This window comes from Malus sylvestris, chromosome 15 (assembly GCF_916048215.2).
Source record: "Malus sylvestris chromosome 15, drMalSylv7.2, whole genome shotgun sequence".
Lineage (NCBI taxonomy): Eukaryota > Viridiplantae > Streptophyta > Magnoliopsida > Rosales > Rosaceae > Malus > Malus sylvestris.
Genome location: NC_062274.1, coordinates 35691961 through 35760640, shown reverse-complemented (window position 1 = coordinate 35760640; position 68680 = coordinate 35691961). Strand labels below are relative to the sequence as shown.

Below are 68680 nucleotides of genomic sequence, written 5' to 3'. Positions count from 1 at the left end.
TCAATTTTGGGAACTTGGAGAAACCTATTCTTCCATCCAAATCCATAGATTTAAGATGCAAGGAATGAAGGCCCTCTCTTTGGGTGATTAGCCTTTGCTTATGCAAAGAGGAATCTACAAAGGTATAAATTTCAACTCACTATGTTTTGAGTTGAGTTTTGGTTCACCAATCTACTAGGCTTTGAATTTCATGGTTAATGTTTTGTTTTTAAGTGCATGCAAGCATGATTCCGCCTTTAATTGTTAATTGCATGCTTATTGATGTTGCTTAAATGAACATGTTTTCACAAAATAGTTCTTCATCCCGGGTACAGGTGCCCCCAAGACAGGTGGACTTGACAAATACTTTTTTATGCTTTCAAAAGCATTGTGGCATGCTTCGTCCCATACAAATGGAACATCCTTATTCATGAATCAGCTAAACGGTTGACAACGCCCTGCAAGGTTAGAGATGAAGCGTCTGATGAAGGCTAGCCGTCCTTATAGACTTTTCAGCTCGTGCAGGTTTCTTGGCTCAGGCATGGTTTGAATGGCCTTGATTTTTTATTGGTCCACTTCAATACCACGGTGCTTGACAATGAAGCCGAGGAACTTTCTGAAGGTGACGTCAAACGCACATTTTAACGAGTTCATCTTGAGGTTGTATTTTCGCAGCCTTTCAAACACTATCTGTAAATCCTTCAAGTGGTCTGATCTTTTCTTTGTCTTGACCACCACATTGTCTACATAACATTCTACGTTTTTGTGTAGCATGTCATTGAAGATTTTCTGCATTGCCCGTTAATATATAGCTTCAGAGTTCTTCAGACCAAAGGGCATCACCTGGTAGCAGTAAATACTTTTTGGAGTGCGGAAGGATGTTAGTTCCTCGTCTTCGAGAGCCATGCGAATTTGATTGTATCCAGAAAAGCCTGAAGGATGATTTTGAGAAAACATGTTCATTTGAATAACATCTATAGCATGCATTTAACAATTAAAAGGCGGAATCATGCTTGCATGCACTCAAAAACAAAACATTACCCATGAAATTCAAAGCCTAGTAGATTGGTGAACCAAAACTCAACTCAAAACAAAGTGAGTTGAAATTATACCTTTGTAGATTCCTCTTTGCATAAGCAAAGGCTAATCACCCAAAGAGAGGGCCTTCATTCCTTGCATCTAAAATCTATGGATTTGGATGGATGAAAAGGTTTCTCCAAGTTCCCAAAATTGAGAACCTCTAAGTCTCCACACCAAGGAGAGATTGGAGAAGATATGAGTGACCTTGGAGTAGTGGGATTGCTAGATGCACCCTCCAAGGGGGCTGACCTCCTAGAGAGAAAATGAGAGACGTGTTCTCTCCAATTTTCTCCAAAAGAACCCATAATGAATTTTAGGCTATAAAGTTCTTTATTTAGTCACTTCTTTAAATGACTTAAGAACCAAAAACCCTAATTCAACACACATGGCCGGCCATATAAGGGATATGGGCTTTTGGGCCTTTGTGAATCTTTATTCATTAAATTGTCATACAACTTAAGTCAATGGGCTTGACGTTCGAAGCCCATTGGGCCTTAAGGTCCAAAACTATCCCGAGGTCTTTAAAAAACTTATTCGTTTGATTAATTAACATATTAATTAATCCTTGCCATAAACAATTAAACCATTTAATTATTCTTACTCATCTCCATTGTTTCTTCAATCTCCACCTTACACGGTGTACGATCCATTAGGTTCCTTTTAGCGAGGCAGTGGGCGATTAGAACTCTTTCAAATCGATTGTGAATTGAAACTTACTTTCAATTCTCCCTTTAGTGTTTATACACGTTTAGGGCTTCCACAAACCAAGAGTGACACCTAGCAGCATATCATGGTTACCCAAGCTAATCAGAAGAGGTAGAGAACCTATTCAGTTTAGGATTACAAATGCAATACGGTCTTTCTCTAATACAATACTCTTGACCACATTGTTTGGTTTGATAGTTTATTCATGTCTACTATCCAATGTGATTCGTGTGCTTATATGATTACCTTGAATGTGATTTGGAACGACTTTCCTAAATCTCATTCATACTCTGGCCAGAGATTCTAAATCATATCATAGAGTATTCTCCCCCAAACGGTTTGAAGGTTAGAGATCCCTTGTTGCGCATTCACTTGCCTCCATAGCTAAGTGGCTTAACCCCAACGATGCCGTGGACACCCGCGGATGGGGTGACTTTGACATAATCAAAGATCAAGGACTTAACCACAAGACAGCTGTGATGCCTCAGGTCAAATGACTACTTTGCATTATCCCAACCATGAGTTCTCATGTGACATGAATATGAGAACTCTTCGTTGATCGTGTTCAGTGAACTCATTCTCTATTGAGCACCTACGTACTTGCCTTTATGTCACACACACCAATGACTCGAGACTAGTCACTCTCCCTGAGAGAAGACACATCACGTACTGATCTTAACGGACTGTCAATGCCCAATTGGCAATCCTATGATCAGGAACGTTTAGGATGTGTCTACGAAAGAATGGTCTCATGAATCTAACTTCTTTAGATCGCATTCTCCCAATCACATATTCCTTGGACTTATCGTTTAAGCATATAACATTTATATGAGACGGCTCAAACAATAATCTTTGCCCTTGATATTAAACTAGATTAGTTTAACATGTGAAATGTCTGTAAAGTATCATCATATGATTGGTTTTAGGGCACATTTCCAACAAAGCCGTCCATGAATGACAATGCCTCGTGGCCAGTGGTTGCGTCCACCATGATTTCGATGATTGGCAAGGGGAAGTCGTCCTTCGGGCAAGCGTCGTTGAGGTCCCGGAAGTCTACACAAACACGTATTTGTCCAGATTTCTTAAGGACGATGACGATGTTGGAGATCCACTTGGGGTATTGCACTTCTCGGATGAAGCCTACTTCGATTAGCTTGTCAATCTCTGCCTCGATTTGTGGAATGAGCTTGGATCAATAGCGCTTTTGAGTTTGCTTTATTGGTCGTGTTCCAGGCTTGACTACAAGATGATGCACATCGATAACAGGGTCAAGGCTGGTCATTTCCTTGTAGGTAAGCAAAGACGTCTTTGTACTCTGATAGCAGTTGGTAGTACTCATCTATCTCGTCCGCATTTAGCAGCGCACTTACGAAGATAGGTTTCTGCTCCTCTTTTGTGCCTAAGTTGAGCTCCTTGAGATCATCAACCGTGGCTTGCCCCCTATTTTCAAGTTGTGGTGGCACATCAATGACATCTTCTTCGGGGATCTCGTCTTCTTTGCCTTCTTCGATCGTGATGTGGAAGACATCTTGGACTTCCTCCTCAGTGTCATCCTCTTAGGCTTGTTGGCATGAAGATTGTCCAGTGTGGATGATGGTGCGCCTTCTTACTTTCAGTGGTCCATTTGCGTCAACCTCCAAGATTGCTTGACGCTCCCCTCCTTGAAGGAATAGAGTTTCGAATATCTCCTTTTTCGGCTAGCCTGTTGAGCTTTTCTTCCTTTGACGTTGTCTCCTTATTTCCAGAAGACTTCTTGTTGTCTTCAAGTCTTTCCAAAGCTGACTAACGAGGAGAAGAGCTAGCCGTGTTGCTTTGCTTCTTAGGTTTTGATAACCTTTCAAAAACAGAGCTTTGGGATGTTAGCCTGTTAAGCCTCTTGAAGATGGAGGTTCGGTTTTGACCACCAATGCGATCAAGTGCTGACATTCTGGGTCTTAAACGATTCATCCTATCGAAGACTGGCGATCGAGGGATGGATTTAGGCTCCTCTTGATCTTGTTCAATGCTCACGCTGATGTGTTGAGTGCTAGCATTTTTCGCTTTGCTTGAAATCTTCACGGGTGCATATGGTGTGAAGCCAAGTCCAGCTTTGTTGTTGGTAACTCCGTAACCATGCTTCTTCAACTTTTTTTTAGTCTCCGTGAGGTCGCGTTCTTTATTGTTGACGGTGTTTGAAACCTTCTTTCCAGGATTCGAAGAATAAGCGAAATTGTACCCAGCTTTCGACATGAGTTTGTAGGCATTTGGATCAAAACCTTCTTCGATCCTCTTGGTTGGGAGAAAGCTTGGTTCCACCCCCTTTGGTAGAGCTTTTACAAAGCCTTGTGGTAATCTTGCAACCTTAGCGTCGCTTAGCTGTGTCAGAGGCAAAACTGCATTTGTCTTGAGCAACTTTACATTATCCCTGTGCCGCTGTGCATCGGCTTTGCTTGCTCCAGTTTCGAACGGGGATTGACCATTCTTTCTTCTTGACATCGGGATGTATCGGAAGACGGGTGTGTTTGATCCATTTGAGGGCGTCCTGCTCCCTTTAGTTGTTGCAAGTTTAGCAAGCTTATCATCGTTCTTGCTTGAATACGGCATAGCTTCTTCTTCTTGCTTATTGGGCATGGCTTGCCACTCCTGCCTTTTAGGTGTTGCTTTACATGTGGATTTGATCTCTTTTGGAAGAGCTTCGGGCACCATGTCTTCATCCATGTAGAACTTGGCGTCTGCGAAATGTGATTCAGCTTCGGTGAATGGTTTGGTGTCGCCATAGATCACCTTCACTCATTCTCGGTAGAATTTTAAGCATTGGTGAAGGGTGGACGGTACTGCTCCATTCGCATGGATCCAAGGCCTTCCTAAGAGCAAGTCGTAGGAAGTTCTTGCATCAATCACGTGGAATATTGTACTTGACTTCAGTTCACCAATAGTCATCTCCACTCGGATCATGCCCATCGCTCATTGTCCTCCTTGATTAAAACCTTGGATTAGTAAACGACTTAGGGACAGTTCATCCGCCTCGATGCCGATTGTAATCATTGTTGACTTTGGCATGATGTTTATGGCTGATCCACCATCCACAAGCATGCAGTTGACTTTGTGCTCCCTTACGTACCCAGAGACGAAGAAATGACGGTTTTGAGGCTTGGATCCTAGCAACAAGTCTTCATTGGTGAAGTGGATTGTGTCATCGACGACACAGTGTGGCCAAAGCTTCAAGCCTTCGTTCTTGCTTTCTTTCACTTCGTGATCATCAAGACTTGCCATGACTGCTGCCAGTGTTCTTCGCATCTTCTTTGGTAATCGTAGCGCTTCCTCGATGCTAAAGTGTGTTGGCAAACCTTCTTCGAGCGTGAGAGTTTTTTCTCCCTCAGTGGCGATAGCTTTGCCTTTTGAGGGCTCTTCCATTTCTACTTTGACCATGTGACATGCAGCGATAATGCACCGTTAGAAGAAGTCCCCCAGGAAGTACTCATGCAAGGAGATTAGAATGTGTGGCTCTTACTCCATAGATTCCACAACATACGTTGGCTTAGCTGCTTTTACGTTTCTTTTGGGCTTCCTACTGTTGCGGCGACGGTGCTTTCTCCCTTGTTCCACCTTTGGTCTTGTGGCTTATGGTTTTGGTTTCCTTGTTTTTTTGTAGGTCACCAATGTCCATCCTTCTTCATCATCGGTATGTGCATCTTGTTCGTTTTCCCCCAGCGATGGTTGCGTAGAAGGTATTGTGTGACTTGAGCATTGATAAGAATGGTCAGGTGTCGCTTGGAGAGGCACGGGATCAAATGATCCAAATGCAATTGTAGTAGTATGTGTTGCGGCCGTGTCTTCGAGGTCGAGCTCGATTTTCCTTTGTTGCGCTAGCTTCATAATGAGTTCTTTAAGGACGAATCACTTGCCAACATGATGGCTCACGATAGAATGGTACTTGCAGTACCTAGGATCGTTCACGCGATTGATTTCTTCAGGGCGCTTGCATTCTTGTAACTCAATCACCTTCTTTTCCAGCAAGTCGTCTAACATTGCATCCATGTCTGAGTCAGGAAAAGGGTACGCCTTCTGCTCCAATTCCCTCAAGGTACTTTTGTACCTGTCTTGGGTGCGAAGAGGCTCACCTCTCTTTATCTCCTTTGCTTTGGTTTTGAATAAGATCTTGATAGGCGCGGATGAGGTCTTGACAGGCGCAGCGTTGACAGTAAAAGCTTCCTTGGTGGGCTTTTTCCCAGTTTTATCTACATTTGGGGCAAACACCTTGTCCTTCTTAAAGTTGGTGATTGGCTCTTTTTTTTCATGGTGAGTAATGCTTAGCTCCATGTCATGGGCACGGGTGGCTAACTCTTCAAAGGTCCATGGTTTGATGCCTTGAAAGATATAGTGTAACCTCCATTGCATGCCTTGGACGCACATCTCGATTGAAGAGATCTCCGAGAGCCTGTCCTTACAGTCGAGGCTTAGATTGCGCCATCGGTTGATGTAGTCCACGACTGGCTCACCCCTCCATTGCTTCGTGTTCGTCAGCTCTAGCATGCTCACAGTGCGGTGGGTGTTGTAGAAGCGGTTGAGGAATTCTTTTTCCAATTGCTCCCAGCTGTTGATGGACTCAGGCTCTAGGTTCGTGTACCACTCAAAGGCATTTCCTTTCAGCGAGCGTACAAACTGCTTAACGAGGTAATCTCCTTCTGTCCCCGCGTTGTTGCAGGTCTCAATGAAATGGGCGACGTGTTGCTTCGGGTTTCCTTTTCCATCGAACTGCATGAACTTTGGCGGTTGATAACCTCTCGACATCTTCAAAGCGTCAATCTTTTTGGAGTAAGGTTTTGAGTATAGTATGGAGTTATGTGAACTTCCTTCGTACTGCGCCTTGATGGTGCTGGCGATCATCTCCTGCAGCTGCTGGATAGAAAGAAATCCCATGAGTGTCCCTGCTTGGTCTGGCTCCGGCTTCATATCGGCTTTCTCCACCAGAGGCTCATCTTCTTCGCCAGCTTCTTTTTTTAGTGGATTACCCTTTAGGTCGGGTTTATTGTCTTGCTGCGCCTCTAGTTGGTTAACGAGTGCAGCGATTTGTGAGTCTTTTTCTTCCACAATTCGTGTTAGCCTTGCGATAGCTTCATTCATATGAGCCAGCTGCTCATCGATTGAAGTCGCTCCAGTGGTCATGACTTGCATGGCTGAGCTGCCGCTTGAGTCGGCATCGGAAAGCATGGAACCAGAGCACTTCCTTGGGCTTTCCTCCCTTGACGCCCTTAGCGAGGCCAGGGTGATCACAGGTTCGTGCCTCAGGTGCTCTTGTTCCTTCGGCGGAGTTGATGCAGGGGTAGAAGAGGTGGCAGAAAGAGCTCTTGCCTTGCTTCGAGTTGTGATGCCCGAAGTAATACCACCTGCGGTGACGACCCTCTTGTTCTTTGCATTGGTTGTGAAAACAACTTGAGCCTTCTTTGATGCCATTTATGTTTTTTGCGGATTCAAAGATAAAGATGAGAGGTAGAGAAATGTCCCACCGAGCGTGCCAAATTTGTAAACACGGGATTTCCTGCGATGAACGAGACAATAACACATGTACAAAATAATATTTGTATTAATGATTTAGGGGTTACAATCTCTTCTACAAATTTAGCCTCTGATTCTATCTTTGTAATGGGTAGATTTGTTGATGTTGTTGATCCAAAGGGTCGTCGGGGCTTGATCTTTAGGATGAACAGATAATGAATGATGGACACTTTCTTCAAGGGCCGTCGGGGCTTGATCTTGAATTAGTGGAAGTTTCTTCAAGGGCCGTTGGGGCTTGGTCTTGAATGAGGATTTTGACGAAGAACGAAGAGGGTTTTCTTGATTCTTCGGGATTTGCTTGAGAGCTTTAGAGTTTTGAAGTTTCAAGGCTTTGGTGTGGTGTGAATTCTCTTCCAATTTGGGAGTAGAGAAAGTGTATGTCCATTTCCTCTTTATTGCTTGATGGAGAAGCCTATTTATAGGCTTTGAGAATGAATCACCACCATCCATTTGTTTGGTGAAGTAAGTGGATTTTGTAGGTGGGATGAGTGTGTGTTGTAGGTGAAATAAATGGGGGTTGTAATTTTAATACAATTGTCAATACTTATTTCACCGAAATTTCAATGTCTACAGTAATGTTAAATGTTGTTTCTATACAAAGGTCTTTGTTAGAGCATTATTCCTTCTTAATGACCCAACTGTAGCATATACCGAAAATATATATATTTTACAAGTAGAAAAAAAATTAATTTGTTAGAAATATCAACGGCAAACCCTATTCCGAACTCTAGTTTTAGTTCCTGAAAGTTTCTTGTTAGGAGGGAGATTGGTGGGGGATAAACCCAATCAAAATGCATAAGAACGATTGTTTTCTGCCACTGCGAAAAGTAAAAATGAACCAACCGCAACTTAGGGAACATTCACAACATCCATTTCAAAATTCAGTCAACAATCAAGGGTTTCATCTGCAAAAAAATTTGGCTACGACTTCATTGCTCAAGGAGAAAATTTGTTCCCATAATTTACTAGAACAGCGTACAGAAATTAACGTTATACAGCTACAACATATACATACAGCAACAGCGTACTTAACATTACATTCAAAATCTTACAATACTTGTTTGCTGCTAACTTTTGCATGACAAATCCCCATTAACACAATAAACACAAGACCACACCATCTTTCGTTACTAGAGAAACTTAACATGTTTGCAAAGGAAAATAATAAATATACCACAAGAATGCAACACGGAAGTTCTGCCGTCTTAGAACGTAATATGTGCATGCCTGTGTTCTTCCTTCAGATAGCTTTCAATTTGTTCAAGCGCCTGGCAAAGGGTACAGTAAAACTAAGCGATAAGAATAGGTTATAGATAACTTCATGCAAAACAGCACATAATTTGTAACCGAGTAATGATAATGCTGCAACATTTAAGGCCTATTTCGCAATGCTTACTGAAGGGCAAAAAGCACTTCAGGAAAACTAAACTGTTTCTAGCTAACTCTTTGGAGAAAACATTAAACCTCCCTCTGGGTTATAAAGCCACTTTCAAAGCTTCTTTACCCAAGCACTTGGACTTTTATTGAAAAATTTGACACGCTTTTAGCAAAAGCACTTAGGGGTAGAAGTGATTATTACAAAAGCAGTCCCCAACAGGCGTGGCCCCTTTTTTGTTTTAAAAAGGATGATTAGTTAATGTTATTTTTATATCGGAATGCAGATCGAGAGAGAGAAAGAGAGGAAACCTCAATCACAATGGCAGTAGGTGTGAGATTGGATACATCTCTATAACCCAATTTGGCTGCAATATCTGCACAACAAATAATGTAAGGTATCAATATCTTACAAGTGAAACTCTTTCGTTTATTAATTTTACTATGTCAAGACAAGAATTAAAGCCAAAAGGCTGCATACTTTCCAAGGAAACCCTAGCATTGGCATTGGCATATGAATCACCTCTCTCTTCAAAAAGACTAGTCAGACGCATATAAGTCTGCATGGAAGGCAAAGTGTCAACATACCAATGAGTTGGTTCCTTTTCGTTTGATAGACCAATCATAAAATTAAGGATTATTTTAGTGACAATTTCAGCTATAAATAAATGGCTTACTTTTCTGTATGCATCCCCTGACCCGTGATGCAAAAGGGGCCGAGAACCAGTTCCCACAGCTGCAATTCTCTGAGCCAAGGCTTCCAAGGGAACATCTAACCACACACTAATCCCCTTCTTCATACACTTCCTGATGCACCAATATGCGCATAGTAAGTTATTAACAAAGTTAACATAATATTCAGATAATTCAAAAACATAGAAAATTGTGTTACCACTAACCAGTTGACAGGGCGTACAACTGCACCTCCACCCGTAGAAACAACTAAACGATGCATCAAAGACAGTTTACGTAGCGCCTCAGTCTAAAAGAAATAAGTATAATTATATACCATAATTGCAGTAATGGAAGAGAGAAGAGTGCCAAAAAAAAATAATCAATCTACAGTGCATAACTACATTAATAGGCTGCATAGTGGAACTTTTGTGTTTCTTTACCGTCAACTATATTGAATGTCTTCGGAAAAAAAAAAAAAAAAAACTATATTGAATGGACAACTACTAAGAATGTTTCACTTTCAGACATGTATGTACGTATGTATGTATGTATGACACCAATTTTAGAAATTACAAGCTGATTACCTTAATGTTGTTTCACAATAATACAGAAAACAAAAAAATAGGTAGTTTTGAGTTCTGACTGCTAATCAGACATATTTCTCTTAGTATATCATGAAACACTAGGTAACAGTCTCCAACCATGAAATCTGCAGAAAATGAATCAACAGGAATATTTTACCTCCTTATCTCTGAAAAATCCCTCTCCATAGAGTTTGAAAATCTCAGCTACGGAAGTTCCACCAACATCATGCTCCACCAATGAATCACTAGAGCATCCACAAGAATGTACCAAAATACAGAATTCTGTTTAGTAAGAAGTAACCTAAATACGCCATTAAGGCTTCAGATAGACTTGGAAAAATGAGATAATTGACAAAAAAGAACTCTTTGTCCTTCCTCTCATCCTTTATGCAATCCCAACAGAGTATGCATTTTGTCTATAAAGACCAAACTCGAAAGTAGGCAGATTACATACCTATCAATGAATGAATAACTAAGTGCTTGTGCCATGATCTTGCCAACGGTTGTTTTCCCAGATCCCATCATACCTGCAACTCAGAATTAGTTTATTAAGTGCACAGTAATTAAATCCTAGACTATATATAAAGGCTTATAGAGAGACCTACCAACAAGATATATACAACGTCCATTCAAATATGGCTCGATTGCTAGTGCCTTATTCTGCAATTTTATTAAATCTAGTTAGACATATGCATGTGTGTGCCACACACCTAAACAAATAAATAAGTAAAATATATGGTTTTGATTTATCTTTGGACCAGAGTTCACATTCTCATTTGACAGAAGACAGATTCTGTTATTTATTAAGACGGAAAGGGGTTTGATTTACAGAATTTCACGGCCCAAACAAACTAGAAAAAGGTGTATGACACGTACCTTCAAAACCAGCGATTCATCGAGAGTATGAAAATTTCCAGATTCCACTGTCGAAGCTACACAAGTGAGATTTTAAATGAGAATTCAATACTCAGAAAGAAAATAGATTGCGTAAAGATATTTCCAGATGACAAGTAAGATTTTCTGTTATTGTGAAACCTCATTAAAACAGATTGTCAAGCCTTGAGGGCATCACACTCCAGGATTTCAAAAGAGAACCAATTCTGTTCCGCTATATGAAATTATAAACAATAAATTCAGTGATAACAAATTATTTCCATTCTCGTTTTCAAGTTGATTTGGAAATTAAGTTGGGTTAAAAATGAATGTGCGTCACAGTCATAAAGCTTGTCATCGCTGAGGCTAAATTACTATTATTGAGATTTTTCTTAAGTAAATGGTCCCCGTGGTCATAAGGTATTCGGATGATAGCCTGTGGTAAAAAAATTCGGATTTAAACCCATGTGATCACAGTCTATTAGGATTTAAGCCCCTGTGGTCTAAGTCTATTAGGATTTATGCCCTTCTGTTAAATAATGCTGACGTGGCTGCCACATATATGCCACGTGGCTGCCAAATGTCTGCCACGTGGCAAAATAATAATTTTTATTTAAAAAAAAAAAAAAAAAACCCAGATCTGCAAGAAGAAGAAGGAAGAGGGAGAGGGAGGAGGGTCGCGCGGGGAGAGGGCTCCGGCGAGGGGGGGAGCTGGTCTCCGGCGGGAAGAAGAAGAAGAAGAAGGAAGAGGGAGAGGGAGGAGGGTCGCGCGGGGAGACCGGCAAGGGGGGGAGCTGGTCTCCGGCGGGAAAAAGAAGAAGAAGGAAGAAGGAGAGGGAGGAGGGTCGCGCGGGGAGAGGGCTCCGGCGGGGGGGAGCTGGTCTCCGGCGGGAAGAAGAAGAAGAAGAAGGAGAAGAAGTCCGGCCGGGGGGGGGAACGGGCGGAGGGCGGAGGGAGCTTGTTCTTCTTCTGCAGATCTGGTTTTTTTTTTTTTTTTTTTTTTTGTAAAAATTCAGGTTTTTTAAAAAAAAAGTTTAAAAATTATTATTTTTGTCACGTGGCAGACATTTAGCAGTCACGTTATTTAACAGAAGGGTATAAATCCTAACAGACTTAGACCACAGAGGTTTAAATCCGAATTTTTTTACCACAAGAGCTATCATCCGAATAGCTTATGACCATTCATCCGATTAGGCCTTTTCTTAAAGTAAATGGTGCACACCTAACATCAGTTAGGTAGACGACGACGATTATGATAACCACGTTTCAACTCTGGCAACTTACTCAGGACTCAATGCAACAAAACTAGTTTCAAATCTGATTACTTTTCCTTCATCAAAAAGCAGCGGTGGCTTTTTATAAATTTTTGTCAGCGTCAGAAATTGAACCTAGATAACATGCAATTTAGATTGTCTCCCTTTTATTGGAAAACTATCTTAAGAGGGGGCTTTTATAAATTTTGCACGGCCCACGAAATCTGGGCCATGCTAAACAGTAATTCTTTCTTCGATACATTCATTACATTTTTTGTCTTTAATCCTTCATCTTATGCAATTTCAACACCAAGGTTGAGATTAATTAACTTTGGTAATAAAAAAGGAGATGGGGAATTTGATTCAATCACCAAATAAACATCACAAATCAAGATTAAACATTACCAAAGTTCAATAAACATATTGAATTGAATTGGCTGAACAAGTTACCTGGAAAGTTATTGTAAGAGCATGAAACCTCCAAGGCGACATGTCGTTGTCGATTGGAGACTTTTGAGGTTGGTAGGTGAGGCAGCAGCACCTGGGTCATGTTTCGGTCCTTCAATCTCGGAGAGAAGGAGGCCGCCGAGCGCGTCCGCAGCCTCCTCGCAACCTTGTCGGAATCCACCCATGTTGAAATTTGCAATCTCGGCGCAACCGTAGCCGCCTCCATACTCATGCTCCCTCAAACAAGACAAGCAGCTCAACAGCTGTGATTCCACCGCCACCGCAATCAGATTAAAACTATTCAATCAATCTCGAAAATAATGTGGTACAAATCTAAAAGAAAAGCGGCGGCGCAACAAACAAACATTTGACATCAACAATTTGGATTGGAGGAATATTGGAATGACGAGCGGGGCACGTACCTATACGTATTACCAGAAGCAAGATCGACGACTGAGAGATTTGAGACTTTTTTTCAGGCTATGGTGTTTCTCTCTCTTTTCTCTCTCCTCTCTCTCTCCTCTCTCTCTCTCTCCACGCCTCTCTGCAAACACAACGTTTTTTTAAAGCGATGTGCCACAGAGCGTATTCTATTTTGTAGTGTACCAGAATTCGGTAGTGATGGTAAAGCAAATTTTTTTTGTTATTTTATTTTATTTTTAAAGGAGGACAATTGGTTACAAATTACATTTATCTTTTTATTGAGCTCAGAGAAGTTATTGGGAATTTCACTCTACTCATACCTATATTTCAGCAGCTTTATCAGCTCAGGGTTTCAAACTCGAAATCTCTCATATTTTTTTTTATTGAAAATTCGCAATCCGTACTATACTATTGGGTCACTTGATGTGATTGGTAATGCGACGGACTACATAATTTGCCAATAGGGTCCTTTTCGAAATCTTTTGGTGAGGATCTTAGAGATCGGTGAATTGTGTCCGTTCATTTTACATCGTGCGGTCAGTTTTTTTCAGGTACTGTTTGTGTTTAATTTTAAATAAAAATATTTAAAATGATTTCTGACATCACGATGTACGATGAACGAATACGATTTAAGAATCTTCATAATGCTCAGAAAGAGAATCCGGATTCCATAACTTGTACTTGTTATATATTAAAGGGAGCTTTAACGAAAAGCTCTCAGTACTGCTCACTTTAACGAAAAATCATATTTTTACACTAAAAAGTCAATTATGGTACTATTCACTTTACTATTTATTTTGTTTTTATAATTAAATCTCAAAGTTTTCAAACCATTTACATTAATTTTCTTATATTAAAATGAATGGTCAACGTGGCAGTGGAATACGGATAAGAATGCCAAGAGGCTGTGACTGTTCCACATGCTACCAACCACGTTGGTATAAAAATGGTGGCGAAGGGGTTTGGTAGCATTAGCATCAACTCACTTGCGGGTCACCGGTCTGCTCTGTTGTTGGTGGGTGGACGTGGACCCTGTAATTTCCATATTTTCAAGTCATTTTTTTTATACCAGCGTTTAATAGTGATATGTTCCCTCATAATCCTACCCGCCGGATACAAAAACAAAGAAAACATTACCGTAGTCGACCCCTAATTTTTTTAAGTAGGCAGCAAAAGCTTTGAATTTGAAAAGTAAAAACTATTCGCCTAATTAGAGCATCTGTCACGTAAATTATAAACTTAATATGACGAAAATAAGCTTTGACGCTGTTAGCTGACCATTATCTCAACCCTAATTTGGTTCACATGCTGACATCATGTCTTAATTTGTAGGACGTGGTCGCCGGCCTCCTTCATACTCTCCCAGTAGGCCACCCGAGCAAATAGGGAAAGACTTTATTGACTTCTTCTTCTTTTTTTTATTTTTTTATTTTTTTATTTTTTTACTTTTAAATTCCAATAAGATTTCATTCTCGAACCAAAATCAATTTAAAGACTGCTCCACCAGTTGATCATTACTCGAAGTTCCTAAATATTAATGTCAGCATGATTCCACTTTGTACATGTGCAACATTGTAAGCTTATGTCATTATCTTGCCATTTTATGTAATTATGCACGTAGGACTTTTGTCCCGCCCAATGTTTAGTTTACTCAACTCTAGCAAAAGCATGCAACACCACCACAAAATGAAGTGTCATTAGCAAGGGTCAATTGCTATTGAAAAAGGTATTATGCCACCATAAATACTTATTTTTATGGGAAAAAAGTCCTCGTTGGGTGTCGCAAATTGTCCCGTTCAAAATTTTTATTTTTCCAACTAGTCGTCAAGAATACTTTATTATCGACGCACAAGACTTGTCGTTAGTAGTTAGCTTTTCGTCGGAAATAAATTTTCAAAATAACAAACTTATTTTATTTTTGACATGGAAATGTGGTAGTAAATAATTATATAGTTGTCGAAATTACTTTCCAAAAGACGACATGTTTTTTGCGATGATGTTGTTCCGACCAAATAATTGTGTCTGAAATTTTTTTTCCAACAAAATAACTTTTATTTGTGAGTACACAATCGTTGCAATTACAATTTTCAACCCTTAACTACTACTATAGTGTGTCACAAATATTATTTTCATCAGAAAAAAAATAATAATAGACATTTCCAATGGAAATTGAGGCAAGAAATATATGCTTTTTGGTAAAAATTCCACTGAGCATTGTTTAAAGAATATTTTGTATTATCATTAATAAAAACAAATGTATATAAGATCAATGTGGTAAAGCCAATACATTTATTACAAACCTAAGATATGTGTTTGAACATATTAACACTAGTCTTAAACTTCGAAAATGCAAACTTGAATTCTTTTGAAGACGTGCAGGTAAAAGCATATTCCCTTTTGTACATACAGTGTATGTAGCTCCTTCATCACTCCTTCATATAACTTTTTCATCACTCATTCATATAACTCCTTCATGTATCTCACTACTTCATGCAGCTCGCTACAGTTTACGTAGCTCCTTGATCACTCCTCATATCTCACTACACCAAAACCACACAACCACAAGTTTAATTAGGATACCAATATCAGAACAATTCAAAGAATATATATGTGTGTATCTGTGAAAACAAATGTCAAATTAAAGATGATAGGTTGCTTGCCAGGCCTGTCCTTGTCTCATATCCTTGTCTATGGAAAGCATCAATTTTAGATCACAATTTCATGGCAGCCATTTTTCCTCCCAGTGAAAGTGGTACAGAAAAACTCCCCAACAGAGCTAAAGCCAATCAGGTCTGCAAAAATAAATCCTTTAAGGCAAATGCACAAGTAACTGCCCAAATCAACAAGTTATAAAATTTAAAGGAGACAGTAGTAGAGGGACTATTAACAATGAGTAATTCTGTGACAATGAGAACACTTATAATAAACAAATGCAAAGGCATGTTAAAAAATATGCATACTATAAATGAAAAAAAGTTATGAGGTACCTCAAGCTCCTTGTCATTTATTATTCCACAAGTAAAACCTGAAAACCAGTAAAGAGAAGGAGAACTTTAAAAATAACAGATATGAAATAAAGATTAACACCATCACTGAATAATCATGAAACTATTACCAGTCTACCGCCGGACACATTGCAGATATTTGAATATAAGTCACAAAGGCTTGGATTCTCTGCTCACTCATCCTTATCCTTGACCCTTTCCTTAGGCACCTTCACTACGAAAAAATCAAAACACCGAAAGTGAGAACCAATAGCAGAAATGTGCTAATTATAGTCTAAGCCACACAGAGGAGAGATTTTTCGGTGTGATCGGTACACGAGATGGTATACCACGTGTTACTACACAAATGGTAAGATATGTGTACTAAAAAGTTAATAACTTAAAAAATAAAATTTCTCACCACTCCTATTAAAACACGTGATGTACCACTTGTGTTCCCGTCACAACTAAAAATTTCTCCGCACACAGAGTTCGCCGTCGCCACTTTTAACACAAAATCTTATCGAAGATGTATGTAAACAAAAAAAACACCACTTTCAGCTACAAACCTAAAATTGTAAACACATAAACGGCTTTCCTGCAGAAGTTTAGCTGAAACTAAGAGGCTGGCCAAACATAAACAAAAAATTCCAATCTTTCAACTGAATAATCGAAATAACAGAGGTATACCTGGTTGGTTTTTCTCCTCCCACCCCTGATTTCCTCCCCAATTCTACAGCATCGCCAACTCCCCATTTCCCTGTAACCTTACCACCAAATTTCATGCCAATTTCCTAAAAATCGGATTTTTCCACCATAATTGAGCCATTCGATGAGAAGCCTCTCAATTCTGCGCTTAAGGTGATGAAATTCAATCGAATTCTTTAAAAAAATTGCTAATCACCCAAATTATAAGTCCAATCTAAAAGAAAAATTGCACCTGCAGCATGAGAAAGAAGAGATTTTTACCTTTTTGGTCCTAATGCAGAGCAATCCAGACGTGGACTTCATCCATGGATTGCCAGAACACAAAAGCCCCCAAAGTCATAGAGAAGTAGGTTGCCACGTCCTTAACCATCCTCTTAGCCTTCTCATTTTCTGCTTCTAAATCTCAAATTTAGGCGAGACTCGAAATATATATGTCAGACCTTATAAGATATAAACTGAAAAACAACATGTGTGAGGATTTCATGGTTTCTATCATCATCACGTATGCCTACTACAGGATGGAGGATGGATGCTAGGGTTTTGTTTCTGAAAAGGAAATACAGAGAAGTTGCGAGAAAAAGATAATCGGCGCTCTCTTTGGAAATAGAGAGTTAAGTTTTTGAGCACCATTCCAAAATTTTGAAAATAGAGAGCTAAAAATAAAGGCGCCATGCCAAAATTTTGGCAGCTCTCCAAAACACACGGTAAGGATTTAATCTCACATAAGTGAGATTAAAACCTACGGTTATTATTGTAGTAAAGTTTTTAAATTAATGTCGAAGTGTAAAAAATATAAGAACAATATACAAACGCTCATGATGACAATCTTTACAATTTTTGTGAAGAGGTCAACTCCGAAATTCGCCACTATCAACTCATAAACCGTAGATTAAATTTTAGCCGTTGATTATCGTTTACGTTTACGTTTACGCTCCATTGTTCTCACATAATTTCGTTTCTCAAATTTTCTGTTTAGAAAACATAATCTTCTAGTGAATTCAAAAGCATGAATGGTTTGGATCATTGATATCACGTTCAGATTTTTACGGTTAGTAAAATTATTACTTTGAGTTTATAAAGTCTATAGAAACTATATAACATCGACTTATATTTCAGTTAACCGTAAACATCGGAACATGATATCAACGATCTAAACCGTTCATTTGTTTGCATCCGCTAAAAAGATCATGTTTTCAAAAAACAAAATCCAATGAGAAAAATAAAGCGTAAATGACAATCAACAGTTAAATACAAATCTAGGATTTATGGATTCTGGTGTCAGATTTCGAATTTGACCCCTTCACGAAAGTTGTAAAGCTTGTTATTACGAGTGATTGTATATATATTTTTTTTACATTTTTCACACTTCTGCATTAATTATTATGAGCGTTTGCATTATTTTTTTTTTTCACATTTTTCACACTTGTAAATTAATTATTATGAATTTTTTCATGTGCTTTGGTATCTTAAAATTGCTTTGGAATTTTTTTAATCTCACGTATGTGATATTAAGAATAAAATATTTACGAGTAAGAGAGTAAAAAACTTTGCTAGATTAACTCTAAAATTGTCAGCCTACCAATCTTTTTGATGTACACAAGTTGATTTGAACATCCCATGTAAAATTTATCCCACGTCTTATAATAGAATTAAAAAATAAGTAAAGTGTAAATAGATAATCGTTTTTTACGGCATGTAGTTCCTCTCGCAAATACACAATCAATTCCGACAACAACTAATATTCTGACAACAAGTAATAACCTTCGAAAATAAAGAACTTACTATTGACAACCACTTGTTTCCCTTAGAAATAAACAATTATTTGCGACAATTTAAACACACCCTTGAAAAAAATACAACTATTACCGATGAATACAAGTTTCATTGTAAATAAATGTGGCGCCAAAAATTCCCTCCAAAAAATAGCTATTTCTGGGAGCAATAGAACCCTTTTCCAAGGGCATTTTGAGTGTAGAAAATATAACGCCTCTTGTCAAACTACTTTCGACGAAGCATAATTTTTGGTCAGAAATAATGATTTTTTCAAGGGTGTTCGTAGGTTCTTGGAAAAAGTTGGTCGCAAATGACCATATTTTTTTAGCACACATTGCTAATTAGTTTGGTTTCATTACCACATTCATATTCATTGTTTGTTTTCTGTAATTAATTATTGTCACATCCCGGTCCGGGTTCCCACCACATCCTGGGCTCAACTCCGTCGTAGCATGATATTGTCCGCTTTGGGCCTCGACCATGCTCTCACAGTTTTGTTTCTAAAAACTCACACGAGAACTTTCTAATGGGTCACCCATCATGGGATTGCTCTCTCGTCAACTCGCTTAACTTCAGAGTTCTGATGGAACCCAAAACCAGTGAGCTCCCAAAAAGTCTCGTGCTAAGTAGAGATGAGAATATACATATACGACTTACAGGATCCTCACCCCTGGGCAATGTGGGATCTTACAATTACTGTAGTTTAGCTATTTCGTTTCTTTACTACTCATCTTCACCACCAGGTTACGCTCGAAACATATAAAATAGCATATACATTGCTTGGCAAGGACATATCAACTTCTTTCTTTTGTCAAAAAGAACGAATCATATATTATGTAAACAAAAAGTTGTTGACATGATATTTATATATCACTTACCACACATCAGACAGAAATTAATTAAAAGGTGATTTTCTAGCATTATTGATTTGTTGTGTGTTTTGTTTTTGACTTATTTAAGTAGTGTGCTACTCGTCAGCAGAAACTTCAGTCCGTCACGATTTGTATACCAAAAGCAAAACCAAAACAAAGCTCGTGTGTTTGGAATATGAAAAATGTAAAGCATGTGAACCAGCCAGTCAGCCAGCCACGTGATAGGGAGAATTTGATTGAAAAAAGAAGGGAATTTTAACGAAAAGTTTTCGGTATCGTTTATTTTAACGAAAAATCATATTTTTACACTAAAAAGTCAATCATATTACTATTCGCTTTACTATTTATTTTATCCTTATCGTTAAAACTCAATTATTTTTTTTAAATTGTTTTCATTAATTTTCCTAAAAAAGAATGCAATAGAATGCCAAGTCCACGTGCATGGGCTGATGGGCATGTGGCTCTTCTACTTCCTAACCACAGCGGCTTGCGCCAACAGCACCACCATCCCCCACGTCACGTGTTTGTTTCTCCTACACTCCTATTCATATACCAATTTGTTATTTATTTTATTTTTTTGTTCTGATGGTTAACAAAGAGTAAATTGTAACAATAGTTCCTTAACTTTAATTAAATTGGAGCATAGGTTCTTTAACTAAAAATTTATTACTATTGGTCCCTCAACTTCATCAAAACGTTTAGCTATGATCTTTTTCGTAATCTCCATCAGAATTCTGTCAAAATGAATTATATTGGGAGAACCATTGCTACAATTGGGTTAAAGTTGAGGAACCATTGCTCCAATTGGGTTAAGTGATCATTTATCCAGCTGAATTAAAGTTGAAGGACCATTGCTACAATTTTTCTTATTTGATTTTTCATATTTGCCCCTTGATTTAGCCTCACGTGCATGGCATGTGAATCATTTTGACGGAAATTTGAACGGAGTTGACGAAAAGGATCACAGTTGCACGTTTTAATGAGTTGAGGGACTAATGATAATGAATTTTTAATTGAGGGACTATTGTTCTAATTAGGTTAAAGTTAAGAGACAATTATTATAATTTACGCAATTAACAAAATCATGAAATAGACGCACAAGAAGCAAATTTTTTGTACCAAAACAACACAAATTTTTTAGTGTGATACTTTGTCCAACAATTGGTGGGATAGAATCATTTGCACCGTCATGCGGCATGGCTGTTGACAAATGGGAACAACTTTAGAGCGAGTATGTGGTCATATGCCGAAAACGTTGATAATGTCTATAGCAGCGCACACAACGGCAATGCCGAGTTTTACTCAGACATATTGCGGAACACCTTATATGCACGAATTTGTTACTACCCGGGCAGCCAAAGAAACATCGGAGGCTCTCCCAACAGCTTTTTCAGCTGCCACGGGTGAATTGATTTATGCAAGTTTTTCTCTTACTACTAATCTTAACTTGGCTCTTTCATTTTTGCATTAGTAGTTTGCATGTTTCACGTATTTCGTATGTTTCACATATCTCACGTGCATATGTTTGTTTCATTTCATACGTTGGGTGTGGATGCATCATGCATACCAAAACATGTGGCTTCTACTTTCTTTAATTTCAAGTTCCAATAAGATTTCATTCTCGAACAAACACCGGTTTGGGGACTGCTCCACCGGTCAATCATTTTCCTAAGTACTTAACACAAATATCAGTGATGAGTCGATATTATACTATATATTTTATCCTAATTTTAGTATTAATTTATTGATTATTTTGTGAGAATTTTGATACTTTGAATTATAATTCCAATGTAAGACATTTGACTTCATCTTGAGCAAAAAGTAACCAAATGGACAAATTTTGGAATGATTCCAATTTGAGGATGTTCGTAAGCCTGTGAACTTGTTCATATCAAAGTTTCAGATTTTTATACCAAGCAGTTTATTTTTTGCGATGAAATAAAGAAGCAGCATGCAGTGCTGCCAAAGTTACGTTTTGTGCTTATTTGGGCTTTTTTGGCATCCATTATTATATCTTTTGGGTTCGAGGTCTTCTACAATTATGTTCGGAGCATCTCAAGCTTTAATTCAAGTCATTTTGGGCCTATTTTGGAGCCTTAAAAATCCAGAAACGTGGGATTCTTTGTGGCTAGACAGATTTCCCAAAGTTAGAATAGGAATGTATTTCCTAGTTATCTTATTCTATTATGTTTCCTAATTTTATGTAATAGTATAAATAAGGCTTTTTAGCCATTAAAGTTTGAGGAGAAAAGGAAGAGGAAAGAACGCATTACTTTGGGAAGAACACAGAGAGAAGAACCCACAACTTTTGATGATTCAAGTTTATTTTCAATGTGTTTTCTATCCTTGTTATTTTGTTTTATGATTGTTTGTAACTAATCTCTTTTGCTAGGGCGAGGCTATTGAGGATGCAAATTTTCTCCTTCTCGATCTTGGACGATTTTGCACCTACAAAACAACTAGCACCTTAGGTTAAGGCCAAATGCCTCACGCGCCCACGATGAATGGGGGGGGGCTCTTTGGCCGAAGAAACTCCGATGCCAAAGTTAGAATTTTTAGAGAGAAATAGTGTTTAGAGTATTTGGGATTTTTTGCAAGAGGTTTGGACTGAATTTTTGGTGAGAATATGTGTCTATTTATAGAGTTAGGGTTTGCCCTATTTTGAATAATAGTAACCGGCCTTAGGCTTTTTGTGGGGGTTAATTTCATGTTTAATTTGCCAATTTATTGGCTAATTAAATATGAAAAGAATAAATGGGTGGTTATAAAAATGATTGACTATTTTAATAAGGAAAATGGGAAAGATGAGGATGTGAATAGTGGGGGCCGGTTTTGGGCTATTAATTGGGTGATTTTATTGACTATTAAGGATGATTTTAGGAGACATGGTAGGTATATATTATTTAGCTAATTGATTAGCTAAATAATGAAATAGAAAATACTAGGTTTTGGGAAATACCTTATAGAAAGGATTTGATAAAAGAGGTTTTTAATTGTTACCTTTTTTGGGCACTTTTGACTTGATTGAAAGATGATTGCCCACTGCTCGCACGTAGGAATCCTAGTATGCTTCGTGGGTATTTTTGTCCTCTTTTGTCCAATAGTCCACGTGTCGCCTAGCGAATATTTTTGGCTCCACAAATGCCCCCACACCTGTTGGGCTGCTTGCAGAAAAGTGCAACAGGTGTAGAGATTTTCTCGCTTTAGGTAACTCTGAATTGCTTCCTATGTTGTTGTTGATTCTCTCTTTTAATAGGAAATTAGATCCTTCTAGGAAAAGGAAATAAATCCCTCTCAAAGTTTATTTAAATCCACTTTAAGTGGATTATCAAATCAACTTTTAGAGAAAAATTTATTCTACCTTGCAAGAGAGAAAGAACTTAGAGGATATTTGTTCCCCCTCCTCTAGCAATTTTCTACATCTTGCCCGTGCAAAGTACCGTCCTTCGTTGCTTGCTTTGTCTTCTCGTTGTTTCTAGGTAAGAAAAAGAAAAAAATTATTTTTCTTGTCTTCTTGATTCTCTGGAATCTTTGGATCTTGACTCTTGGCTTGATGGGAATCGGAGACTTGTGATGGGCTGGTGAACCATGGCATGGCAATGCCGTGAAAAAATATACATATATATATATATATATATATATATATATATATATATATATATATATATATATATATATTTTCTGCTGGGCGCTGGGGCGCTGCTGGGTAGATGATTAGCCAAGCCGTGGGGCCTGGCACTTTGACTGGGTTCCTGCGGCTTTCAACATTTTTTTTTTTTTTTTTTGCTGAGAGCTGTTTCTTTTTTTTTTTTTTTTGAAAACAACTCTCTAACAAATCTTCCTTGTACTTTTGTAGAATTTTCAAGCATGTCTTCCTCGAGCCGCAAGAATGATGATGGTGTGCCCCCGTTGTATCGTCAAGGCGGGTCTTTGAGCAAGATTGGCTACTTCAAAGCTGCTCACCTCAAGATTAGCTCCGACAATTTGTTTAGAGATTTTCTTGAAACGTATTGGCATGCCATTCCGTCGGGAGTGCGTGTGAGGCGAGTTAAGGATGGTAGCAGCCGGGAACCATGCAGTGGAACTCGGAGAGCTATCAAGTTCCATCCTTACTATTTTGTGTTAGGGTTTACTTTCCCTATGCCGCGTTTCTTCCAAGAAGTGCTTTGCTCTATGAAATGTGCGCCTGCCCAATGTTCCCCGAATGCGGTCCGAGTGATGGTGGGGTTCCACAATTTGAACCAATTCTTTGACTTGGGACTAACCACCAACGAATTTTGGTATTTCTTTGACATAGGTCGTATTGATGGAGTTGGACAACTGCGAATTCGTCATAAGCTTTTTGATAATTCGAGCAAAGGAGATCATGATTGGGCCAAAGAGACTTTGGAGATAAGTGAAGAATGGGAATCTGATTCTTCTCCCGAGCTGCGTGTATCAACGGTCTTCATATCTGGTAAGCAGACTGCCTAGTCTTTTCGGCTGCTTTGCTTTAGTGCCAAATTATTCTTCAATTTTCTGATTGTCTTCCGTTTTTTTTTTTTTTTTGTAGATTCGGAATTTGGCCCAACTCCTAGGGTTTCTCCAGACATGAAAAAAGTACATGTCGCTCTGGGTATCCCTTCCGAGTATCGTGAGTGGCGTTGGCTGCTTAGTCCTATTCGTAAGGAAAAAGGTGGACTGCCCCCAGAAGAAGAAATAAAACGGATCAAGGCAGACGCGATGGCTCGTCCTATCACTGTGATGGAGCCTACTATCAACGAAGGTGGGAAAAAGAAACATTCCCCGCATGCTCAAGAGATGCCTGCTGAGAAGAAAAAGAAGACTGCTCGTGGGGATTCTCCGGCTGCTCCCAAGATTGTGATTGACCTGATTTCCTCTAAGGGCGAGAAAGAACGAACTGCTACATTTGTGCCGGTAACGCCTATTGCTTCGAAGGCTGCTAGCTCGATTGCTGAAAAAATTGCTCAGCGTAAAAGTTCTTCCGTGTCTTTGGTACCGAAGTTTGTGCCGAAGCATCCGTCCGGGACTAAACCTGGCTTACCCTTGAAGAGGCTTGCTACTATGAAGAGTGATAAGGTGCCCCTGTCTGCTAAAGTGGCGCCAAAAACTGCTTCCTCCGCTGCTGCAACCAACTCGTCTGCTGATAAGAATGAAGCTGCTCGCTAAGGCAGGCTTGAAGAATCCGCCAAGTCCGTTTCTGGGGAGGCTGCTAAGATTTGTGCGCTTTTGAAACCAGATCTTCTTGAAGACATGGATGTATGTGCCCAGTTTGTTGATGGCGTCAAAGAGATTGTTGGTCCGAGTCTTTTTGCAAAGCACACACCCGAGTATAGGAAGACTGCTCTGCTAGCCATGATGCAGAAAACAACAATTCTGGCAGCCGAGTCTATGTTCCTTGACCAAGAGGACACCAAGGCTGCTAAAGAGATGGCAAGAACTATGGCTGCCGAAGCTTATTCCTCGGCCGAAAAAATCAAGAAATTGGAATCTGAGCTTGCTGCTTTAAAGGAATCTAATACTTCTGCCCCCACTTCTCTGCAGCTTGAGGCTGCTCACCAGGAGATCATGGATTTGAAGACTAGGCTTGATGCGATCCAAATAAAGAATGAAAGTGCAGAGAAGGAAATTGAGAGTTACATACCTCAGATTCAAGATCTTGAGCGTTCCATATCTGAATTTCGCTCCGCTGCTTATGCAAAGGATGAAGAATTGATTGCTACTTACAACCAAGCGATCCACTTCAAAAAGGTTGTTGACAAGCTTGAGCCTCAAGTGTCGGAACTTCAAAGTGTTTTGAAGACCAACGAAAATTTGAAGAAAGAAATTGAAGAGTTGCAGCGGGTTCGTGCTTGCCTGCTTGAGGAGAATGAGCAGTTGAAGAGTGAGAAAGATGGTTTCGAGGCTTTGCTTATTCAGAACCAAACCGATTTCTACAAGTTGGGCTATGTAGATCATCTCTATGGGCGGCCATCTGACTTTGAGTTTTCCGGTAAAGACTTCGAGACCTTCTCTATTTCTCCAGAAGACTTGCTCGATTTTACCTTTGAGTCTTCTATCGGTGAAATAGTTGGAGGAGTTGATACCCAGGTTGGAGCAGTCGAGGGTAAAGATTCGGAGGATGCCGTTGCTGAAAACACCAAGGCTGCTGAAGGTGTAACGACCGAGCACTTAGGAGATGTCCAAACTACTGAAGAGTAGTCTTCTAAATAGCTTTTAGGATTTCCTTTTCTTTCCTTTGTTGCTTTTGCTTGAACTCCTTCGGTATTTGCTTGTTGTTTATCAATTTTGCTATAAAATTTAATAAACTTGCTTTTTTTGCTTTTCCCATCCTTGCTTTTTTTTTTTTTTTTTTTTTTTTTAACCTTTAGTCCTTATAGGCCAGTGGCAGGCGCGCTACTTTTCTATAAGAAGACAAGCCCACATAGCCTATGCAGCCATAGGTGTTGATGTAGAACTTTTGCAAAGTTGTTAACCATAGGGTTGGCAGCCAGATGCCTTACTTACAGAAGCAGACGAATCCGCGTAACCACTTGGCTATTCAACCTTGGCTCTTTCCAATTCCGTAGGCTGTGTAGCAAGTATCACAACACTTTAGGACTTGGTGTAGGTTATTCTGCGTTTGGCAGAGGTGAAGTTTATCGACTACGTAGCATGTTGGTAGTGGATAAAATCTTCGCGTGTGCACGCTAACTTGTTTAACCTTTCACAAGAATGTGCGGTTGCATAAGTCTAACGTGGTTCTACTGCTCGAAGGGCAAGCCGTAGGCAGTCTTCTGGAAATCCGTAGGCTACCTTAGTGCACTCGGTAGCAACTTTAGGTTTCCAGGGCAGCCGCCCATTGGGTGTGCTGCATAATGTGCCCCCTCCGTCTCTAGGGCCCGGTTCCCTGCGGATTAAGCCGATAGACCCATAATCCTTCAACTAGCTAAGCCTTGAAACAGACCATTGTGGCTACTTCTAGGAATCCTGGCGCAAGCCATCATGCACCTAGTTATTCTAGGGCAGCCAAGCTCATCCACGTCTGGATATTCGGAGTGTTGAGTTTATCCTCCCGCCTTGGAGAGCACAGTTGGTCCCTTGGGGGGTGTAATCTTCTTTTGAAGTGCAGAAAGAAATAAGTAGTTGTAGACATATATTAAAGCCAAGTTACAAATTACTTTTGAATTCTTTATTGAAAAATAAAATGAGCAAATAACTTGGTTGCAAAACTGCATGATGATTGGATAATCCTCGGTTTACGAGGTGGTGCCCATTGAGCTGCTCGAGTCTTCGGGTCTTGATATAGTGTGAAATCACACATGGTATTTCCTCAAATTGTAGGCGTTCCATTGCTTCTCGATCTCTTTATCATTCATGGTAGCAAGAGTATAACTGCCTTTGCCGCCGACACTGCTGATCTTGTAAGGACCTTCCCAGATAGGGTCCATTTTTTTCGAGCCTTCTCTGCGGGCAGTGATGAAAGCTTTTCTTAGGACTAGGTCTCCGGGTTGGAACTGCCGGATCTTGGCCCTTTTGTTGTAGCTGGAAATGAGCTGCTGCTGGTAGGCTGCGATGCGGGTGATGGTTTGTTCGCGCCTCTCTTCTGCCAGATCTAAATCTGTGGCCATCTCTTTACTGTTCTACTCAACGCTTGGCAATAGAGTGTTGATGCTTGGCACGATGATGTTGGGAGGTATGATTGCTTCTGAACCAAACGCCAAAGAGAAAGGAGTTTCACCGGTTGCTCGTCTTTTGGTGGTGCGATATGCCCATAAACATCCTGGGAGCTCATTTGGCCATTTTCCCTTTTTGTCGGTGAGGGATTTCTTGAGGCAGTCGAGGATCGTCTTGTTGGATGCTTCAGCCTGCCCATTGCCTTGAGGATATCTTGGTGTGGACATGTGTTGTTTGATGCCGTATTTTTGGAAGAACTTTGCCAAATCTTTTCCCACAAATTGAGGACCGTTGTCAGTAACGATGGACTGAGGGATGCCAAATCGACAAATAATGTTCCTCCATATAAAGCGTTCTATGTCCATCTGAGTCGTGGTTGTCATGGGTTCTGCTTCTACCCATTTGGTGAAATAGTCGGTTGCCACGATCATCATGCATCTGCCCCCCGTAGCAGGCGGCATAGGCCCTACCAGGTCGATTGCCCATTGCATGAATGGCCAAGGACTCGTTTGCGGGTATAGCTCACTGACGGGTAGTGCTGGTACTGGTTTGTAGCGTTGGCAGCGGTCGTACTTTTGCACTAACTCCTTAGCATCTTGGTGCATAGTAGGCCAGTAATAGCCTGCATTAAGAGCCTTTTGGGCTAAGGATCGACCTCCAGAGTGATTCCCACAAATGCCTTCATGGATTGAGCTTAGAACCTTCAAGTCATCGGGAGGTGCTAGGCAGCGGAGATATGGTCCGGTGTAAGATCTTCGGACGAGAATGCCATTCCACATATAGTAACGTGCCGACTTAATTTGGAGATTCCTTGACTCCAATCTTTCTGTGGGTAATGTGCCGTTGACCAAGTAGTCTATAATTGAACTTTGCCAAGTGGGAGTTACACTAACCTGTGACACTTCAGCTATCGACTCCATTTCTATGCTTGGCTTGTCTAGATATTCCACCGGAATTGAGCGTTTGAATTGGTGGTCAAGGGCGGAGCCTAAACCAGCTAGTGCATCTGCATGTGCATTGTCTGCCCGCGGAACTTGAGTGAGAGTGTAAGTCTGAAATGTTCAAGCTGCTGGCGTACTTTCTCTAGGTATTGTGCCATCCTTGAGTGTTTTGCTGTGTATTCCCCAGTAGCCTGGCTGGTGATTAGTTGGGAATCAGAATGAATTGCGAGTTTCTTCACCACCAAGTCTTTTGCCATTCGGAGGCCTGCTAGTAAAGCCTCGTACTCTGCTTCGTTATTGGATTCTTTGAAACCTAGAGTGATCGCCTGCTCGAGCATTGAGCCATCTGGAGTAACAAGAACTACACCTGCTCCCGAGCCTTTATAGTTGGATGCACCATCGACATGCAAGTTCCAGAAATCTTTATTGGATGGAGTAAGTGTGGCTAAGGTACTCTCGGCTGCTTCTGGGGCGTCGTTGGGCCGCACTGTTGCGTTGCCTAGGCTAGGTGTGAATTCTACCACGAAGTCTGCCAAGGCTTGGGCCTTTATCGCTGTGCGAGGTCGAAAAACTAAACCATATTGGCCAAGTTCCAATGCCCATTTCATCACTCGTTGAGAAGCGTCCGGACCATGTAATATTGATCGTAAGGGATATTGAGTCATAACAATGACCGTATGAGCTTGAAAGTATGGTCTGAGCTTCCGAGCCGCAACAACTAATGCCAAAATTAATTTTTCGATCTTCGGATATCTTGTTTCCGCATCGAGAAGAGCTTTAGAAGTGTAGAATACCGGCAGTTGGGCCCCCAGCTCTTCTCGTATGAGAGCAGAGCTCACTGCTACCTCGGAAACTGCTAAATAAATGTACAAATCCTCCGCTGCTTCCGGCTTAGATAGTAAGGGAGGTGGTGTGAGATAATTCTTCAAGTCTTGGAAAGCTTTTTCACATTCTTCATCCCATTTGTCTCTTTGTGCCCTCTTGATAGCTTTGAAAAAGGGTTTGCATCGATTGGTGGATCGTGAGAGGAAGTGATTGAGGGCGGCTGCTCGTCCGGTTAAGCTTTGGATCTCCTTCAAGGTAGTTGGAGATTTCATCTCTATGATTGCTTGCATTTGCTTGGGATGTGCTTCAATTCCTCGTTGGGTTACTAAGTACCCTAGGAATCGGCCTGAAGATACTCCAAACGTGCACTTGGTGGGGTTGAGCTTCATCTTGTACCTTCTAAGGATATTGAAAGTTTCTGCTAAATTACGAATGTGATCTGATCGCTGCTTGCCTTTTACCATGATATCGTCGACATAGACCTCCATGGTTACCCCAATTTGCTTTTTGAACATCATATTTACTAGCCTTTGGTAAGTGGCTCCCGCGTTCTTGAGGCCAAAGGGCATGACCTTGTAGCAGTAAATGCCTCGCTCTATCACGAACGCAGTTTTCTCCTTGTCGGGCTCATGCATGGCTATCTGGTTGTAGCTGGAGTACGCGTTTAAGAAACTAAGCAACTGGTTTCCAGAAGTTGAATCTATTAATAGATCAATCCGGGGGACAGGATAATGGTTTTTTGGGCATGCTTTGTTGAGGTCGGTGTAGTCTACGCAAACCCTCCATTTGCCCTTCTCTTTCTTCATGACTAGTACGACATTAGCAAGCCATGCCGAGTGTTCTACCTCTTCTATGAAACCGGCCTCCAATAGTTTGTCGATTTCTACCTCGATGATCGCTACTCGTTCGGGAGCGAAATGTCTTCTTTTTTGAATTACCGGTTTGGCAGTTGGATCGATGTGCAGCTTGTGGCAGGCCACCTTGGGATCAATACTGGGCATGTCGGATGGTGACCATGCGAAGATACCTCGATTTTTCTTAAGGAAAATTGTGAGTTCTTCCTTCTCGTCTGGGCTTAGTCGTGAGCCAATTTTAGCCGTCTTTTCCGGCTGCTGGGGATCAAGAATGATGTCTTCGGCGTCATTTTCGGGTTTCCATCCTATCTTGTCTGCTTGAGCGCCATCTTCTCGATCCACCTGCTGTAATTGCTATTTGGCAATTTCTTTGCCCTTTTGGACTTCGGTAACCTCTACGAGGGTAAAGGTCTTCTTCTTTGTTTCTTTCAACATTTGCATAGTGCATCGTCGGGATGAAACCTGGCCAGACTTGATCTTTCCGACTCCTCCTCCCGGGATGCGGAATCGGATTTTTTGATACTTGACAGAAGTGACAGCATCCAGCTTGATCAACCAAGGTCTCCCAAGAATCCCATTGTAGGGAGACGAGTCACTTACAATCGTGAATGTTTGCTTTGAGACGACTGGCGGTGTTTTTACGTCAAGTGTGATATGGCCAATGGCAGTTGAGGTGTGTCCGTTGAATCCAGTAAGTACCTCTGCCCGACGTATGATTGTACTTTCCAGGCCCATCTTCTGAATGACTGAAAGTTGAAGTAGGTTGACCGCACTTCCATTGTCAACCATCATCCTGTCAACTATAGCATGGGCTAGTTGGACAGATACTACTAATGCATCGTCGTGTGGGAAGTAGACTCCTTCCGCATCCTGCTCCGTGAAGCCAATGATAGGTCCAGGTTGGGTATCGACTGCTTGAACTTGTGAGATTAGTAAAGCCTGCTGGATCTTCCTCTTTTTGGAATTATTAGTGGCCCCCAAGTGCTCGAATTCAGCGAAAATGCCATTGATTTGAATCATCTTAGTTGGTGGCTCCTCATCTCCGTCTGCATTCTTTTTTGGCTGCTCAGTTGGCTTGTCCAAATATCTATCGACTTTGCCTTCTTTCACGAGTTTCTCTAGGTAGTTCTTCCAAGTGTAGCAGTTGTTGGTTGTGTGACCAGGACCTCGGTGGAATGCGCAATACTTGGTGTGGTCCAACTTGGAAGTGTCTCATTTTGACTGTTTCGGCAACTTGAACCATGGTTCATTCTTGATGTCACGAAGGATTTGATGAATCGGAATTGAGAACTTAGAATAGTTATTGGTCATCAGGCCTTCTTTGGTCGTGGGTCGGTCCCTGTGCTTGAACTCCTGCCTGCCTTTGTTGGGTTGTTTTTCATCATTCTTTTGAGCAGCTGCCAACTCTTTTCGAGGCTGTTCGGGAGCCTTTTCTGCTTGTCGAGCCTTGTCCTAAAGCGCATGCTTTTCTGCCAGAGCAAAGGAATATGCTAGAGTTAGGTCTTCTTTCATGATCATTTCTCCAAACAGTAGGTGGTCTGCTGGTAGTCCTTTTTGGAAGGCTGCACTTGCTATCGAGTTGTCGCATCTGACGATCTTCGCCTTCTCTGCTTTGAATCTCTTCACGTAATCGCGAAGCGACTCTTTTGAGTTTTTCTTTACGTTGAACAGGTGATCGGACTTCTTCTTGATCGATCGATAAGATGAGTATTCTTTGGTGAAAACCAAGGAAAGATCATCAAAATTCTGGATAGATCGTGCCGGCAAGGTATGAAACCAATCTTGTGCCTCGCCTTGTAAAGTAGTGGCGAATATTTTGCACATAAGGGCGTCATTATTCCGATAAAAGACCATCGCACTTCGGTAATGCTTCAAGTGTCTTTCGGGATCCCCGTCTCCTTTGAAAGATGTGAAGTGCGGCATGCTAAACTTGCGCGGAGGCTCTACCTGCTCAATCTCATCCGCGAAAGGTGACCTGCTTATGTTGGTCATATCTCGCCTTAGTGCCTCATCAACCATTTCGTTGCGCCGAAAATCACGCATCCGTTCATTGAAAAGCCTTTCTACCTCTTCTTGGATTTGCTTTTGTTGGGGTAGCGAAGCCTTTGGCTGCCCTTGGTCTTTTTCTACCGGTCTAGGCTGCTCTTTTTCTCACTCGGTTCGTCTACGCTGTGGCTGCAATGGATGAGATAGATTCATAGCAGGCGAGGGATTTCTTTGCAGGCTACCGGTTGAACTAGAGCCGGATTGAATGATTGTTTCCTTCCATTTGTCAGGCTGTCTGCTCCGATGTGATGTGAAGAATACTCTTTGTGAGCCTAATCGCGAATGAATGCTCTGCCTGGAAGGCTGCCCATGTTGATTATCAAAGCGTGGCCCCAACCGTGAATGTATACTTGCCCGTGGGCCTAACCGAGAATGCACGCTCCTCCACGCGCTAAGACGAGAGTATACGCTATTTCGGGGGCCCAATCGAGAGTGTGCACTGTCTCAATGCTCAACTTGTGATGGTTTGAATGGCTGATTTCCAGAACGCTGCTTAAAAGGCTTATTGTCTACCTTTGTTCTACTTCGGGAAACTTCATCGTGGGCGCGTTGCATCTTAGTGCGTTGTAAAAGTTGATTCACCAAGGTAGTTTGTTGTGCAAGGGCGCTCGTCAATTCTATGACTTGTCGGGACAAGTTTTGTTCGCCATTCGGATTGGAAGAACTTGGATGGAATGCACCTCCTTGAACAATAAAAGGGTGGTTGACTCCAAGTGCGAGATTTGAGTTGGGGAATGTCAAATTTGCAGAGAAATGTGGTGAAAACGCCTCAGCCTCGATGATTGGTCCGGATGGTTGAAATTGTCTCGGGCCGATTTGGGCAGCTTGGGAAACCATGAGAGCAGGCTGGGCTGCGGGGGCAGGTTGGATCACTGGGGCAAGCTGGATCGTTGGAGCAGGCTGGGCTACAAGAGCAGGCTGGATAACGAGAGCAGGCTGCTCAATGCGCGGTGCACGTGAATGCGAGGCTTGGGCTTGGGTCCACGTAAACTTAGATGGCACGGCTCGGGCCGTGGTGAAGGCTCCATGGACCTCGCCTCGAGTGGCTACTGAAGTAACCACCGTGGTGGTTCCCATGGTGGCTGTGGTGAAGGCCCCATGGACCTCACCACGAGCGGCTACCGAAGTAGCCACCGCGGTGGTTCCCATGGTGGCTGTGGTGAAGGCACCATGGACCTCGCCGCGGGTGGCTACCGAGGTAGCCACCACGGTGGTTCCCATGGTGGAAGCTCGTGGTGATGATGTCGCTCCCCTTATTGTCGCATTTTGCTTCACGGATCTCCGCAATTCCCTTTCTTGAATATTAGAATTTTTACTTGCCGAATTTTCTAAATTTCCAGCCATTATATTTTTCTTATACGTTTTATCAAAGAACCTTTGCAAGTAAAAAATTCTAATAATAATAACGTATGAAAAATATTCAAATGGACTAGAAAATAAAGAAAAAAACATTTTTGTGCGAGAGTCTTCTACGAGTATGGATTTCAACTCTCAATGAAAGCACCAATTTGTGGATGCAAATTTTCTCCTCCTCGATCTTGGACGATTTTGCACCTACAAAACAACTAGCACCTTAGGTTAAGGCCAAAAGCCTCACGCGCCCACGATGAATGGGGGGGGCTTTGGCCGAAGAAACTCCGATGCCAAAGTTAGAATTTTTAGAGAGAAATAGTGTTTAGAGTATTTGAGATTTTTTGCAAGAGGTTTGGACTGAATTTTTGGTGAGAATATGTGTCTATTTATAGAGTTAGGGTTTGCCCTATTTTGAATAATAGTAACCGGCCTTAGGGTTTTTGTGGGGGTTAATTTCATGTTTAATTTGCCAATTTATTGGCTAATTAAATATGAAAAGAATAAATGGGTGGTTATAAAAATGATTGACTATTTTAATAAGGAAAATGGGAAAGATGAGGATGTGAATAGTGGGGGCCGGTTTTGGGCTATTAATTGGGTGATTTTATTGACTATTAAGGATGATTTTAGGAGACATGGTAGGTATATATTATTTAGCTAATTGATTAGCTAAATAATGAAATAGAAAATACTAGGTTTTGGGAAATACCTTATAGAAAGGATTTGATAAAAGAGGTTTTTAATTGTTACCTTTTTTGGGCACTTTTGACTTGATTGAAAGATGATTGCCCACTGCTCGCACGTAGGAATCCTAGTATGCTTCGTGGGTATTTTTGTCCTCTTTTGTCCAAGAGTCCACGTGTCGCCTAGCGAATATTTTTGGCTCCACAGCTATGAGCCTTAGCAAGAATATATAGTTTCTTGTCAATTTACTTATGATATTATGCATGCAGGTTTGAATTGTTAATCACCGGTTTAAACTATCTAATTGTCTTGATGATTGGCCACCATATTAGGATATTTGGAAAAGTAATTTGATGCAATTTTGGGGGAAGGCTATCCATGGAATTGACTAAGGCTTCTTGTGGTTAATATGTGTAACTTCTTAGGATGGATGACACGTCTTAAGGGTTGTATGGTTTTTCAAAAGGTTTTCACAAAACTTAATGAGTATTGCATGTTCACATTCGATCTAGACACCACGAATGGGTTGCATATTAGATATACGTTCTATGTTGGAGGTTCCAAGTAGGATATTGTCGACCCTAAAAACTATCAAGCCTACGTGGCACATAGGCCGAGTAATTAATAACCTAACTACGTCATTTGGTTATGTGCGGGGCGTGCCAACTCTTCGACTAAGCTTGGCCGGGGAGTAGAATGTGTTGATGTCGTGTTGGGTGCGCTGCTGATTTCTTGATCCTGTAACTGCAGTCGAGAAAAGAACGTGTCTTGGCCTTCGGGTTCTAAAGCCTGAAGACAAGGCTGCTAGTTCTGCGAAGTTCAATATCAAATTCGGCTTTCAATGTATCGAACGTAGTAACCTGGTAACATCTCACTTTGCCAAGAAGGCTGATAAGATGACCTCTACCAACAAGGATTCGAAAATCCTTCTTGACTGAGACTTGGGTAAATAATCAGTTGGTCGAGAAGCAGTGTTGTTTATCCAAATTAAAGGTGCTCCTTAATCGGCTGATTCTCCTGTTCCAATGCTGTTTATCCAAACTGAAGATGTCGCCGGTTGCCTTCATAGTGCTGTTTATCCAAACTGAAATGTGTTGGCTGAAAAAGAAAATAAAAATCTCAAGGTTGTTGAGAGGTTTCGTGTAGAGCAAGAGTTTGCGCAGGGCAATTTGTGCGTTGAATTGGGGGGGCTTGAATGTTGTCCGCGACTTTGTATTTATAAGAATGAACTACCTCACCCTCAAGTTCCACATCACACGATTCTTGGAATATTACACCTAGTAGAATAATCGTCACGTATCCATGCTGATTATCCTATGCTTGTAATTGCATTAGGATAATTGTCCTTTCAGGTCAACTGGAAATCATCACATGCATCATGATAGAGACCTAAATTGCGTGGAACCTTGGATAATCATTATCATCACCTCCACACATTTTTAGCCAGAGATAGAATCCTAATAGAACTCATCTTTATTTGCCGCATGCAAAATTAAAGGCCACCACTTAATCATCCATTGCTAGTGATAATCCACGTATATGGCAAGTTTATTGGTCTTTGACTAATCACAAAAGCCATTCTGACCACATCAACATTTCAAAATCCATGTGTTCCTTTGCAGCCACCTGATGCAGTACTAAGATTCTTGGCATCCTGCCAAAGATATTCGGTGGTGCTAATTATCCTATCATCATCTCGTAATCTTTATCCATGCATGTATGATAACCTTCTACCGCATCACGTCACTTATTTTCTTATTTCATCTGTAGGCCAAAGCCTATCATGACCATCATATCCGAGCCATACCACGTGATAAGAGTCCTCAACTTCAACTGTATTGTCTACTTCCAGATCATAGATATAGTTTGCATCCCATTTATCTTGGATAAGAAAACGTTAAGATAATTCCTCATTGAAAGATAATTATTATGATAAAACCATAATAGTACCCTTTATCAATAACAAAATTATCTTCACTTTTTCATTCAAAGGTCTAAAATTCTGCTCATTTAGCGGCCTCAATTACTCGGGCCGATAGTGTAAAATCGGGTTGAAACAGATATCTATTAGGAAAACCTAACCTTCAAAATATGCATGGGTAATTTATAAGTAATTGGAAGAACTACATAGGATTGTTAAGGTGATGGCAGAACCTAGTGCTCAAATTTATCTTCAAAACTATTTTCTTTTTATTTTCTTTACTTTGCCAATTTATTTAGTTGTATTTAATTAAATTCGTTTTTAATATTTTAGGTGTCACAGCCCGTCCTGAGATAATTTTATTGATGGTGTGAAAGGATGATTTTACCCTTAAATGTGGGTAGTGGTGTGCCTACATGACTTAGGTTTAGGTCCGAGTTATTTTCCTAAGTATGTGGAACTAATTGGAATTAAGTTGTTTTGTTGTTTTGGTTGGTTGGAGTGGACAATTTTGGACCACACACACACTCCATCTCCCTTTCTCTCTCCTTCCCATGCACTCTCTCTCTCTCTCCTCCCTTTCGATTTTCTTCTGTTTCCATCAACTTTGTACGGACGAACGCCAAACTCACATTTCACGCACGGATCAACGTCAAGAAGGTAAGATTCAAACTCCTTGCAAGTCCCTGAGTTCATAAATGCCATTTTTAAATCGTGAAACCTTCAAAAACTCGAGAAACCATTGTCCCCGATTTGAGTATTGTTCACAGGGTTGTTATTATGGATGTTTCAGGGGATTTTAAACTAGTAGGAAGCTTTAGGACGTTCCTACAAAGCTCAAAGGACAAAAACCAAGTGAATTGGATGTCGGGAACCTGAGATTGGCGAGTTTTAAGTTTGGCCGGATTATCGTGGATTTTTCAAGCGAGATCCAGTGAATTTTAGGTCCTAAAACTAGTAAGGGTTTGTTCTACTTGTCTTAAGCTTCATTTTGGTATATAATTCGTGAAATTTGGTTGAGAATCGGACGAGAAATGAAGGTTTGAAAATTTTGCAGTTTCCGACGATGGCGACGGTCGCCGGAGTCCGAAGGTAGGGGATGACGGAATATTCCGTCAACTTTGATGAAATATTCCTAATGGCATAGGTTAGTTTAACGGATTCCGTTACTATTTAACGGAATATGCCATAGAATATTCCTAACGGGGTTAAGGGATTCCGTTAGGGTCCCTGCGCGTGGCCGCGTGTAGGGCCATGCCCTTGCCGGCGCATGATGGCGTGTGAAAGCTCTAAAAATTATTTTTAAAATATGAGGATGTTCGTGAGGTTGTGTAGATCACGTTGGTATATTCAAACATCTCATTTAAACAATGTATGAGAAGTTATTAGCTAGTATTGGTTATGTGCTTTAAATTAACGTTTTTATAGTTGTTTCACATATAGGGGAGACTTATCCCGAGGACGAGCGCAGTCAAGGGCGACTAGGGGGCTACGACCCTTCGACATACCAGTGAGTGGGCTTTTGGTTTTCAGTATATACTTGTATACTTGATATTTTCCCAAAAAATGCATTTAAATGAAAGTATGCCTTGAAATGCCATGCATATAAATTTATGTTCAGTATATGAATTAGTATATGATGCATAATATATATTTGTGGTGCTGTGAACGCTCAGGTAAGCCCAGGTGAGTTTATGAATTATAAATGTGAATAACGGTTGTGATTAATTGAGAAACATTGAGCTTATAAACCTGCACCCCGATGTTAGTGATTAGCCAGAGATATGGCACAGGCTTGTATATAATGTCACCTCCCGCATCCTATGCTTACATTGGATCCAATTTAGGTGCACAGTCTTGTCGTACAGACCATTATAGGTGGTTCCGACTCGTAGGTGACTAGCGATTTATCACACAACTATCATGAGAACGTAGTATTGAGCATAATTATATTACACACAGTCTTGTTGTACAGACCTTTTCAGTGGATCCAACTTGTGTGCAGTGTAGTGCCGTACAGGTCATTTGTAGTGACTCCGGCTAGATTGACTAATGAGTTATGAATTTAGCCGTACAGACTTCTGTAAGGGTTCCGGCTAATGTATTATTTTCCATGAATTTATTTTCACCTAAGTTACTTATTCTTTTTATATCTGGGCTTGGCATATTTATGATTATGAATATGTGTAGCATGATTTGAATTGATATATATAGATATATGTATATGTTTATATTCTATTTCTGGAAAAAAGTATACATGTTTTACGGTGAGGGGTTAGAGCATTTGATAATGAAATGATTTTCGAAAAGCTTTGTTTTTGCCCACTCATATTTTCTATTTTGCGCCCCTCCAGGTTTTAGGTAGACTTGCGGTCGGTGGCATTTGAGGATCTCGGCGGTTCTGACAAATTATATATTTAGTAGGACATCTTCTGGTACTATATAACTAGTACTTGTCCTACTAGACTGCACCTAAACTTGCTATGCTCTGATTAGATGATTTACACTTGTATCTCATCCCTAACACTTTCTGTTTATTAGTGCACATTAATTAGCTTTTGGTTTTTATTTATTCGTATATTTCTTATCCTTATCGCTTCCGCATTGTGCACATGGCTACGTCACCCTCACGTGATGGCCACCACGCCTTGATCTTTGGTCGGGGTGTGTCATTAGGTCATAAAATCACCTTTTTCTAAACTTTATTTTCAAATAATTATTTAAGATTTGGTATTCACATAAGATTCATTCAATCCATGTGGAGAACGGCCTTGCAAGAGCCGAGTATACTGCGATTATCTTGTACTCTTACAAGTATTTTAAGTGTTTTTTTATCCTTACTTTTGCAGGTGGTAAAAATCCTATTAGTCAACATGGTTGCAAATTGTATATGTGCAACATTGTAAGCTTATGTCATTAACCCATGCAACTTTTAAACGGGGTTTTTATTTTTCCTACTATTTTATTTGAAGGAACATCACAAATAATATGCACGTAGGACTTGTGTCCCGCCCAATGTTTAGTTTACTCAACTCTAGCACAAGTATTCAACATATTGCTAATTAGTTTGGTTTCGTTACAACATTCATATTCATTGTTTGTTTTCTGTATTTAATTACTCTAATTTAGCTACTTCGTTTCTTTACTACTCATCTTCACCATAGATGAAAATATCGATAATATCGGCGAAATATCACCGATATTATCGTTTTTTTCATATAACGATATTTCGCGAGTATTTCTTTAATTATCGCTATAATATCGCGATAATATCGATATTATCGATAATATCGCGAAAATATCGATAGTATCGCGATATTATAGATAATATCGCGAGATGAACCTAAAAATATTTGAAAATTTCTGAAAAGTCTCAAACATGCACATAAAGGGATTCGAACTCCTCCCATCTAACTCCTTCAGCGCCTTGACCACTATACGACTTACGTTTTTGTGAAAACATGCTAAACTATTTATATATATGGTTTTGTTTTGAATTCTTTTTGCAAGAAACAAATTTGCACATATTCCAAATTTTTTGTGGAATTATATTTTAAATTGTGTCAATTAATTACTTAGTCAATGGCATGTGGTTTTTAATTTTTCTATTTTTTATTTGGTCACTTACATGTATGGTTGGAAAAAATTCTCAAAAATCCCAAACCAAACCGAAAAAGTCCCAAACCAAAACCATCCCGAAAAATACCGAAATTTTCGATATGGGATTGGTTTCCAAATCCCATTTGTTTGGTAATCCCGAAATCCCGAAAAATACCGAAGTATTCGGTTTCCTATTGACTTTTGGGTTTCGGTTCTTGAAAGTCATTGTCATGGTTGCTGACTACTCTTCACAATACACTTACTCTACACATAGAGATGATGAAGATAGTGAAAATTTTGAACCTCATAGGAACTCTATGTGGTATTTAGTCACTCATGTATCTTACCATGCAATGTATAAAGTGTAAAATATTGTACTAATTCATTATATATAAATGATTATGGTGTGTTTAAACTTCTTTCATTAATTACTACATATTTTCTACACTCACAATATTTGACAGCTCGCTATATAATCAACTTAAATCAGTTAAATCCATCATGCAATGCATTTCATTTTAATTTTTTGTGATAAACTAATAGATGATTGACTAAATAAACATCCTGCAAAGTTTCAATAAAAATTTCCAAGTTTTTCTTACAATTTCCGTGGTTTCCATGTAATTTTTATCGATATCGATATTATCCCGATATTTCCATCGATATTTCCTTGTTTTCGGACTACCGATATTTCCGATATTACCGATATTTTCTTCCTTGATCTTCACTACTAGGTTACCCTCGAGACATATAATATAGCATATACATTGCTTAAAAGTAATAGGATCCTATCTAGATTCTCTTTGTAAGGATCCTAGGGATCAGTCTATCATATTCGTTCATTAGTCATCATGCAGCTAAAAATCATGTTGAATTTTTTATTTAAAATTGAACACTAATAGTACCTAACGAAAGTTGACCGCATAAAATACGATGAACGGTTAAGATGAATTAATCCCTAAGATCCTCAACAAGGACAAATAATTTTTTTTTGGGTCAAAAAGGACAATTAAATCATATATTATGTAAACAAAAAGTTGTTAACGTGACATTTATATATCATTTATCACATCAGGCCGGGGATTAATTAGAATGTGATGTTGTTAAAAAGTAAAAGTGATTTTAGCATATTGATTTGTTGTATGTTTTGTTTTCTACTTGATTAGTTAGTATACTACTCGTCGGCAGAAATTTTAGTCCATTTCGATTTGTATACCAAAACCAAAACAAAAACCGAAAAACAAGGCTCGTGTGTTTGAAAGATGAGAATGTAAAGCATGTGAACCAACCGGTCAGCCAGCCAGGCAAGAAGAAAATAAACACATGAAAATAATAAGAAAACGTGGCATATGCACGTACAGAGATTGCAATAGAGTGCCAAGTCAATATGCATGTGCTGATGGGCACGTGACGCTTCTACTTCCTAACCGCGGCGGCTTGCGCCAACAGCACCGCCATCCACCACGTCACGTGTTTATTTATATATTCTAATGATTAACAATACCATGAGATAGCACGCACAAAGGAGCAAGTATTTTTTACGAAAACAACATGTAATTTATTTATTTTTGGTCAATTAACTTGTAAATTTTTTAGTGTGAGCATTTCGTTGACTAATTGGTGGGATAGAATCAATTTCCGCAGTCATGCTGCACGGCTGTTGACTGATCGCAACAGCTTTGGAGCGAGTTTGTGGACATATGTCAAAAAAGTTTGTCGACAATACCGCACACAAAGGCAATGCCGAGTTTCATTTAAGAATTTTGTCTAACACCTTATATGCACGAATTGGTTACTACCCAGACAATCAAGAGATCATCGGAGGCGCTTCCAATAGCTTTTTTAGCTGCCGTAGGGTCGACTAACCACGTTGACCTCTTGGTGGATCCGCCACTATCTCTACTACTGCTACATTATTTAAAATTTAGCTGCAACAGCTACTTAGGTATAAATCCTATACATATTTAGCAGCATGTTGAATATTTATATCTTGTTACCTGATAAAGATACAACTATGTTATACAATTGATTTGTTTATGCAAGTTTTTCTCTTACTATAGTATAATCTTAATTTGGGTCTTTCATGCATCTTTGTATTAATATTTGAAACAGCTCTGAAATGGTCAAAAGGAGTAGTAAAATTAAGAGAAGAGGAGAGTGGGGATTATACTGTTATTTGTTTGTGATTCGATTCATATTGCATGGTTCATGTGTTTCGTATGTCTCACATATTTCGCGTGCATGTTTGTTTCATTTCATACGTTGGGCGTGGATGCATGCATGGCAGCATGCATACCAACGTACACTTGTGCCTTTTTTTTTTTTTTTTAAATTTTATTTTGAAATATTGCTTTGGTAACACTTTTCAGATAATTAATCCTCTTGTCTTACCTGAATTATAAAGGAGAATATATGCTCTTAGTCTTAGTACTGGTGACAGGCAGTCCTTATTTAGGCTTATGGGTTGCTTTAGCATTAGGGGTTATGGTTGATATGTGGCTTTTGTGGCCTTGGTTAGCTTGAGTTAATATTAATTTGCTAACCAGCTGGCTTTCGTAGTCATTTGTATAACTTTTGTCCCCTTTAGTTTTTGCTCTATTAACTCGTTATTTTGTTGCCTTTTGAGTTTGGTACTTTGTTGTTAGTTGTATGTGTTTGAATTTTTCATATAAAATTGTTTGTTTTGATAGAAATAAATGATTTTTCTTCATTTTATTTAGATAAAGTTTAATTTACTACGGTCTAGTGGTATTTCTCTTCACTTATAAGTAAGAGGTCTTAAATTTAATTTTTGCTAAAGGCGAAGTCAAACCAGATTATTATGCCTTTGAAGTTTAATTGTAGATAATATTGTATTTATTATAAATAAATAAAAAACAATATGAGGTGCATGTATTATGAATAGTTTTCATCCAATGAGGGTAATTTTGGGTTATTGAGTAATTAGGGATTTTATGTATTTTTTTTTCTATATACTGAATAATAAAATTCCCTATAGTCTATTCGTGCCCAGAAATGGTAGATAACCGTGTCTTACCACTAGTTATCTTTTTAAAATAAATAAATAAATAAAATAATGAAGAGCTGTTTTTTGTTTTGTTCTGGAATTTAAGTAAAAGAATATTATTTCAAAACCACAAATTTCATGAGATTCATATGCACCCACGCTCAACATGCGCTATGTATCAAACATTTAAATATGTGAACCATATCCATTTTTATATTTTTTGTGTTGGAAGTATATCAGACATGTGAAATATATGGACATGCTAGCAGCTAGCTAGTGTAGGGCAAGCTGCATTGTTTTATTTATTTATTTTATTGAATTAGCCTATATAATGATTCAATCATTTAGGGATTAAACTCAACACAAATATAAATGTTTTTGTAATATATGTGAGTCGAATTCAAGACCTCATAATAAAGAAGAAAATGAATAGACCATACTATAGTTGTTATGTTTTTATTTCGAGAATGCATTGTTTTGATTTCGAAGATGCGTATGTGCTTGTATGTCTTTTTCTCCTAGTCCTTTTGTTTGGGACAAAGTTTTTTTTTAAATTTTTTTAATTATATTAACGATGGAAAATTTTATATTATTCCAATAAAAATGTTTACATCATCTGTCTGCTCTCATTTGTCTAAGCAACCTATCAACCTCTACCCATATTCCCTAAAAACCTAAAAATCCCCCCAATAAGTTAAATTTATGCGATTAAAGGTTTGTACATTTACTGGAGTAAGTGCTAAGAAGGTAGGCTTGTGTCTCAATCAGATTTTACCTTGAATATGCTTCCATGACAATGACATCCAACAACAACAAAAACAAAACGACCAAAAATTATGTTATTAGCTTGGCTCCTCAATGAATAAGGAGGAATTCCTCTTCAATTCACTACATGAAATTTCATGTTTATAATAGAAGTTATTTATATTATAAAGAATTATGTAAATATCATCTTTATAAAAAATCAATAAAATATGAGACATTTTAGTCATTGAACTATACAAAACAAATTGATGAATCCGCTAAAAGAATTATGAACCGTCTATCTATTTGTTACCGTTAATTAACTAAACAATCTTATTTTAATTAATTTTTTACAGAGTAATTTGTAATATAAACGATTTCTTATTAGCACAAAGTTTCATTGATCAATTACAAAGTATTTAGAAGATGTACTCCACTTCAACTTTAAAGAGCCAAGTCTCTGTCCAAACTAAAATATCAGTGAATAGTAATGATCCCACCTACCAATTTTTAACTACAAAATATATGAGTTTTTTCTCAATAAAGACCACCGGCGTGGCAGTTTATCATTCGTCCATTTCATTAAAACTGCAGAAAAAGGATCTGGATCCTCTCCGAGGCATACCTTTGGGATCGTGTTGAGCGACAAACACGAGCTGTTAGATTTCGATCCAACAGCTACAATTACTATAATTTTAAGAGGGATTCCTTGTTTGTAGCCTTTGGATCGAAATCCAATGATCCGTATTTGTTGCTCAGTAGGATTCCGAGAGTTTGCCTCGGAGAGGATTGAGGTCCGCAAAAAAATTGCGTGCAGATCGTAATCATTATGTATAGTCATCCTATAACTTCAAAATCCTAATATTTCCGCGTTGCAGGTTGAAAAGCCTTTTGTTGTAATATTTTTGTCAAACTAAATCCGGAGTTGGTTTTCTTAGGGAGACTTCCTTTGTGGCTGGCTGAGGAATGAGCTGCCGACTACAACTTCTTCAAGCTCTGTTGTTCATGATAAAGAGATCAGAAAAGAGAATTAAAGATAGAATTAATTATTAATTCTTATTTTCAAGTTTTCTTTATTGAAGATCAACTCAATCAAATAAAAAATTAGGTTCAATTCTCGCCAAAAGCAAATTTTTATCTTTAACCTTTTCTTATCCTCATATTTGTCCACTTAATATGAGGCACATATCTCACACAGTACTACATACAATAGTATTCATCTTCACTTGTAAATGAGAGGTTTTAGGTTCAATTCTCGTCAAAAATGAATTCAATCCAAATTATTATGGCTAGCCCAATTGTGAAGTTTAGTACACTTCCTCATCCCTTAGTTTAATATGGGTAATGCTAGGGAAACCAAATATTTTAAACCAACTTTTGCAAACTAAAGGGTGTGTCACTAATAGGATATAAGCACTTTAATCAACACTTAAATAATAATCTAATTATCAACCAACACGTCATTTGATTCACAAATTTAGTTTAAAAATTTGGGCTCCCTAACATTACTCAATTAATTTATTAAAAAACAATATGAGGTACATTTGTTTTGAATTGATTTTAGAACAATGTTTGGCTACTCAAAGATGAGTAGGAACTCATACTCAAAACTCTTTGTGTTCGAATCACAGAGCTTTGTGTTTATGATAAGAACCGTTCATATTATGAAACACACTATAAAGATCATCTCTATAAAAAAAATGAATTAAAACTAAGGTCATTTAGTTAATCTATTCTAGCAAATACATAGACAATTCGTAATGCTTTTACCAATTCCATTAATTTGTTTTTATATAGTTCGATGCCTAAACGACTTTAGTTTTAATTGATTTTTTTGTAGAGATGATCTTTATAGAGTGATTTATAATATCAATGGTTCTGATTATAAAAACGGAGTTCTATAATCGACAACAAATCATTTTGAGTAGGAACTCCTACTCCTTTGAGTAGCCAAGTATTCTTCTTGTTTTTATTCGATAAGGGTAATTTTGGGTTGTGAGAAATTTAGGACCGGATTTATCTTATTTTTATAATACAAATATATTTTTACATATAAAGGGAGAGATGATTGAACTAGTCCTGCTTAGTTACAAGTTCACGTTATAAGGACCGGCAATTACAATTGTGAAAATGTGAAGATAAACAAGTCTCGAATTGGTGAAATGAGAAACCTTGTAAGAACCAATAAAAGGTTGGGCAATTCCACATATTGCCAATTGATTTTATAGTGGAATCTCAAATTTCTTTATAGTATCAGAGCAAGTTGGAACACATGTGAAACACAATGGTCACAAGAACTCTATGCCACCCGATTCATGTTGTTTACTTGTTTGGCTTGTAATTCGCCATACATGAAAGACGTGTAAGGATGCGAAAGTAAAAGAATTCCACATCGCTGAAAAGAGAAACTTTGTAAGGACTTACAAAAGGTTTGGCTATTCTTCGTATTGCCTTACAAGATATTAAACCCAATATAAATACAATATGCTCTTGCAGTTCTTGTAAACCGAACCCGAAATCTCTTATTTATAAGTGAAAAAGAAAATGACTAAACTATATAGTACTATAGTTGATATATTTTTATTTATGAGGATGCATTGTTTTGATTTCAACGTTGCGTACGTGTTTGTATATGTTTATCTCCTAATCCTTTTGTTGGGGACAAAATTTTATATTATATTCAAATAAAAATGTTTACATCATATGTCTGCCACTCATTTATCAAACCTGAAAATCCCCTGAGTAAGTTAATTTACGCGATTAAAGGTTTATACATTTTATTAGACGAGTAAGGAGGTAGGTTTGTGTCTCGATCAGATTTTTCACATGAATAGGCTTATTGCTTAATGCTTCTATGGTCCCACAGACCATGACAATGATATCAAACAACAACTAAAACAAAGACTTTGACGGTGATTGACCAAAAACTAAGGAATTAACTTGGCCACTTAATTCGTTCCAAAAAAAAAAAAAACTTGGCCACTTAATGAATGAGCTACGTGATCGATTTATGAAATTTTATATTTATGATCGAAAATATTTATATTATAAAATATTATGCAAAGATCATTTTTACAGAAACCAATAAAATGTGAGATCGTTTAGTTATCAATTATATAAAAACAAATGGACAAATCCGTCTATGTCCAAGCCTGCAAGCGTTACTAACTTACTATAAATGAAGCAATAAAGGTGCACTAGACTTGGTATAACCAGACAACTTCATTCAAATGTCATATTCGGATAGTTTATCTATTTGTTACAATTAATTGACTAAATGACCTTATTTTTAATTGATCTTTTATAAAGATGTGTTGTGGTCTATTTTTATCTAACAAAATAGAGAGGGCCGGCGGCAGTGGGAGAGAGAAGAGAGATATGTGTTTGTAGAATTGTAGGGGAATGTGTGTGTTGTTATCCCTCCTACATTGTGCCTTTATTTATAGTAGTAAAGGGAGAGAAGATATTCTTTCTCCTCCAAGTAATACAAGTTGTAATAGGAAATGATAACTAGAATCAAATCTAATCTAAGATTTACACAATCATACTTATTCTATGAATGTTTACAACACTCCCCCTTGAGTGTGCAAATACTTAAGGTAGATTTAGCATCATGCAGAAGTTGAGGAAGTCGACTCGTCGGCACTGATTCCAAGGAACAACGCTTATTCTCCATAAGGTAGGAACTTGCATAAGTAGTAAGTCTCACAAAAAAAACCCTAAGGCTATGGCAAAAACCCAAGTAGGGACAAAATCCATAGTCTAAGGAAAAATGCGTGAGAAATGCAAAGTCAAAAGAAACGTCTACAGGACGTCATCAGGGATATGACCAGCCCAAGGTGGGTGCCTCGTTAAAACCTAGTTAGGTAGCAAAAACCCAGTGGGAAAAATGCTCCTAATCGTAGGGAAAAAGAGTACATTAAGATCAAGCAAGTATCCAGAAGATACTCCCCCTGAGTTTGACATAATTCCAAAGAGAAATAGCAAAGTTACAACTCAGAAAGTTTACGCATACCAATTCCATGAACAAGCTTCTGAAACGTCGCCTTCGGTAGTGATTTGGTGAAGAGGTTGGCCAGATTGTCTTGTGATCGGATTTGCGTGACTTCAATCTTCTGATGCTCTTGTTGTTGATGTGTAAAGAAGAACTTCGGCGCAATATGCTTGGTGTTGTCTTCTTTGATGTAACCCTTCTTGAGCTGTTCGATGCAAGCTGCGTTGTCTTCAAAAATCATCGTCGGGGCATTAACGGTGGGATGAAGATCACAGGAGCTTCGAATATGGCCCATTACTGCTCTCAACCAAAAGCATTCCCGAGTTGCTTCATGTAAGGCGAGAATTTCAGCATGGTTAGACGAAGTGGCAACTAAGGTCTGTTTAGTTGACCTCCAAGATATTGCGGTGCCTCCAACGGTAAAGACATAACCCGTTTGAGAACGCACCTTGTGCGGATCAGATAAGTATCCAGCGTCGGCATAACCAACAAGGCAAGAATCAACCCGATGAGCATAGGGTGCGGTATCACTCGAGGATTCGTAGGTATAGAATAAGCCCAAATCCGTAGTACCCTTAAGGTAACGAAAGATGTCTTTCACGCCAGTCCAATGTCTGCGTGTTGGTGCATTGCTGTATCTTGCCAAAAGATTAACAGCGAAGGAGATGTCGGGTCTAGTGCATTGAGCTAAGTACAATAAAGCGCCTATCGCACTTAGATAAGGAACTTCAGGCTCCAAAATCTCTTCATCATCCTCCTTCGGACGGAAGGGATCTCGCTTTGCATCTAGCGTACGAACGACCATAGGAGTACTCGAAGACTTCGCTTTATCCTCATTAAAACAGCGCAACACCTTCTGGGTGTAGTTCGATTGATGTATTAAGATTCCATCCGAACAATGCTCTATCTCGAGACCGAGATAGTATCGAGTCTTTCCTAGATCTTTCATCTCAAATTCTGACTTCAGGTGCGAAGCAGTTCTCGCGAGCTCTTCAGGAGTTCCGATGAGATTCATGTCATCGACATATACTGCAACAATCGCAAATCCGGAATGTGACTTCTTAATGAACACACAAGGGCATAGTTCGTTGTTCACATATCCCTGACTAGTAAAATACTCACTCAGACGGTTATACCACATTCTTCCGGATTGTTTCAAACCGTATAGTGAACGCCTCAGCCAAATTGAGAGCGTGTTCCGGAGTTTGGAAATATTTGAACCAGTCAATGTAAGTCCTTCGGGAACTTTCATATAAATTTTCGTATCAAGATCCCCATAGAGATACGCGGTTACTACGTCCATCAGCTGCATATCCAGTTTTTCGGAAACTACCAAACTGATAAGGTATCGAAAAGTAATCACATCCATAACGGGTGAGTAAGTTTCGTCATAGTCAATCCCAGGGCGTTGTGATAAACCTTGTGCTACAAGACGAGCTTTGTAACGCATAATTTCGTTCTTCTCATTACGCTTCCGAACGAAAACCCACTTGTTGCCAACGGGCTTCACATGTGGAGGAGTAGGAACTACAGGTCCAAACACCTTACGTTTCGCAAGTGATTCAAGTTCGACTTGGATTGCTTGTTTCCAGTTTGACCAATCAGCTCTACGTCAACATTCATCAACGGAACGCGGTTCAATGTCATCGCTCAACACGATCTTAGTATCTACTGCAAATGCTAATGCATCATCGACAATCATCTCATTTCTACGCCACACATCATCTAAGCTAGCATAATAGACCGAAATCTCATGATTCTCGGGAGGAGGATTCGTCTCTTCAAGGACGCTTCCATAATCTAGAATTTCCTCATGAGTTGGGTAAAATGAGTAAGCGATAGTCGGATTCATGGTAGGCTCTTCAGGACCTTGTGCCGTGGTTTTCCTCTCCGGGGGTGTGAATCCTTTGAACCAAGGCGTCTGCCACGCTTTTGTGTAAGGGCAGATGATTGGCTAGCCGCTAATGTATATGGATAACCAGAATTGGCGTCCCGGGCTTCTAAGAGGGTAGTCCGTCGTACATTTGGTACATCTATCTTTGCAGGCGTATTCGCAGCTGGAATATGTGATCTTGTCAAGCGCTAGATCGGTGAAAGCATCTGGCATGCTCTAAGCTATGCTCTGGAGATCTAATATGCGCTGCACTTCAGCTTCGGACTGAGCGGTGCGGGGATCTAAATGAGACAAAGTGGGAGTCGTCCACGATTATTCGCGTCGTTCATTCGGAACGTTGACGTTCTTATCTCCCCCTAACGGCGGGAAGACTGTCTCATAGAAGTGACAATCCACGAAACGAGCAGTAAACAGATCGCCTGTCAAAGGTTCTAAGTAACGAATAATCGAAGGAGAATCATATCCGACATAGATTCCCATCCTTCGCTGAGGCCCCATTTTTGTACGTAAGGGCGGCGAAATTGGCACATAGACCGCACAACCAAAAACGCGCAGATGCGATATGTCGGGTTCGCATCCGGTGACCAACTGAAGGGCACTAAATGGTTGTGTCACAACAGGCCTCAGGCGGACCAACTTTGCTGCGTGCAATATTGCATGGCCCCAAGCAGCGATCGGGAGCTTGGTACGTATAACCAATGATCGAGCAATCATTTGTAAACGCTTAATGAAAGCCTCTGCCAGGCCGTTTTGGGTGTGAACATAGGGTACAGGATGTTCAACTTCAACCCCAACCGACATGCAATAGTCATCAAAAGTTTTAGATGTGAATTCTCCAGCATTATCCAATCGAATAGATTTGATCGGATAACCAGGGTGGTGAGCCCTGAGCTTGATAACCTGAGCCAACAGTTTGGAGAATGCAGCATTCCTTGTGGACAACAAGCACACGTGTGACCAACGTGTAGAAGCGTCAACCAAAACCATAAAATATCTAAATGGTTAGCAGGGAGGTTGAATCGGTCCACAAATGTCCCCCTGAATCCGTTGTAGAAAAATGGGAGGATTCGAATGAATCTTGTCATAAGAAGGCTTAGTAATAAGTTTTCCCATAGAACATGTTTGACATGCGATTTCATGGATCGAACCTAAGCTTCAGGTTAGTGGATGCCTATGTGAAGTTTTGAGGATACGGCGCATCGCTATTCGTCCAGGATGTCCCAAACGATCATGCCAAAGTGTAATTTCGTGCGCGGTCCCTGTGATAGGGCCGGCCATATAGTGGCATTCGATGGGGCGTATGGTCGTAGTATACAGACCACTCGGGTTACGCTTCATCTTCTCTAGAATACGCTTCTGGCCATATTCGTAGGAAGTTACGCACATAAATTCAACTCCGTTTTCTACGTGGGTTTCAGCGTGGTAATTGTTATCTCTAATGTCCTTGAAACTTAGTAACGTTCTTCCGGAACGTGGAGAATAGAGTGCCTCAGCAATGGTTAAGATTGTACCATTGGACAACATTATACGTGCCTTACCGTATCCTTTTATCAGGTTGGATGGGCCTGAGAGGGTTGTCAGAGGTGCATTCTTAGGTACGAAGTTAGTGAAATAGATGCGTTCACGCAAAACAGTATGCGTGGTTGCACTATCTGCCAGACAACTAACTTTCCCACTAGTCATACCTAGAATGAAAAATTAATTTGAATTGGTCACTTGCATAAAAGTTTATAAAAGCAAGTATCAATTCAAAATAATTTCATTTATTCAAGGATTAAAACTGAATATCCAAAATAAATCGCCAACTAATAATCCAAAACATGAAGGAAAATTGTTCAAAATCAACCAAAAAACAAGGTGGGGTGCGGCCATTATGTGGAATTCGGCCCCAATTGTCTTATTTCAACTAAAAAAAAAGTCTATGTCTAAGATTCTAATCTTCCATAGGAGTGGTATCCTCCTAAAAGTCAGAAACCTCCATCTTTGTAGTATCCGGTTCGTCCACTTGCATGAAGTTTGATTCAAACTTCTTACGACGAGAATGATATTCATCTACAACCTTCTTGGGAGCACGGCAAATACGGGACCAATGGTCCTTTGAACCACAACGATAGCACATATCGTCATTCATTGTGGCAAGTGCTTTGCCCTTATTCTTGAAGTTCGGGGCCTTAGGAGCAAGGTTTGGGCGCTTCTAGGCTTTGTTTCCTCCCTTGGATGAGCCTTGACTCTGTTGACCTTGGTGGGATGGCTTCTGGACGCCCTTACCACGCCTCTTTTGGCGTTTTGGGTGCTGATTAGTGCTATAATGTGCTTCAGGCACAACAGTAGCCCTAGTAGGTCGAGCTTGATGATTCTTCATCAACAGTTGGTTCTGCTTTTCAGCAAGAAGTAAAACAGAGATCAAATCCGAGAACTTAGTGAACTTCTGAGCTCTATATTGTTGCTGCAGGACAATATTAGAAGCAGAGAAGGTCGAGTAGGTATTCTCCAGGAGATCCTCATCAGTCAAAGTTTCATTGCAAAACTTGAGAAGTGATCGGATTCAACAAACTTCATAATTATATTCATTCACAGACTTAAAGTCTTGGAAGCGCAAGTGCTGCCAGTCGTGTCTTGCTTCAGGCAAGAATATGTCCTTTTGGTGATCGAAACGATCAGCCAAAGCGACCCATAATGCACGTGGATCCTCCTCAGCAAGGTACTTAATTTGCAGAGCGTCATGAATATGTCTTCGGATGAAGATCATAGCAGTAGCTTTTTCAGCTTCGCCAACAGGTTCAGTTGTTGCTTCTTCAATAGCAGGACGCAAGTTCTTGGAAGTGAGGTGGAGCTTCACATCTTGAACCCACTTGAGGTAGTTCCTTCCAGAGACCTCCAAAGCGGTGAAGTCGAGTTTGTTCAAATTCGACATGTTCCTATCACAAATAGATGGACAAGATGTGATTAGTGTAATGGAGAAAAATCAATCCATTCACATAGGAGTAGAACATATAGGTTCTAATAGACATGTATTGGTTTAATTTTGCATGAAAAACTTCGGGTTTTCATGGGTGATATGTTTAAGAGAAAACTTCAGGTTTTCAAACAAGGCATATTTATAAGAAACTTCGGGTTTCAAAGTAATTATGAACTTTGTTGATGCACAAAATCAGCGAAGACTTTGGTACAACAGAAAGTGTCAGGTTTTGTGACCTTCGCTTAGTTGCTTCGGTCACTAGTGAGGATAAGTACGTAAATGAATAGAGACAGAGAAGCAAACACAGGATGTACGTGGTTCACCCAGATTGGCTACGTCCACGGAGTAGAGGAGTTCTTATTAGTAGTGAAGGGCTTACACAAGTACAAAGGATCAAGCTCTCAATTTAGTGAGTTCTTGTGAATGATTTAACACAAATGGCATTAGGCCATATTGTGGGGGAATGACCCCTATTTATAGAAAAACTTGTAGCTTTGTCACATTGACATGTGTCATGTTATGATTGGTTCTTGATGTCGACACATGCTGCGCTCTGATTGGCTTCTAATCTTGACACATGTCGAGTAGTGATTGGCCTCCTGGTCGGAGGGGAACTCTTCTGGGTCCTTGACAGTATAGCGTTGGCCGGTGCTCGGTAGTTTCGGGATTGGTCAAGTATGGTACAAACAGTGCTCCCCTAAGTTCCCGAGTGAGGGAAACTCCTCGGTTGGGGACTTGCAAGATCCAATCCCTTGAGTAATCACGAAACTTCTAAGTACTGAAGTGTGGTCTGATCTTCATCTGCCCTTCTCTGGAAGTACCTTTCCTCCATCCGGGAATGGTGTATTTAGCTGATGTTGACGCACAAGGTAATGTATCAATTTCACTTGAAGCTTAGTTGTAGTTTCGGGCTTAGTCAAGTGTGATACAAACCCTATAGTAGGAGTCCCCCAAGTCGCCGAGCTAGGAGATATGCCGAAAGAGGTGACAGACAAGGTAAGCAGTCAAACTTCCAAGTAAGCAACCCAGGATCAGAGGTTTGACTTCGGCTTCCGGTTGATTGTTCTCCTTCTCCTTGTCTCTCATTCAACTGCCAGGATAAGGAGAAGCAAATGGATAAGAGATGATATGAGATACTTTTGCTTTTGAAGAAGTAACTTTCCACAGGCTTATTCTTGAACTGTGCTGGAGGGTTTTCTGGTGCCCTTCAGAGTATAAGGCCGACTCAAAAATTTGAGGGTCAAAACAAGTCCATCAAATCTAGAGTACGTTCGACCTTGATGATATGGGATACTTTTGCTGTTGACGGAATAATGAATGTGGTATGGAAAGGTGTCGTGCTGTAGTGATCTGTTTCAGCTCACCGTTGAACCTTCTGCTTCAATCTTTTGCATGGCAGAAGTGGTGTGCAACATTTGCATTTAAATGGTCCTTCAGAACATTCCTTCATAGTGACTCATCCACGCTTGGCAGCTTCAGTGTAAAGAGCCAATATCTGATCAACTGTCATGAGGTATTTGCCGGTGGAATTCGTGACCTTGACAGCAGTTGAGGATGAGTACTCGAGAGCAATGCTAAGTAAGCAACCAGGCAAAGGCTCCAGGCAGTCAGTTCCAAATTGGAGGTTTGATTTCAGGTTCCGACTGACTGCTCTCTTTCTCCTTGTCCTGCAGGTGTGGACAAGGACAAAGACAAAGACAGGGAGAAAGCATGATATGGGATACTCTTGCTTTCGACCCTGATGATATGAGATACTCTTGTTCTTGGTGTGGCTAATTTGCTGAGGTATTATCGGGGGGAAATAAAGCTGAGTATTTCGAGAGGTTATGTTGAGGGTGCCTTTTCGAATGCGAGAAAGGGTTGAGCATTTTTGCAAGTTTGCCTGTCCGTTGAGGAGGGAGGTCAATGTATATAGGGATTTCCCAATAACAAGTAGTAATGCTATTCCTTTACCCTTCTTCGTCACAGCAATGTAGTGGGAGCTGCCAGCTTCACGTGTTTTAATTTTGTCAGAGCACTTTGAAAAAATGGTATGTGGTATCTGGAAAGCTGATGTTACGTGTGAAGATTACAGACAAGCTTTATCTAAGGAAATCTGGCTCTCGAAGTTCTGAGAGTTGTGCCTCTTCGGTTTTCGAACAAGCAATCCCGTCGAGGATCTGACTCTCGAGATTCGGAAAGCGGTGCTACTCCGGTTTTTGAGAAAGTAATTATGTTGGGAGTCTTTTCTCGAATGTAAGTAAAGGTTGGACGTTCTTGCCAACCTGTCTTGCCGCAAAACACGGAGGTCGACACACATAGGGACTTTCCAGTTGTCAAGCAGTGGTGCTGTTCCTTTACCCTTATGGGTAATAGTAGGGTAGCTGGAACTTCGAAATTCTCGTGCCTAAACTTTGTCAGAGATCTTTGACAAAGTTATATGTGGTACCCGAGGAGTTGATGGTGCATATGGAGAGCGGTGATTGAACAGTAAGATTCACGTGCTTTCTACTTCACCAGAAATCTTCGACAGATTGCCCGTAATTTCCGCAAAGCTGAGTGTGCATGTGACAGGTGCTGAAGAGGCTGAAAAAGCAGGTGCTTCTTCGATTTCTGAGATCGGCCCTCGTGGTCTCTGAGCAGCCCAGCTTTTGAGAAAGCAAACGCCTCTTCGATTTCTGAAGCTCCGTCGAGTGCAGATTTTTATAGAGGCTGGCATTAAGTTCCACAGCACACTTGAATCTCTACCAGTAGAAGCTCATTTCTTGCACTTCTAAGATCTTGATTTGTCTGACCTCTTCCTTCTTCAACACATTTGAAAATGTCTGGACCCTCCGACCGTCGTTTTGACTTGAACCTTGGAGAAGAGACAGCCACGCCTTCTCCAGACAACATATGGCGCCCATCCTTCATATCCCCTACTGGTCCTCTTACCGTTGGGGATTCTGTGATGAAGAATGATATGACCGCTGCAGTGGTGGCCAGGAACCTTTTCACTCCCAAAGATAACAGACTACTTTCCAAACGGTCTGATGAGTTGGCTGTTAAGGACTCTCTGGTTCTTAGTGTTCAGTGTGCAGGTTCTGTGTCTAATATGGCCCAACGCCTATTTGCTAGAACCCGCCAAGTTGAATCATTGGCTGCTGAAGTGATGAGTCTCAAACAGGAGATTAGAGGGCTCAAGCATGAGAATAAGCAGTTGCACCGGCTCGCCCATGACTATGCTACAAACATGAAGAGGAAGCTTGACCAGATGAAGGAATCTGATGGTAAGGTTTTACTTGATCATCAGCGGTTTGTGGGTTTGTTCCAAAGGCATTTATTGCCTTCGTCCTCTGGGGCTGTACCTGGTAATGAAGCTTCAAATGATGAACCTCCAATGCCTCCTCCTTCTGGGGTTTTGTCAAGTACTGAGGCTCCGGATAACCACCATCCGGTGCTTTCTCTTTCTGGGGCTCTACCGACTGCTGAGACTTCCCCTAAGCAACCTTTGTGAAGGCTCCCTTTTGTTTGTTTATTTTGACTCATGTATATGTACATATTTGTGGCTTATCGAAAATATTAATAAATAAGCTTTGCTTCATTTCAACATATTGTGTTAAATACACCAAAGCCTTCTTCATAAAGTTCTTTGAATTTTTGCTTTTGTTGAAACCTGTATTGTTGAAGCTTTGTGAGTGAAGCATGTAGTTTGAGGTAGTGTTCCCTTAATTTCCCGAGTGAGGAAAACTTCTCGGTTGGAGACTTGAAAAATCCAAGTCACTGAGTGGTTATGAGACTGCCGAGTGTCAAGGTGCAGTAGCATATGATGGGAGTCCCCCAAGTCTTCAGGCGAAGAGAGTTGCCGAATGAGGTGTCTCGCGTGTTACTAATTTGTCAAAGTAACGAATCCTTGTTTCGATGTCACACATTCGTATATGCTTTATCTAAAAATATTTCCAACTTTTGTGTGTTTGATGCTGCATGCTATTGACTAGACAAGATCAAGTGCAATTAGTAGCTTTTCTCTCTTTTTCATCTTTTCTTTGGTGGAATTGCTTTTCGTTTCCACTAATCAGCCTGAGTGGATGCAAGATAACACCTTTCTCTATAGCTCAGATTGCAAAGTCGTCTTCATGAAAGTTTTTTATTATCTTGTGAACTACAACATATCCAAATTTGAGATCCATCGGAGTAGTACAACTTCAGAAATTCAAGTATGATGAGTAACTGTTCATCAATGTTCTGTTAATCCGTCAGACTTGTTGTGAGCTTCGAAACTCCATTTTCTCTTGTTCACATCAACATACGTTCTTCATCGAAGTTGTTCCTTAACTTGTGAACTACAACATATCCAAATTTGAGGTCCCTCGGAGCAGTATAACTCCAGAAATCCAGGTATGATGAGTGACTGTTTATCATTTGTCTGTCAACCCGTCAGATTTGTTGTGAGCTTTGAAACTCTATTTTATCTTGCTCAGATCAGCATGCTTTCTTCATTGAAGTTGTTCCTCAGCTTGTGAACTACAACATATCCAAATTTGAGATCCCTCGGAGCAGTATAACTCCAGAAATCCAGGTATGATGAATGACTGGTTATTATTTTTCTGTCAACCCGTCAGATTTGTTGTGAGCTTCGAAACTCCATTTTCTCTTGTTCAGATCGGTATGCTTTCTTCATTGAAGTTGTTTCTCAGCTCGTGAATTACAACATATCCAAATTTGAGATCCCTCGGAGCAGTATAACTCCAGAAATCCAGGTATGATGAATGACTGGTTATTATTTTTCTGTCAACCCGTCAGAGTTGTTGTGAGCTTCGAAACTCCATTTTCTATTGTTCAGATCGGCATGCTTTCTTCATTGAAGTTGTTCCTCATCAACTCTTTCATAACATATCAAAAATTCAGGATGAACTAACGGTGAAATATTTCCAGATCTTCGAAACATCACAACAGCTTCGAAATCTGCAAGAAGCCGACTATCATGTTTGGAGCTTCAACACTTTAATTTCCGTCGCTCAAACAGAAATGGTTCCTTCTTGAAAGTTGTGCATATGCTCAAGAACTATAGGGTGTCCAAAATTCAGCTCCATTGGAGAAGAGCAGAGGTTGCAGAAATTTGATAGATGAAAGGAGGCGGAAGAGGGAGAGAGAGAAAAAGTCTCTTGGGTTGGATTTCTATTTTGGGGCAGATTCCAATTTTTGTAGCACCTTCATTATTGATGAATTGCTTGTACTTTTGTCCATTATGAAACTGGGGACTTTGGCTTGTTGTTGGATCTATTATAATATGTTTGGGAACATATATAAGTGAATAAATAAGAAGGAAAATTTTGGGCCCTTGTGGGTGTAAAACAAAAAATGTTTATGTTTACCCAAGTGTTTTTGTACAAGTTCAAGGGCATCTTGGGTTTTGTGAACAAAATTTGTTTATTTGGAGCAAGGTTTTGTGTTGAAGCTTTGTAGGTGAAGCTTTGGTGTTGAAGCTTTGTAGGTGAAGCTTTGTAGATGAAGCTTTCTAGGTGAAGCTTTGATGGTGAAGCTTTGTAGATGAAGCTTTCTGGGTGAAGCTTTCGAGGTGAAGCTTTGATGGTGAAGCTTTGTAGAGGAAGCTTTCTGGGTGAAGCTTTGATGGTGAAGCTTTGTAGATGAAGCTTTCTGGGTGAAGCTTTGATGGTGAAGCTTTCTGGGTGAAGCTACGTAGGTGAAGCTTTGTAGATGAAACTTTCTGGGTGAAACTTTTTGGATGAAGCTTTTTTTTTTTTTGGGTGAAGCTGTTTTAAGTGAAGTTTTTTGGCTGTGTATGAATAGATCTATTGTTTGGATATAAGCCATTGTTTGGTTGTTCCTTTCTTTGTATAGTCTTGTCGACACATACTTAGATTTTGTTTCGTGTTGGATATATCTGCTTTGAGGTTTCAACACCTGAGTGTTCCATTGCTAGGAATGTAAAAGAGTGAGGGCCAAGTTGGCTAAATTACCTCTTTAGTGAATTCATTGCCAAATGGCCTTCATTACATAGGATGCCAAACGGCTATAGCTCAACACTTGTACATCGTGAGTCTATTTGTAGTAGTACTTCAAGTGATCAGCGTTCCATGGATGGCCAAGGGTCTTGCCATCGGAGCTTCTAAGTGTGTAAGAGCCAGGGCGACTGATGCCAATGACTTCATACGGTCCATCCTAGTTTGGACTAAGTGTGCCTTCACTCGGGACTCTGTCGCAGAGTAATCTTTTCTTTAAGACCCAGTCTCCTATTTTGAAAGAGCGAGGCTTGACCCTAGAGTCATAATAGTTGGAGATGCGCTGCTTGTAGGCGACATTCCTCAAGTGAGCTTGGTTTCTGTGTTCCTCGACTAAATCCAAGTTGAGGGTGAGTTGTTTGTCATTTTCACTTTGAATGTAGTTCTGGACTCGGAATGTTGCTTGCTCGAGCTCAACAGGGACAACCGCCTCTGTGCCAAAGGCAAGTGAGAATGGAGTTTCTCCTGTTGAAGTCCGATATAAAGTGCGATATGACCAAAGAACTTGGGGTACAAATTCTGGCCAACAGCCTTTAGCTTTGTCCAAGCTGGTTTTCAAAGTGCGCTTGATTATTTTGTTGATGGCCTCAACTTGTCCATTAGACTGGGGATGAGTTGGAGAGGCAAAGCATAAGTTGATGTTGAACTTAGAGCAGAACAACCTGAACTTCTTGTTGTTGAACTGTGCTGGAGGGTTTTCTGGTGCCCTTCAGAGTATAAGGCCGACTCAAAAATTTGAGGGTCAAAACAAGTCCATCAAATCTAGAGTACGTTCGACCTTGATGATATGGGATACTTTTGCTGTTGACGGAATAATGAATGTGGTATGGAAAGGTGTCGTGCTGTAGTGATCTGTTTCAGCTCACCGTTGAACCTTCTGCTTCAATCTTTTGCATGGCAGAAGTGGTGTGCAACATTTGCATTTAAATGGTCCTTCAGAACATTCCTTCATAGTGACTCATCCACGCTTGGCAGCTTCAGTGTAAAGAGCCAATATCTGATCAACTGTCATGAGGTATTTGCCGGTGGAATTCGTGACCTTGACAGCAGTTGAGGATGAGTACTCGAGAGCAATGCTAAGTAAGCAACCAGGCAAAGGCTCCAGGCAGTCAGTTCCAAATTGGAGGTTTGATTTCAGGTTCCGACTGACTGCTCTCTTTCTCCTTGTCCTGCAGGTGTGGACAAGGACAAAGACAAAGACAGGGAGAAAGCATGATATGGGATACTCTTGCTTTCGACCCTGATGATATGAGATACTCTTGTTCTTGGTGTGGCTTATTTGCTGAGGTATTATCGGGGGGAAATAAAGCTGAGTATTTCGAGAGGTTATGTTGAGGGTGCCTTTTCGAATGCGAGAAAGGGTTGAGCATTTTTGCCGGTTTTCCTGTTCGTTGAGGAGGGAGGTCAATGTATATAGGGATTTCCCAATAACAAGTAGTAATGCTATTCCTTTACCCTTCTTGGTCACAGCAATGTAGTGGGAGCTGCCAGCTTCACGTGTTTTAATTTTGTCAGAGCACTTTGAAAAAGTGGTATGTGGTATCTGGAAAGATGATGTTACGTGTGAAGATTACAGACAAGCTTTATCTAAGGAAATCTGGCTCTCGAAGTTCTGAGAGTTGTGCCTCTTCGGTTTTCGAACAAGCAATCCCGTCGAGGATCTGACTCTCGAGATTCGGAAAGCGGTGCTACTCTGGTTTTTGAGAAAGTAATTATGTTGGGAGTCTTTTCTCGAATGTGAGTAAAGGTTGGACGTTCTTGCCAACCTGTCTTGCCGCAAAACACGGAGGTCGACACACATAGGGACTTTCCAGTTGTCAAGCAGTGGTGCTGTTCCTTTACCCTTATGGGTAATAGTAGGGTAGCTGGAACTTCGAAATTCTCGTGCCTAAACTTTGTCAGAGATCTTTGACAAAGTTATATGTGGTACCCGAGGAGTTGATGGTGCATATGGAGAGCGGTGATTGAACAGTAAGATTCACGTGCTTTCTACTTCACCAGAAATCTTCGACAGATTGCCCGTAATTTCCGCAAAGCTGAGTGTGCATGTGACAGGTGCTGACGAGGCTGAAAAAGCAGGTGCTTCTTCGATTTCTGAGATCGGCCCTCGTGGTCTCTGAGCAGCCCAGCTTTTGAGAAAGCAAACGCCTCTTCGATTTCTGAAGCTCCGTCGAGTGCAGATTTTTATAGAGGCTGGCATTAAGTTCCACAGCACACTTGAATCTCTACCAGTAGAAGCTCATTTCTTGCACTTCTAAGATCTTGATTTGTCTGACCTCTTCCCTCTTCAACACATTTGAAAATGTCTGGACCCTCCGACTGTCGTTTTGACTTGAACCTTGGAGAAGAGACAGCCACGCCTTCTCCCGACAACATATGGCGCCCATCCTTCATATCCCCTACTGGTCCTCTTACCGTTGGGGATTCTGTGATGAAGAATGATATGACCGCTGCAGTGGTGGCCAGGAACCTTCTCACTCCTAAAGATAACAGACTACTTTCCAAACGGTCTGATGAGTTGGCTGTTAAGGACTCTCTGGCTCTTAGTGTTCAGTGTGCAGGTTCTGTGTCTAATATGGCCCAACGCCTATTTGCTAGAACCCGCCAAGTTGAATCATTGGCTGCTGAAGTGATGAGTCTCAAACAGGAGATTAGAGGGCTCAAGCATGAGAATAAGCAGTTGCACCGGCTCGCCCATGACTATGCTACAAACATGAAGAGGAAGCTTGACCAGATGAAGGAATCTGATGGTAAGGTTTTACTTGATCATCAGCGGTTTGTGGGTTTGTTCCAAAGGCATTTATTGCCTTCGTCCTCTGGGGCTGTACCTGGTAATGAAGCTTCAAATGATGAACCTCCAATGCCTCCTCCTTCTGGGGTTTTGTCAAGTACTGAGGCTCCGGATAACCACCCTCCGGTGCTTTCTCTTTCTGGGGCTCTACCGACTGCTGAGACTTCCCCTAAGCAACCTTTGTGAAGGCTCCCTTTTGTTTGTTTATTTTGACTCATGTATATGTACATATTTGTGGCTTATCGAAAATATTAATAAATAAGCTTTGCTTCATTTCAACATATTGTGTTAAATACACCAAAGCCTTCTTCATAAAGTTCTTTGAATTTTTGCTTTTGTTGAAACCTGTATTGTTGAAGCTTTGTGAGTGAAGCATGTAGTTTGAGGTAGTGTTCCCTTAATTTCCCGAGTGAGGAAAACTTCTCGGTTGGAGACTTGAAAAATCCAAGTCACTGAGTGGTTGTGAGACTGCCGAGTATCAAGGTGCAGTAGCATATGGTGGGAGTCCCCCAAGTCTTCAGGCGAAGAGAGTTGCCGAATGAGGTGTCTAGCTAGTAGTCAATGTCATGAGTAGGAAAACTTCACTTGTTTCTTTTCGAAGTGGTAACCCAGGGCTCTTTCTTCATATACTGTTTTTTGTTATGAAGATGTGTTAGGCCCAAAGAAGTGGAGGCCTAGGCCATTTTTTTTTTTTTTTTTTTTTTTTTTTTTGTAATGTTTGTACAGATATCTATAATGTGGCCTTTGTCATGATTTTGGAGGATGGGTGTATTCGAATCCAATGAGGGGTAGGGTATGACTCATTATCATGTGCCATGATTTTGTCTTCCTTTAGCTTTTCTTTTGCTTTGCTTTACCATTTTTGCTTTCCTTTAGTCTTCCTTTAGCTTTTCTTCAATATAACACCATTTTCTGTGGCTCAGATCGCAAAACCATCTTCATGAAAGTTGTTCCTTAGCTCGTGAACTACAACATATCCGAATTGGAGATCCATCGGAGCAGTACAACTCCAGAAATTCAGGTATGATGAGTGATTGTTCGTCATTTGTATATCAACGCGTCAGACTTGTTGTGAGCTTCAAAAACTCCATTTTCTCTTGCTCAGATCAACATACTTTCTTCATCGAAGTTGTTCCTTAACTAGTGAACTACAACATATCCAAATTTGAGGTCCCTCGGAGCAGTATAACTCCAGAAATCCAAGTATGATGAGTGACTGGTTATTATTTTTCTGTCAACCCGTCAGATTTGTTGTGAGCTTCGAAACTCCATTTTCTATTTTCAGATCAGCATGCTTTCTTCATTGAAGTTGTTCCTCATCGTCTCTTTCATAACATATCAAAAATTCAGAATGAACTAATGGTTAAATACTTCCAGATCTTCGAAACATCACAGCAGCTTCGAAATCTGCAAGAATCCGAATGTCATGTTTGGAGCTTCAACACTTTAATTTCCGTCGCTCAAACAGAAATGGTTCCTTCTTGAAAGTTGTTCATATGCTCAATAACTATAGGGTGTCCAAAATTCAGCTCCATTGGAGAAGAGCAGAGGTTGCAGAAATTTGATAGATGAAAGGAGGCGGAAGAGGGAGAGAGAGAAAAAGTCTCTTGGGTTGGATTTCTATTTTGGGGCAGATTCCAATTTTTGTAGCACCTTCATTATTGATGAATTGCTTGTACTTTTGTCCATTATGAAACTTGGGACTTTGGCTTGTTGTTGGATCTATTATAATATGTTTGGGAACATATATAAGTGAATAAATAAGAAGGAAAATTTTGGGCCCTTGTTGGTGTAAAACAAAAAATGTTTATGTTTACCCAAGTGTTTTTGTACAAGTTCAAGGGCATCTTGGGTTTTGTGAACAAAATTTGTTTATTTGGAGCAAGGTTTTGTGTTGAAGCTTTGTAGGTGAAGCTTTGGTGTTGAAGCTTTGTAGGTGAAGCTTTGTAGATGAAGCTTTCTAGGTGAAGCTTTGATGGTGAAGCTTTGTAGATGAAGCTTTGTAGATGAAGCTTTCTAGGTGAAGCTTTGATGGTGAAGCTTTGTAGATGAAGCTTTGATGGTGAAGCTTTGTAGATGAAGCTTTCTGGGTGAAGCTTTGATGGTGAAGCTTTGTAGATGAAGCTTTCTGGGTGAAGCTTTGATGGTGAAGCTTTGTAGATGAAGCTTTCTGGGTGAAGCTTTGTAGATGAAGCTTTCTAGGTGAAGCTTTGATGGTGAAGCTTTCTGGGTGAAGCTACGTAGGTGAAGCTTTGTAGATGAAACTTTCTGGGTGAAACTTTTTGGATGAAGCTTTTTTTTTTTTGGGTGAAGCTGTTTTAAGTGAAGTTTTTTGGCTGTGTATGAATAGATCTATTGTTTGGATATAAGCCATTGTTTGGTTGTTCCTTTCTTTGTATAGTCTTGTCGACACATACTTAGATTTTGTTTCGTGTTGGATATATCTGCTTTGAGGTTTCAACACTTGAGTGTTCCATTGCTAGGAATGTAAAAGAGTGAGGGCCAAGTTGGCTAAATTACCTCTTTAGTGAATTCATTGCCAAATGGCCTTCATTACATAGGATGCCGAACAGCTATAGCTCAACACTTGTACATCGTGAGTCTATTTGTAGTAGTACTTCAAGTGATCAGCGTTCCATGGATGGCCAAGGGTCTTGCCATCGGAGCTTCTAAGTGTGTAAGAGCCAGGGCGACTGATGCCAATGACTTCATACGGTCCATCCCAGTTTGGACTAAGTGTGCCTTCACTCGGGACTCTGTCGCAGAGTAATCTTTTCTTTAAGACCCAGTCTCCTATTTTGAAAGAGCGAGGCTTGACCCTAGAGTCATAATAGTTGGAGATGCGCTGCTTGTAGGCGACATTCCTCAAGTGAGCTTGGTTTCTGTGTTCCTCGACTAAATCCAAGTTGAGGGTGAGTTGTTTGTCATTTTCACTTTGAATGTAGTTCTGGACTCGGAATGTTGCTTGCTCGAGCTCAACAGGGACAACCGCCTCTGTGCCAAAGGCAAGTGAGAATGGAGTTTCTCCTGTTGAAGTCCGATATGAAGTGCGATATGACCAAAGAACTTGGGGTACAAATTCTGGCCAACAGCCTTTAGCTTTGTCCAAGCTGGTTTTCAAAGTGCGCTTGATTATTTTGTTGATGGCCTCAACTTGTCCATTAGACTGGGGATGAGCTGGAGAGGCAAAGCATAAGTTGATGTTGAACTTAGAGCAGAACAACCTGAACTTCTTGTTGTCGAACTGTCGCCCATTGTCAGTGACTATCGAATTGGGAATGTCGAATCTACAAAGGATGTTCTTCCACACGAAGTCTTCTATCTTTGCCTCAGTAATGGTTGCCAAGGGTTCTACTTCGGCCCACTTTGTGAAGTAGTCCACTGCAACGACTGCGTAACAGACTTTGCCCTTCCCTGCCGGCATTGGGCCGATCAAATCAAGTCCCCACTGGGCGAAGGGCCAAGGGCTGATCATAGGAGTAAGAGGCTCTGGAGGGGAATGAGGAATAGCCGCATATCGTTGACATTTGTCACATGAGCGGGATACTTTGATGGCATCCTGGTGGAGTGTTGGCCAGTAATATCCTTGGCGAAAAGTCTTGTGTGCTAGGGACCGAGATCCAGCATGATCTCCACAGACTCCCTCATGTATTTCCCGAAGGACGATTTCCGCCTCGGCAGGCGTAAGACACCTTAAGTATGGCAGGCTAAAACCTCACTTATAGAGTTGATCATTGATGATCAGGTAGCGGGTAGACTTGTATCGAATTTGCTTAGCCTGGACTTTATCATTTGGGAGGGTGCCATGAGCAAGGAAATTATAGATCGGGGTGATCCAACTATCCCCCTGTTGTAAGTTGCATACTTCTGCGGCCATGGTGCTTGGTGTTGCCAACAGTTCGACATGAATTTTTCTTCCAATCTTGTCTTCCACAGCCGAGGCGAGGCGAGCCAAGGCGTCTGCATGACTGTTTGCCGCTCGAGGAACTTGGGTGATCTGGTAGTGGAAGTGCTTGAGCAAAAGTTGTGTTTGCGCAAGATATGCTGCCATGGAGCTGTCCTTAGCATCAAAGTTGTTGGTAACCTGGTTGACCACCAATTGGGAGTCACTGAAAATATCAATTTGTTTAACCCCGAGGTGTTTGGCCAAACGTAATCCTGCTAGAAGGGCTTCATACTCGGCCTCATTATTTGATGCCTTGAATTTGAAACGAAGAGCATACTCCATTGCTACTTTGTCGGGTGTAGTCAAGACTAGTCCCGCTCCACAGCCCTGTTGGTTGGATGAGCCATCAACATACAGACTCCATGCTGGGGTTGTTGGTTCTATCTTCTGAGCTTCCAGGGGTAATGAAGCCACTGCTTCAGGTGTAAAAGCAATGTCAACCGGATATGTGAAGTCGGCAATGAAGTCTGCCACTGCTTGGCCCTTCTCAGCTGGCTTTGGTTGGTAGGAGATGTCAAACTCACCCAACGCTATTGCCCATTTGATCATTCGCCCTGAAGTGTCAGGACTTTGGAGTATCTGTCGAAAAGGATAATTGGTAAGCACGATGATGGAGTGCGCTTGGAAGTAAGGGCGGAGTTTTCGAGCAGACATGACCAATGCCAGAGCCAATTTCTCAATGTTAGAGTACCGTGTCTCCGCATCTTGTAAGGCTTTGCTAGCGTAGTAGACAGGTCGCTCAATATTCCCATCCTTTCGAATGAGAACGGAACTTACGGCTGAAGCTGATACCGATAGGTAGATAATGAGAATGTCTCCTACCTCGGGCTTGGAGAGTAGAGGGGCTTTACTCATGTACTCCTTGAGGTTTTTGAATGCCTCGGCACATTCATCAGTCCATGTAATGTACTTCCTACTTCCCTTAAGTGCTTTAAAAAAGGGAGCACATTTGTTTGTGGCCTTAGAAATGAACCTGGTTAAGGCTGCCACCTTGCCAGTAAGGCTCTGGATGTCCTTTGAAGTTACCGGTTCTTTCATGTCGAGGATTGCTTTGATCTTCTCGGGATTAGCTTCAATGCCTCGTTGGCTAATCATGAAACCTAAGAATTTGCCAGAGCCTACGCCGAAGGCACATTTGTTGGGGTTTAACCTCATTCGATACCTCTTCAAAATAGTGAAAGTTTCAGATAGGTTGGTGATGTGTTGGTCAGCATGTTTGCTCTTGACTAACATATCATCAACGTAAACTTCCATGCTCTTCCCAATCTGCTCGGCGAACATTGAGTTGACTAGTCTCTGATAAGTCGCTCCTGCATTCTTTAGGCCGAAAGGCATGACTTTATAGCAGTATAGTCCTCTGTCGGTAGTGAAGGCTGTGTGTTCTTGATCCGAAGGGTTCATGAGGATTTGGTTGTATCCTGAGTAAGCATCCATGAAGCTCAGGAGTTCACACCCGGCCATAGAGTCTATAAGTCTGTCAATAAGAGGAAGAGGGAAGCTATCTTTCGGACACCCTTTGTTTAGGTCGGTGTAGTCAACACACATTCTCCACAAGACCTTTTGAAGCAAAAGACTTTCTTTGGTCGGATTTTTCTTAACAAGGACCACATTTGCTACCCATGTCGGGTAATTGACTTCGCGGACAAAGCCTATGCCTTTGAGTTTTTCAACTTCTGCTTTCATTGCCTCGTATCGTTCAGCGTCATAAGATCTTCGCTTCTGTCTCACCGGCTTGATCTTGGGGTCAATACTCAAACGATGACAGATGACATCGGGAGAGATGCCTGGCATGTCCTCGTATGACCAGGCGAAGACTTCAGTGTTCTCTTTCAAAAAAGATATCAATGCTAACCGAAGGGGTGGTGACAATGTGGTGCCAATCTTCACCATGCGATCTGGATAATCTCTTGAGATAGGTACCTTCTCCAACTCTTCAGCAGGTTGGGCTTGCTGGGTGAAAGAGTCATCTCGAGGATCATCGGGTTGATTGTTGCTATCAGGAAGATCCAAGTTCGCTTCATCTAGGCTGGTCTTTGTGACTTGGTCATGTACAGACAGGGTTTCCTTGGGTCCGGGCAAGTGTTGTTGCTTAACTGAAGTGTTGTAACATGATCGTGCACTAAGCTGATCTCCTCTGATGTAGCCGTTGCCATGGGGGGTTGGAAATTTCATCAACAGCATATGCGTGGATACCATAGCCTTGAGATCATTGATGCCTGTGCGCCCAAAGATGACATTGTATGCCGTTGGGCAGTCAACCACTAGGAAGTTAGTGGTAATGGTAGCCGTGTAAGGGCCTGTACCAATAGTAAAGGGTAAATGTATGCTCCCTAAGGGTTGCACGATATCACCGGAGAAGCTTATCAGAGGAGAAATCGAGCGATCGAGCAAGTGTTCAGCTACACTGAGTGCCCTGAAAGCTTCGGCAAACATGATATTGACCGAAGCCCCTGTGTCTACGAGGATTCGTCGAACATCAAAGTTGGCTATGTGAGCCTCCACGATCAATGGGTCGTTATGAGGGTAGATGATGCCTCTTTCTTCCTCAGGGTAGAAACATATCGGATCCCAGTTAGGCTTTTGATACTTCCCTCCCCTGATGTCTTCCACGTGAAACACTTGGTGACCAGGCCTCAGAATTCGTTCACTGTTTTTCATGGCCCTATTGGAAGATTCATATATGGGTGTGCCGCCGCTTATGGAATATATGACATTCACCTGGCGTTGGTTACGGTTATCCCTTTGAGGGTGAAGGAGGAATTGATCAATTTTTCCTTCTCGTGCCAAAGCTTCAATACGATCACGGAGGATGATACATTTCTCGCTATCATGGCCGTTATGCTCATGGTAGCAACAAAACATGCCCGCGTTATTCGGGGGCGTGTAATCTGGGTGCCTCGGCTTTGGCTTTGGTATCAGGTGAGCTATGCTGGGGTAAATGGCCGCGCATGTGGCATTCAAGGGCGTGTATGTCTCATACCTTGGGGTAGGGGGTATCTTGACGCGGGTTTGACCCACTGCATTGACTGCCTGGGGGCGAGCGTTATTGTGGCGATACCCTTGGTTATCGGGATAGTGTCCCTTACTCTTTTTACTGAAATGAGAGTGGTGAGGATGGAAATCCTTCCTCTTGCCTTGAAATTGATATGTCTGTTGATTCGGCGAAGCATTATGCAAGGCATGGGGAGGTGCCACTGCTGTTTGGAAAGTCGAGGTCTTCTCATTTAGGTGAGTCTGGCTTCCACCTCCCACTTGTTGATAAAGGATGGTTGTAGGGGGTTTCTCCTGATATGTCTTTGCCTCGGCGGAGGCATGGTTATAAGCCTGCGCCATCACCTCAGAGTAAGTCTTCCAAGTATTGGCATTGATCATGTATTTAAAGAAACAATCACGTAGGCCTGCTGTGAAGGCTTTGAGGGCAGTCTTGTCGTCTGCCTCGGCACACCGGGAGTATTCATGGCTGAAGCGGCCAGCATACATACGTAATGACTCGTCTGGCTTCTGGCGGATAGTGTACAAGTCATCTGCAGAGTGCAAGCGATCGGTTTGGAAAATGTGTTGGGAAACAAATAGTTTCCTCAATTCCTCAAATGAGTCTACCGTCTCAGGTGTAAGACGACAATACCAATTTAGAGCTTCGCCAGAGAGGGTGGAGGGGAAGAGAAGACATCGCTCTTCGTCGGTGTGCATCTGGTATGCCATGGTGGACTCAAAGAGGTTAAGGTGCTCAATCGGGTCCTCTTTTCCAGTATAAAGTTGCAAGCCAAGCTTTTGCTTTGTCTTTGCTTGAAGGGGGGTGTTGAGGATCCTCCTTGTAAGAGGGCCAGGCCTGGGTTGGTTCCAGTCAGGTATTTCAGCCTGACGTTCAGCCTTCAACTTGTTTACTTCCTCAAGAAGTTGTAGGACAAGGGGGTCCTGAGCGGAGTTATGTGCCACTGGAGCTTTCTTTCGTAAATCTCCATCTCCTCTTGGAATTAGGAAGGTTTGATCAAGGGCATGTGATTTTTCCCTGGACTCGCTGTACTGGCTTCCAGGGTATGTCTGTCGGAACACCTCTGAGTCCCCTGTACCCTCATGTCTCTCTAGGACTTGTTGCCCCTTCCCCAAATTGGTGGCCGGCTCGGGCCGTGGCAGGGGACCGAGTCTCTCAGAAATCCTTGGGTCATTGATCTTTGAGCTTATATGGATGGAATTCTCTCGACGTTGCTTCAGGAAATCC

At 40.6% G+C, this 68680-nt stretch overlaps 2 protein-coding genes and 3 long non-coding RNA genes across 7 annotated transcripts; 3 read left to right on the top strand and 2 right to left on the bottom strand.

Moving 5' to 3' along the window:
• Nucleotides 1–8198: 8198 nt before the first annotated feature.
• LOC126604887 (shikimate kinase, chloroplastic) lies at nucleotides 8199–13124 on the bottom strand. Its single transcript, XM_050272213.1, has 11 exons — nucleotides 12928–13124; nucleotides 12509–12768; nucleotides 10809–10864; nucleotides 10538–10592; nucleotides 10387–10459; nucleotides 10090–10177; nucleotides 9573–9655; nucleotides 9351–9480; nucleotides 9155–9233; nucleotides 8986–9050; nucleotides 8199–8567 (listed from the first exon to the last, which is right to left on the bottom strand). The coding sequence occupies exons 2-11, from the start codon at nucleotides 12735–12737 to the stop codon at nucleotides 8505–8507; spliced, it is 921 nt and encodes a 306-aa protein (XP_050128170.1). The 5' UTR covers nucleotides 12738–12768; nucleotides 12928–13124; the 3' UTR covers nucleotides 8199–8504.
• A 13763-nt stretch (nucleotides 13125–26887) lies between these two features.
• Nucleotides 26888–29175, bottom strand: LOC126602934 (uncharacterized). Its single transcript, XM_050269742.1, has 3 exons — nucleotides 28708–29175; nucleotides 27448–27973; nucleotides 26888–26952 (listed from the first exon to the last, which is right to left on the bottom strand). The coding sequence occupies exons 1-3, from the start codon at nucleotides 29173–29175 to the stop codon at nucleotides 26888–26890; spliced, it is 1059 nt and encodes a 352-aa protein (XP_050125699.1).
• Nucleotides 29176–36055: 6880 nt separating this feature from the next.
• LOC126605808 (uncharacterized) lies at nucleotides 36056–38545 on the top strand. Of its 2 annotated transcripts, none has more exons than XR_007617045.1 (4): nucleotides 36056–36205; nucleotides 36357–36502; nucleotides 36974–37055; nucleotides 37900–38545. It is a non-coding gene; the product is annotated as an uncharacterized LOC126605808 (long non-coding RNA). The 2 variants fall into 2 exon arrangements; XR_007617044.1 differs by having other exon boundaries at nucleotides 36339–36502.
• A 17144-nt stretch (nucleotides 38546–55689) lies between these two features.
• Nucleotides 55690–57041, top strand: LOC126601670 (uncharacterized). Its single transcript, XR_007615782.1, has 4 exons — nucleotides 55690–56099; nucleotides 56183–56280; nucleotides 56364–56461; nucleotides 56637–57041. It is a non-coding gene; the product is annotated as an uncharacterized LOC126601670 (long non-coding RNA).
• Nucleotides 57042–61316: 4275 nt separating this feature from the next.
• On the top strand, nucleotides 61317–62575 carry LOC126601669 (uncharacterized). 2 transcript variants are annotated; one of them, XR_007615781.1, is made up of 4 exons: nucleotides 61317–61536; nucleotides 61621–61768; nucleotides 61893–62451; nucleotides 62536–62575. It is a non-coding gene; the product is annotated as an uncharacterized LOC126601669 (long non-coding RNA). The 2 variants fall into 2 exon arrangements; XR_007615780.1 differs by lacking the exon at nucleotides 62536–62575 and having other exon boundaries at nucleotides 61621–61718; nucleotides 61893–62297.
• The last annotated feature ends 6105 nt before the right edge of the window (nucleotides 62576–68680 follow it).

Bases quoted from the DNA above. Each gene is read 5' to 3' on its own strand.
- LOC126604887 (XM_050272213.1), bottom strand. From the start codon at position 12,737: ATGAGTATGGAGGCGGCTACGGTTGCGCCGAGATTGCAAATTTCAACA. The intron at 9,234-9,350 runs GTAAGCCATTTA...CCTTCCATGCAG, and splicing joins CAGGGGATGCATACAGAAAA to ACTTATATGCGTCTGACTAG. The intron at 8,568-8,985 runs GTTTCCTCTCTT...ACCCTTTGCCAG, and splicing joins CTACTGCCATTGTGATTGAG to GCGCTTGAACAAATTGAAAG.
- LOC126602934 (XM_050269742.1), bottom strand. From the start codon at position 29,175: ATGGAGGTCTATGTCGACGATATCATGGTAAAAGGCAAGCAGCGATCA. The intron at 27,974-28,707 runs GTAGCAGTGAGC...TGAACATTTCAG, and splicing joins TTTATTTAGCAGTTTCCGAG to ACTTACACTCTCACTCAAGT. The intron at 26,953-27,447 runs GTGAGCTATACC...CGTTTGGTTCAG, and splicing joins AGTACCAGCACTACCCGTCA to AAGCAATCATACCTCCCAAC.